The 50788-nt window shown below is 38.3% G+C and overlaps 2 protein-coding genes and 1 pseudogene across 10 annotated transcripts; 1 reads left to right on the top strand and 2 right to left on the bottom strand.

Annotated features, from left to right (window-relative positions):
• The first annotated feature begins 8360 nt into the window (after nt 1-8360).
• On the top strand, nt 8361-19290 carry LOC143888434 (transcription factor GAMYB-like). Of its 5 annotated transcripts, none has more exons than XM_077392852.1 (7): nt 8362-8573; nt 8712-8787; nt 9202-9328; nt 9785-9837; nt 10151-10556; nt 17115-18132; nt 18667-19290. In XM_077392852.1, the coding sequence occupies exons 5-7, from the start codon at nt 10194-10196 to the stop codon at nt 18858-18860; spliced, it is 1575 nt and encodes a 524-aa protein (XP_077248967.1). In that variant the 5' UTR covers nt 8362-8573; nt 8712-8787; nt 9202-9328; nt 9785-9837; nt 10151-10193; the 3' UTR covers nt 18861-19290. The 5 variants fall into 5 exon arrangements, with proteins under 5 accessions (XP_077248971.1, XP_077248969.1, XP_077248967.1 ...); XM_077392853.1 differs by having other exon boundaries at nt 9185-9328; XM_077392856.1 differs by lacking the exon at nt 9785-9837 and having other exon boundaries at nt 8361-8573.
• A 4777-nt stretch (nt 19291-24067) lies between these two features.
• LOC143888928 (putative disease resistance protein RGA3) lies at nt 24068-29313 on the bottom strand (annotated as a pseudogene). The gene is made up of 4 exons (XR_013254614.1): nt 28501-29313; nt 26118-28453; nt 25667-25950; nt 24068-25127 (listed from the first exon to the last, which is right to left on the bottom strand). The product of XR_013254614.1 is annotated as a putative disease resistance protein RGA3 (transcript).
• Nucleotides 29314-30424: 1111 nt separating this feature from the next.
• LOC143888432 (SUN domain-containing protein 1-like) lies at nt 30425-36951 on the bottom strand. Of its 4 annotated transcripts, XM_077392850.1 has the most exons (5): nt 36427-36951; nt 36326-36351; nt 35134-36143; nt 32668-32858; nt 30425-31015 (listed from the first exon to the last, which is right to left on the bottom strand). In XM_077392850.1, the coding sequence occupies exons 3-5, from the start codon at nt 36061-36063 to the stop codon at nt 30832-30834; spliced, it is 1305 nt and encodes a 434-aa protein (XP_077248965.1). In that variant the 5' UTR covers nt 36064-36143; nt 36326-36351; nt 36427-36951; the 3' UTR covers nt 30425-30831. The 4 variants fall into 4 exon arrangements, with proteins under 4 accessions (XP_077248965.1, XP_077248962.1, XP_077248964.1 ...); XM_077392847.1 differs by having other exon boundaries at nt 35134-36351; XM_077392849.1 differs by lacking the exon at nt 32668-32858 and having other exon boundaries at nt 35134-36351; nt 36427-36793.
• Between the last annotated feature and the right edge of the window lie 13837 nt (nt 36952-50788).

Here is a 50788-nt window from a genome sequence, read left to right as displayed (position 1 = left end):
TTATAGTCCTGTATTTTTTAAAAAGTACTGTACGGACCACATCATGGGATGATCCAAACCGTCCATAAGATGGAAAACAACATAGATTGGCTGTTCCCCAAAAATCATTTACATAGGATGATCCTAGCCCTCCGATCTATAGAGGTTTCCATAATATGCAGTTCCTCTATGGATCAGAGAGTTGGGATCATCCTATGGAAATGATTTTTTGGGAACAGCCTATCTATGTTGTGTTTCATCTTATGGACGGTTTGGATCAACTCATGATGTGGTCCATACGGTACTTTTTGGAAAATAAGGGACTATAAGGACTTACACCATATAAAAACACCGTAAGAAGAGGTTTCTCTTATATGATAAATTATACAGGTTCCCGAGCGTGTAGTGAAGTGTAGGGGGTACGCCATATAAAATCTCCTATATATATAAGTGGTGCCTGAGCCGTATAGTCCAACAATTTTTCAAAGAGTATCGTACAGCCCACTTCATATGAAGATCCAAACAGTTCATTTATTGGGGCCACAAAGTAAATAGTTTGTGCCCCGAAAATTCATTTCCACGAGACGATCCTAACCCTCAGATCTAGTCCCTTTACAGATCGGAGGGTTAGCAGCATCATGTGAAAATGATTTTTTGCGGCACAATCTATTTACCTTGTGGCCCAACAAATGAACGGTTTGGATCATCCTATGAACTGGGCCGTACAGTACTTTTAAAAAATACTAGATTAAAAGTACCAGACTATACTACCATACACCATATAAAAACTCTGGACATAGATGCCTACTGTGCATTGAATATTTTTGTTTTCATATTTTGGAGAATGACTTTGGGTTATGCGCGGGCCATATTGGGTTATTAAAGTGCATAAAAACCAAGCATTGGCTGGTAATTAATTTTGATGCAACAACAATTGGAGTCACCTAACCCTAACGATGTACATAATTAAACTTAGAATGAAAATCATATAAATTTTGCTAGATGTGCACTTTTCTCATCGAAATTCTACGAACATTGTGAAATAGGGGCCTTTGAAATTGTTGAAGATGACTTGGTCTATGACACTAAGACAAACTATAAAGAATGTTTTGGTTTAGGGGCATTCTCTACACTCTTATAAATGATAGGAAGACGGGAGTCCGTTATGTAAAAAAAACTGGCATCATTCATTGGAGCCACGTCCACTAAAAGACAAAATAAGGGAGTTCAAATCCCCATAAAAGCGATAAATATATATTAAAAAGGTCAAATCAACGCTCACATCACTCCTGTTTTTATTTTCCACACATAATCCTGTTTTCGAAGTGTTTTCCCTTATCAATCAATAGTATTGTGATCATGCGCTAAACATTTAATCAGGGGCGGAGCCAGGAATTTACACTTAGGAGGGCCAAGACTAATATACACTTGACTGCATTGGTCATTGGGGGCCATGACCACTAAAATAGCTAAGCCACTAATTTTTTAGCCAAGGAATCAGTACCGTAGAAAGGGATTCTTCAAGTCATTGTGGGGGGGGGGGGGGGGGGGGGGGAGGGTGGCCGTGCCTCCGCCCTGCATATAATGATTGTCGAAGTCCCATTAAAAAATTTTAGCGTATGAAGGCATGTTAAAATCGAGGTAATCCCCCTCGCTACACGTAAATACAACCCACATTATTTTGGAAGCTGATATATGCAATATGATGGCTTGAGAGGAACGACACTTAAAAAATAAAGAAAAAAAAAACTCGATCCATCAAATACGATACTGATGATTTCAATGTTAAGATTAATGAATAAATCGACGAGGGAAACACTCTTTTTCACCATAGGAGTAGTTTGAAGAAGATCTAAAAAATAATCGGCAATATAACACACATATAATATGGAATTTGCTAGGGACTTTGGCAGAAAGGCATTTCACATCTGGCTGTTGCATGAGAAAACAGCCACCTCATATGACTTAAATGAATAAGACAAAATGTGCTGAAAAGTGAGCCTTTTTTGGCTGCTCTCTCTTGCTACAACCAGCCAGGAAATGCCTTTCTCTGAAAGTACCTAGCAAATCCCCAATAATATAATAAGAACAAAGAAGAACAAATAACACGTAATGGTTTAATTTTATTTATTTTTAATCTAACAAATTATTCCCACATATATTAAGGGGATTTGCTAGCGTCCATCGCATAAGGCATTTCACGGATGGGCTGTTGCGTGTGAGAGCAGCCACTAACGCAGGGGCGGGTAGCAGAAGCTCAAATTTCATATACATGGGTAGAGTAGCAGAAGCAAAAATCCCACTCAGGCGACGCAGGACACACTGGGTGCTTCTTCATCGACCCTTTCGGTTAGGCTCGATGATATGGTTGACAGCTTCCTTCGTACTCCACATAGTGCTAGAACTTCTTCATCTACACCTGTCGTAGATATTAGCATGGGCTTTAGTGACTCCTCTCCTATCAGGGGCCCAACTTCTGCTAGTGGTGGGAAGAAGTCAAAAAAGCGTCCTAATGCTGCACTTCTATCGGAGTTGCAGGTTGTGTCTTCCAACATTAATAGGGTTGCTGATGCCATAATTTCTACTGGTGAGGTGCACAACCTCCCCGACCTTAAAGATGCCGTGCTGAAGGTTAGTGGTTTCGCCAAAGGTGAGCTCATTGATGCTTATGTCTACCTGCATAGGCATCACAACGAAGCTGAGGCCTTCCTTTCTCTAAACGAGATGAACCGAGTAGAGATGTTGGGGCGCATTATGCGGCGCTTGCCTATGAAGTTATGAGTACCTTTATGGTTGGATGGTTTTTGGGTTGTTGGGTATTTTTGTTGAACCGTTTATATATGAACTACTTTTGTGATGTTTATATATATTTTGGGTGTATGAGTTTGATGGAATTGTTGTAACTTATGGATGGGTTTTATGGGTTTATTAGTATGGTTTATTAATGGATGAGTTTTATGGAACTATGAATGTGTTGTTGAATGATCTTTTTGGGTGGATGGGTTTTATGGATCTAAGTAAACGTTGTTTATCTACCATTTGTTGTTGCAACTGTGTATGTGCTGTTTATGTTGTACCAAGTAATGACGAAGGATAAGTTTTATGTGGTTTTCAAGGGACGACAGGTGGGCATATTCGACAGTTGGACAGACTGTCACCTTCAAGTGAACGGGTATAGTGGAGCATCTTATTGCTCCAATGCCACAAGGAATGAGGCAGAAGCAGCCTTAAATGCATATGATGAGCGCCATGAGGAGCATTTGAAAGACAAAGCGTGAAGAGGACATCCACAGTGTTCCTTGGTTTTGGGGGTTAGCCATTGGTGTGGGGCTAGTATCTATGAAAGTAGCATTTTAGACTTTTTTCCACTTGTTTATGAGGTATGTTGACTCACATTATGATTTTATATGCAGACTGGGCATTAAAATGGTTGCTGATGCCAAAATTACTACTAGTGAGGTACACAGCCTCCCTGACCTCAAAGATGTCGTGCTGAACATTGATGGTTTTGCCAGATGTGAGCTCATTGAAGCTTATGTGTACCTGCACGGGCATCACAAGGAAGCTGAGGCCTTCCTTTCTCTGGATGAGATGGACCGAGTGGAGATGTTGGAGCGATTTCTGTGCCGTTTGGTTATGTGATGTTTATCTATTTTTTATTGAAACGTTTATATATGAACTATGTGATGTTTATCTATATTTTGGGTGTATGAGTTAGGTGGCGTATCATACTATGTATGTGTTGTTCCGTGAAAGCTTCTGTCGGAAAAAAAGATTTCACGGAACTCCGTCTGTATCCCATGGAGTTCTGTGAAATCTTCTGTCGGGAAAAAAGACGGAACTCCGTGGGTATCCCACGAAGTTTCGTGAAAACTTTTGTTGCCAAAAAAAATCAGCTGAAAAATATGTTTAATATGGGTTCCTGCATATTTTCCCTTGCTTTTTGGGTAAGTGAACAGCGAGAAAACAAGTTTCCAGTATATTTTCCCTCACTTTCTGAGCAAGTAAACAGCGAGAAAGCGACGGAAAATCACAGTTTCTTTTCCTTTCCTTTCCATTTTGCCACGTCAGATTCCTTTCCTTTCTTTTCATTTCCTGCAGCGGGAAAACAAGTAAACACAGCCTTGAAGAAACTTTGGGAAATAAAGTTTTTGAAGGAGATTTCACTTCTTATTAGTCATTTCAAACAGGAGAGGGTTAGAGCTTGAATCAGCAAGTTCTTCCTTTGTTGTCATTGATCTCCTTTGAGTTTTCAAGGAGGAAGATTAATTGTACTGAAGTTGGATGGCTCTTCATCCAGGTCGGCTCATACAATTGTAATATTTCTTCAAATTGAAGTGGATCACAGAAGTTCTGTTCGTGCTCCTTCTCTTGTGATTTAAATGCATTTCATTGAACCTTTATCAATGGTCCCTCATTGACCGTACAAATGTTAATTCTTTTATCTTGTGAAAAGAATTTCATAGATTGCATTCGTTGTATCTGAATCTCAGTGCAAGAAAACAGAGATCAATATTATTAGATTTCTTTGTTCTTGTTTGGATATCAATGAGCAGTGATCTAACAGATCTTGCTCTTTCCATCTGTTTTCTTCACATTTGCCTTGGATCTATATGAATTGAGGTCGACTTCTACAAGAAATTTATATGCCTGTTATCTAGATCTGGTTTTGATGTTCAATTTGAGTGATGCTTGTCATTGGATCTGAGAGTTAGTGCTACAATCTTGAGAAATGCTCTGATCTAGTGCCTAAGTGGACAACTCTTCCATTTGAGAGAGAAATTGGGATATCTGGCATTACTTGCATTTTAAATGGTTTTAGTAGCATATGACAAGCATCCTTCTCTCTCCATCATACATTGGAATAGGATCTTTTCGTTGTTGAAGGTTTTTTTTTTTCTAAGTAGCAACGGTGGGATTTTATCCATGTCAGACCGAAGCTCACTGTAACCATGGTTTTAAATTTCGACCGAAATCCGAAATTTTGGATTTCGGTGGAGACCGACACCGAAATCAATCAAAACCGAAACGGTCATTTATTTCGGCCGAAACTTTGGAATTTCAGTCGAAATTTCGGTTTTTCCGAAATTTGACCCAAAAAATCTGTTTTTTAAATATTAATTTAATATTTCACCGAAATTTCTACCGAAATTATCGAAATTTTGGTAATTTCGGCCGAAATTTAATAATGAATAAAATATTGGTTTTGGGATTTGTACCAGATTTCGACCGAAATTTCAAAATTTCAAAGTCCGAAACCGGTACCGAAACCGAAATTTTAAACCTTGACTGTAACTTCCCTATTCCTTATGCCTATTTGTTGCTTGTGTAAATGGTTGTTGACCCAGTCACATGAGAATGCCTTAATATAGAAGTTTAGCTTTGCTTGAGAAAGAGTTAAGCTCCACCCTCATAAATAGTATCATCCACTGGTTTCATACTAGTTGTATTAAACTAGGTACAGGCTAATGTGGAGAGTAGAAATTTGACAAAATGCACAGCTCTGTTGGTTGAAGAGTTTTACTTGTCTACTGTTTGTGCAAAATTCTCTGAGGTTTAATTGTGTACAAAGTGGATATTTGAAAATCTTCATTTGATCAACTGTATATAACCTTTTGACATTCCTTGAAACACTAAAACATAAGAAGCTTTCACTACCTATCAAAAAAGTGAAGTGTGAAAGTCATTTCCCAAAAAACTATTCAAAATGAAGTTTTTCTTTCCTTATTTGTATGCCACTTACCATCATCTCCTCACTCATGCCCTTTCAATTCTCTCCCTCTCCCACTTTGCCAACCCGTCACGAAAAAGTTTCGAGGTTGCCAAAATGCATCATGGCTGGCAATTTCTAGCCATGATGCATTTTGCCCTTTGGGGCTGTTTGAATACGGGGTAAAAGTTTTCCAAAAATATCTTTTTCTAATGAGTTCCAGTGTCTGGCTAACTTATTTTTCATAGAAAATTCTAAAAATAGTCGATCTCCATGGTTTTTAAGAAAATTTTGACTTGGCTTGCCCCTGGAATCGTTTTTCCATGAACTTTTTTACCTATGCATGTCATTTAACCAAACACTATTCATTAATTCAAACAATAATCTATTCTTCTTGTGCTCTTGCCCCTCCTCGATAGGGAGGTCCATTCTCTACTCTCTTTTTTAACCTATGCATGTCATTTAACCAAACACTATTCATTAATTCAAAAAATCATCTATTCCACCTCGATACGGAGGTTCATTCTCTGGAGGTTCTATCATCAGAGCCTCACGATACCCTGCTGAAAGAAGAATGGATCCGCTCAACAATTCCCAGGGAAGGGCCAGACTGGGGTAGCCATCCGCATAGCCTTCACACAACCAGTGGCAGAGCCATGATTTATAGATAAGGGGGGCAGGTTATACATAAGGCTGAGCCCAATTGAGCTGGGCCTATAAAGGAGTTTGGCCCTACTCAAGAGGGGCAGCTGCCTCCCTTAAGCTACATGTAGCTCCGCCCCTGCACACAACAATCTACCTCACCTAGAGTGAGCGGAACAAAAGAATCCACCAAAATTCAAATAAACACAAACAAATGGTCCTAAAGGGCATCCTTCAAATCACGAAACAGACGCTACACCTCTAGCTCAATGATCTCCCCATGAACAACCACAAGCAGACATCCCACAAGCTTGCCCTGCCCCCTTCTATCAGAACCCTACTCCCCAAGCCTGATGCTGGGCCCCCCAGGTGAAGGGACCTTCAAGATTAACACTGACGCCTCCCTAGCAGGGTCCTCTGCTACTATTGGAGGTCTGATCATGGACAACTCCGGTACTCTACTCAGCCTTTTTTCCAATAATGTTCCCCCTGAAACTATTCGGGAACTCGAGATTGAAGCCATCCACCATGGCATTATTCTAGGCCACTCCCTTAAAATCCAAAGGCTCTGGTTCAAATCAGACTCTTTGAACTTGGTGAATGTAATCAAAGTAGCTTTCAGCTGCCAATGGAGGAAGATTCTCACTTTGGCCAACATTCACAAACTCCTATCCGGCTCTATCTCATGGAAGAAAATGCACACAAGGAGGGAAGGAAACATGGCACAAACTATTTGTCCAGGTTGATTGCCCATGCAAAGGAGAGTCTATCCCCCACTCATGCTATCCCCCGCCTCTGAGATTGTAAAATTAGACTCCTTACAAGCTTCCTATTCTAGATTGTAAATCTTCTCACTTAATAAACCCCAGCTTGCCCACCAAAAAAAATTCAAACAATTTTCACCAAAAAAATGTCCAGATTCTATTATTTTTTGTGGCTTTTTCAAGATCGCAACAAGCATAGTAGTGTAAATATAGGAGTACCACTATGAAATAGGGGACAATGAATATCATTTCTCTTTTGAAGGATGTCACACGATAGGTCCCACCTTTAATCCATCTGATCGCAACAAGCATAGTAGTCATTACATGTTTTTCGCTGCTTATTGGGCACTAGATCCGGCAAAAAGTGACCCGGACCAGCGGGTAATTTACGGGCCCGGGTCACTAAATTAGTGACCCATTGAAATTTGACCCTGCCCATACGGGTCTCGTCAAAACAGGGCAGGCCGGGTGGATCCGCAGGTGCCCATAAAAACCCAAATGATTGATATTTTATAAGTTGTAAGCCCTTATGTCTCGTATTTTTCAGAAAGTACTATACGGGCCACATCATAGGATGATCTAAAACCGTCCATGTGATGGAACACAATGTAAATAGGTTATGCCCAAAAATCATTTCCATAAGATAATTCTAGCCCTCCGATCTATAGTGGTTTCCATAAATATTAACATGCAATTCCTCCATAGATCAGAGGGCTAGGATCATCCTATGGAAATGATTTTTTTGGGCACAACCTATTTATGTTATGGCCCATCACATGGACACTTTGGTCCTATCACAGCGTGAGAATAAAAACAGCAAAAAAAAAAAAAAAAAAACCCGGGTGACCGTTCGGCTGGGGTATGGCTTCACCAAATTGTGACCCGTTAAATTCCGGCCAATTTATGACCCGGCCCGGCCCACTCACTTGGCAGGTCTACTGCGCACGTCAGCACGACCAAGCTGACAAAAAGAATTTTACTACGTTCGTGTGAAATGCCTTCATTTCCCCCTCTTCATAGAGGCTGCTAGCAAAACGGGATCCCGTCTTAGAAAAAAGATTAAATTCCCTGATGTGACACACGCCCAATAGGACAAAGGTGTGATCGCAAATCCACTCCAGAAATGGTGAAATCGTTGGCCGATTTCATCACTGTCTTTATTTTCAAAACGATTTCCCGTTCCGGAAGTGTGTTCCCATGATCATTGACACATACATAAATCGAATAATAAATTTCCACCTCATCTTAGTAGTAGCATTTATTTCCAGTTTTTTGTTGAATTAATGACTTTCTAATGATCCGTTTTTAGAGATCTGGAACGGTGAAATAATACTGATTTTGGGAGAGATTCGAGCAGAGATGGTGTGCGTCCTTTGATCTGGCCTCGCCCTAAAATTAGCAAAGAATCTCTCTCTCTCTCTCAACTCCTTTTTTTCACCTGGACTCACTTTTCTTCATCATTTCCCTCATTCTCTCAGGTTAGGGTTTCTAAAACTCAAGTCTTCTCCGAGATTTGATCTCTACAATTCTTCTTCATTTTTCTTTATCTCTTGTTCTTCATTTGTGATTGTATCGCGCATTTTTCTTCCTTTTGGTTTTGTTTTTGTTTTCGTTAGGGTTGCGGTTCTTGGATTTGATTTCTGGTCTCTGGAAAGAGAATTTCTCGGGCTTTTGATGTCTTTGGCAACTAAAGTAGGTCACACTTCTTTCTCATTTGTTTATTCTAAGCATTTTTTTAGGTTTTGTGGTGGTTAATTTGGAGTTTCTAGGTTTTGGGGGCAAATTAGGGTTTCTTCCCGTCCATTTGTTTTCATTTGTTCGGTTTCTCTACGGAAATTGCAATTATCTTGGGATTAATTGATTGATTCATAGTTCTGATGTGAATTCCTTTTACTTTTGATCAATTTATTCTTAGTCCTGAGCTGATTTTTAGTTTTTGAACTTGGGGTTGGATTTGGGGTTTGTTTTGAATTGTTTTTAATTTCATTGGTTATGGTTTAGATTTTCCTTTTCCTTTTCTCTTTTCAAATGGTTGTTTTAACTTTTAATCCCTCTTAATTTTTTTATGGTTTTTATTTGATTTCTGTAGCTGATTTCTGGTTGCAGAACTAGGACTTGGGATTCTCAGGGTTGTGGGATTTGATTCTGGAAAGCGTGTGGGGTTAGGGTTTGTGCTGTGAGTTGTTGGTTCTCTATTGAATTCTGCAACAACACTGGTTTTGATCTGATTCAGGTATTTTTAATTTTCCTTTTCGGTGCGCTAATCTGATATCCTGTAATTGTATTGTTTATGTGCTTTTCTTGTGTTCATCCGAGTTGTTTTTGGATATAAACAGTTTGGTAATTTATGGTTTTCTATAGGTAATATTGTTGGTTTTCTTCTGCTGCTGAGCAGATTATCACCCGTTCTTCTCATTCTATGTAGGATTTCTACATTTCAGAATTGGGAGAATCGGGTTGAATTTTTAGGTTTTATTTGTTCTTTAGTTTATCACTTGGGTCTGAAGTTGTAATTGATCTTGAGCTTATCACTTGGGTCTGAAGTTGCAATTCATCTTTAGCTTATCACTTAAATCTTTCGCTTGTCACTTGGTGCCTTTTCCTGATTTATTGGTGAATTGGTACATCTCGGGTTTTACTGGAACTGCAATCTGTTTCTCCTTTTCATTTGTTTACCTGTTATTTTCAGGTTTGCACTGTACATGTTAACTGGGAAACAGCTTGAGAGTTCTATTGATCAAGGTCTTGATTAGAAATACTGTTCTCTTTCAGTTTTCTTTTTTCCTCAGATCGTGAGATATGAGACATCAGTTTTTCATTTCTTGTTCTACTTCTGTTGTACCCTATAGTCTATCTTGCACTTTTCATTCGGGCGGACCCTTGTAACCCGCTGCTTTGTGTTACTTGTTTTCTGTTTTTAAACATTATTTTTTATTTAGGACAAGTGGTGGCATCTTCTTCTTTAGTTGGTGCTGGATTGTTTTGGGGATGTTTTGAATTTGATCTACTTGTGGCATTTTGTTATATGTCTCACTTTAAATTCTGTTGTTTTTAGGGCATCTGCTTTCTGTTTGGACTTTGGGATTGGGTTCAACAAGATGAGTTGTACAACAAATGAGAGTGATGACAGGATGCTCTCAAACGATCCGACTGACTCACCATCAATTGATGAAGGTAGCTGCGGAGGAAGCTTGAGAGGAGGAGGTGTTTTGAAGAAAGGTCCTTGGACATCCGCAGAGGATGCAATTTTGGTGGATTATGTTAAAAAACATGGAGAGGGAAATTGGAATGCTATTCAAAAGCACTCGGGTCTGTTCCGTTGTGGAAAAAGCTGTCGTTTACGATGGGCTAATCATTTGAGGCCGAATCTAAAGAAGGGTGCTTTCACGGAGGCTGAAGAACATTTGATCATTGAACTCCATGCCAAAATGGGGAATAAATGGGCACGGATGGCTGCAGAAGTATGTTTATTTTTCAATTTAGTTTTCAGTGTGAAGTTATAAATATCCTTTTCTTGTTTTTTGAGTTATTGTTTACATTGCAGTCTTGAGCAAGAGAAACCTGGTAATTGCTATCTGCTTCAGATTAGGATTTCATTGTCCTCAAGAATCATTATAAATTCCCCCCCTTTTCAATTTATTTACAGACAAGATACGGTAAACTAAGAAATGGACATGCTAATATGCCCATACAGTTATATTGTCACAGCTATAAGTTATATACTTATATTACTCAGTAGTTGCTATCAATTCTAGAGTAGTAGTTCACTTAGTCTTAAAGAATCAGTATGATTTTCCCCTTTGTAATTAGTCACCGAGCAAGATGTGGCACGCTAAGAAATTGGAAGTGCTGATATGCCTGTACAGTTACAGTGTAATGTATTAAATTCTATGCCTGTCCAGTAATTGCTCTCAGCTTCAGAGTAGGAGTTCACACAGCTTTGAAGAAACAATATATGATTCCTCTTTGTAATTTAGTTACAGACACAAGATGTGTTAAACTAAAACACTGGACATGCTCTATTAATAAAGTAGTAGTTCACTTAGTCTTAAAGAACCAGTATAGTTTTTTAATAAGGTAGCAGTTCACTTAGTCTTAAAGAATCAGTATAATTTTCCCCTTTGTTTTTTTGAATGAGGAAATAATTTTCCCATTTGTAATTTAGTCATGGACAAGATACGGGGCAAGATGTGGTGCGCTAAGAAATTGGACATGCTATATGCCTGTACAGTTATATTGTTATGTATAAAATTATATGACTGCCTAGTAATTACTCTCAGCCCCAAAGTTGTTCACACAGCTTTGAAGAAACAGTATACGCTTCTTCATAAAGTAGCATGATTGTACAAAGTTGTGTACATTTGTCCATATAAAATTAATTCATTCACATACAAGATATGGTAAACTAAGAAACTGGACATGCTCTATTAATAAAGTTATTTTTTTATTTGTGAATGGTGTGCTCTATTAATAAAGTAGTAGTTCACTTACTCTCAAGGAAGCAGTTTACTTTTCTTTTTCATAAAGTAGTAGTTCCCTTATTCTTAAAGAATCAGTATAACTTGCCCTTTTGTAATTTAGTCAGTCACGTACAAGATGATGTAGACCATCCTAGGGCTCATCTTATAATTTTTAAGTATCTTTTAGGTGTTTTTTATGTCCGTTAAGTTATAGGCGGGGTACCACGGTCTTTTCCCATCAAAATCACATAAGTTCTTTGACTCATGAGTATTTTAAATGGGGCCAACACATGTCTTACGGAAATTATAACTAGAGAGACTATTTAAGTAATTAGAGGATATTTTAATCCAAAATTGTTAAGGTATTTGTTTAGGGTTTTAGAACTTTATTATATATAGCCGACCCCAACTAGTGTGGGACAAAGGCTTAGTTGAGTTGAGAAAATGTGTATATATATATATATATATATATATATATATAGAGAGAGAGAGAGAGAGAGAGAGAGAGAGAGAGAGAGAGAGAGAGAGAGTTCCTGTGCTCGAGCGCAGAAACAGGGGGGTGGGGCCATTGGGGGGGGGGTGATCCTAACCATTCATTTGGAAGGCCCCATCATGGATGGGGGGCCTACCAAAAATCAGCTCCATTGGATCACCAATGGGTGTCCATTTGTGGGGCCAAAAATGGACAGATACTGTTTCTCCACAAATCTGTCCATTTTTGGCCCCACAAATGGATACCCTGAAGTGATCCAATGGAGCTGATTTTTGGTGGACACCCTACCCATGAAAGGGCCCATCAAATGTGCTTTGGATCCCACCCAAAATGTGGCCCTACTCTGTTTCTGTGCTCGAGCGCAGGAACTCTATTCACACACACACACAGAGAGAGAGAGAGAGAGAGAGAGAGAAGTGTAGCTAACTTAGCTACACCGCCGGCTTAAAGTATGAGTGGGCCCCACATTGTTTGGGTGATGCAAACCATTTATTTGATGGGCCCTCACAAGATAGGGTGTGCCCAAAAAATCAGCTCCATAGGATCTTCCCAACCCTACGATTTGTGGAGGTAAAAATGGACGTGTAAAAACCTTCACAAATCTGTCCATTTTTGCCTCCAGAGTTTGAAGGGTTGGGATGATCCTATGGAGCTGAATTTTTGGCCACACCCTATCAATGTGAGGGCTTATCAAATGAATGGTTTGGATCACCCAAACAATGTGGGTCCACTGTATTTTAAGCCGGCGGTGTAGCTAAGTTAGCTACACGAGTGTGTAGCTTCACTTTCCTCTCTCTCTCTCTCTCTCACACACACACACACACACACACACACACACACATATGGAGAGAGTATGAGAAAAGGGTTCCTACACACTTGTGTAGATAAGTTTTCTACACACTAGCTTAAAATACAGTGGGGGCCCACATTGTTTGGGTGATCCAAACCATTCATTTGTAAGGCCCTCACATAGATAGGGTGTCCACAAAAAATCAGATCCATAGGATCATCCTAACCATTCGAATTGTGGAGGCAAAAAATGGACTAATTTGTGAAGGTTTATACACGTCCATTTTACCTCCACAAATCGTAGGGTTGGGATGATCCTATGGATCTGATTTTTTGTGGACACCCTATCTATGTGAGGCCTTTCAAATGAATGATTTGGATCCAAACAATGTGGGCCCCCACTGTATTTTAAGCTAGTGTGTAGATAACTTATCTACACAAGTGTGTAGGAACCCTTTTCTCATATATATATATATATATATATATATATATATATATATAGAGAGAGAGAGAGAGAGAGAGAGAGAGAGAGAGAGAGAGAGAGAGAGAACAGTTTCTACACACTAGCTTAAAATACAGTGGGGGCCACATTGTTTGGGTGATCCAAAGCATTCATTTGATGGGTCCTCACATAGATAGGGTGTGCCGAAAAAATCAGCTCCATAGGATCATCCCAAATCATAGTGTTGGGATGATCCTATGGAGCTGATTTTTTCGGCACACCCTATCTATGTGAGGACCCATCAAATGAATGCTTTGGATCACCCAAACAATGTGGCCCCCACTGTATTTTAAGCTAGTGTGTACATAACTTATCTACACTTGTGTGTAGAAACCGTTTTCTCATATATATATATGTGTGTGTGTGTGTGTGCAGCCTCAATGATGGAATGAATAAAGATTTGAAGTTTTTTCTCTCTTGTGTGAATGTGATGCCTTTTGTGGTGTGATTCTTCATATTAGGTCAGTTTCTATCCCACGACTTTAATCTTTCTTTTATCTTCTCCTTCTGTTTTTCTCTCCTCATTACCTTTCGATTGGGATTATAAGCCGACACCCCCTTATCTCTCTTCTTATACCATTTTCTACATCTCTTATCTTTCTTCTCTTATCTCTTTCTTTCTACTCTCATTTTTATTTTCCCTTCTTTTTGCCAATTGTTTCTTCACCCTTCCCATTTGGGTTCATATCCGTCTCTTCTTTTTTCCATTTCTCTTTTCCTTCCCCCCCTTCCGGATCTTGATCTTGATCTTGATATTGATCATTCATGTTTTGAACTTGACTCTCTCTCTCTCTCTCTCACTGATTTACATCATAAGATGTACACAAAGTAATCTAGTCAATGACAAGATGAGGCATACTAAGATACTGGACATGCTTTATTAATGAAGTGATGGTTCACTTATTCTCAAAGAATCAGTATAATTTTCTCTGCAAAGCAGGGGTAAGGCTGCGTACGTTTAGGCCTCCCCAACCCCGCAATGGCGGGAGCCTCGTGCACTAGGCCGCCAGTAGGGAATCCGTATAATTTTACCCTTTTTTTTTTTGAATGGGCCATGCTAATATACATGTACAGTAATATTGTAGTATATAAAATTATATCACTGCCCAATAATTGCTCTTAGCTGTAGAGTAGTTCACACAGCTTCGACAAAACAGTATGCATTTCTTCATAAAGTAGTATAATTGTATAAAGTTTTTTTCCTTTTTCCATATAAAATTAATTTAGTCACAGACAAGATGTGGTAAGCTAAGAAACTGGGCATGCTCTATTACTAAAGTAGTAGTTCACTTAGTCTTAAAGAATCAATATAATTTTTTTTTTCATAAAGTAGTAGTTCACTTAGTCTTAAAGAATCAATATAATTTTTCCCTTTGTAATTTAGTTACTGACAAGATGATGGGGACCATCCAGGGCTCATCTTCTAATTTTTATGTGTCTTTTAGGAGGGGTACCACGGTCCTTTGTCATCAAAATCACTTAAGTTCTTTGGATTATGATTATTTTAAATAGGGCCAACACATGTATTACGAAAATTTTAAGTGGAGAGTCTTTAAGTCATCTGAAGGTATTTTAGTCCAATGTGTTAACTCTTTGTTTTTGGTTTAGAACTTTCTTTCTCTTGCTTTTCTTTATATTTGCAAACCTCAAGGCACTTTTCTTTTGATATTGTGCAATGATGGAATAAATAAAGATTTGAAGTTTTTCCATCTTGTGTGAATGTCATGCCTTTTGAAGTGTGATGCTTCATATCAGGTCAATTTCTATCCCAAAACTCTTATTTTTCTTTGTTTCTTTTATCTTCTCCTTCTCATCGCCGTTCGGTTGGGTCTATAAGCCAACACTCCCTTATCCTTCTCTTCTTATATCATTTTCCACATCTCCCCTCTTTTTTTCTAGTCTCATTTGTCTTTTCCCTTCTTTTTTCCATTTCCTTCTTCACCCTTCCCATTTGGGTTTATATCCTTCTCTTCTTTTTCACATTTCTCTTTTCCTTCTTCACCCCCTTCTTGATCTTGATCTTGATCTTGATCTGGATCTAGATCTTTCTTGATCTGATTCTTCCATGTTTTGATCATGATTATCTATTCTCTCTTTCTCTTTGCTGTCACGAGTTCACATCACAAGATGTGGTCTGCTAAGAAATTGGACATATTGATATGCCTGTACAGTTATACATTAATTGCTCTCAGTTCTAGAATAGTCGTTCACACAACTTGTAAGAAACAATATACGTCTGGGTGGAGTGCCTTTCACGAATGTCTGGGTGAATCATTATGGAAGGCCTTACTATTTGCAATCATATGGCGCGTTTGGAAGGAACGGAATAACAGAGTCTTTTCTGATAAAGCTAGGCATTGGAGGCATATTGCCCTTAAAATAAAATTATCTCTCATTGCTTGGGCAAAGGCGAATGGAAATCTTCATATCCAACTGGGCTTGCCTTAAGAAATTGCAATGTGGCGCTGTTCGAAAGAAAGCCTCGGGATTCAATTACTCCGCAATGGGTCGCTCCAGGGGAGGGGTGGTTAAAACTAAACTTTGATGGCAGTTCATTAGGTAATCCCAGCCCTGCTGGTTTTGGTGGTCTAATTCGTGATTCCACCGGCAGGACTATAATGTCTTATTTCGGATCAATGGGGATATGTGATGCTAATGAGGCCGAGGCGAGGGGACTGCTCTTTGGCCTCCGATGGTACGTTAATAATAATTTAGGTCCACTGATAGTGGAGGGGGACTCCTCGAATGTTATTGGTTGGGCAGGAAATCATAGAGGTGGGCCATGGAGGTTAAATCACATCATTGATGAAATTCGGGATCTTGTCCTGTCTTCATCCTCAACTTGTTCACCGGAGGAAATCGGCCAACTCTTCGGCGGATGCACTGGCCAAAGAGGGAGTCTCTGTAACGGGAACGAATGTAATTTATTTTGATTCTCTTGATCCTCAGTAGGCATTATTTGCCTAATTCCAGATTGTGCTTCTGGCACATCTTGTCCCCCATTTTTTATTAATAAAATTATTGTTAATTTTCAAAAAATAAAAATAAAAAAAATAAAATACAATATACGTTTCCCCTTTGTAATCTAATCACAGACAAGATGGTGTAAACTAAGAAACTGGACATGCTCTATTAATGAAGTTGTAGTCCACTTAGTCCTATAGAATCTGTATAATTTATTTTTATAAAGTAGTAGTTCACTTAGTCTTAAAGAATCAGTGTAAAATTTTCCTCTTTGTAATTCAGCCACAGACAAGATGTGGTACGCTAAGAAATTGGACATACTGATATGCCTGTACAATTATATTGTGCATATAAAATTACATTACTGCATGTAAACTAGTTATCAAATACACATATAAACTATGAAATATATATACAAAATTCCAAATACTCGTAATGTTTGAAAATATGCAACAAATATCATTAAATAAAAAAAGCATGGCATGTATAAACATTTTTTTGGTAGGTAAGCTGGGATTGAACCTCTTACTTTGAGGTTGAGAAACAAGGCCTTTGCAATTGAGCTAGAGGCTCAATCCCGCATGTATAACCATATATCAGCATAAATGCACCTTACCATAAGTATAGGAAGTAACGAAATGTAATCCTGAGATTTTAACCCTGCATTGTTGTGCATCTGAAAAATCCAATCTCAAAATGAATTTTCTTTGATATTGCTTTCACATAATTATTCTTGACTCATAATCATTCCAGCTTCGCTTCTTTCGAAATTTTATGGCTTTCTGAAACATTTTCTATTGTCTTGCTGCAGTTGCCTGGGCGTACTGATAATGAAATAAAGAACTACTGGAACACTCGAATAAAGAGACGGCATCGTTCTGGTTTACCGATCTACCCTCCTGACTTGCCTTTGCAATCATTTAATGTGCGTCATCCTAATCAAAACATTGGTGAATTCAGCGGTGGTGATGCACGACATCATGACCTCTTACAGGCGAACAACTACGATATACCTGATTTGGTATTCGACAATTTGAAAGAGAGTCAAGTGAATTTATCTTATGGACCACTATTTCCTGATATTTCTGTGAGTGGCATCCTGAAGCAGGGGTTGGGATCATCTCAGAATTATAGCTTCATACCCGAAACAGTTCATCGTGCCAAGCGAGCTCGCGAATCCGAAACCTTGTTTCCTGGTTTTCATGGTGGTGTCAGTAACGGGCTTCCCCAATTTGACCATTTCGAGACCCATGCTTGTGAAAAGATCCACCGGCCCTTTGGGTTGGGACTGCCCTATGATCCTGACCCCAACAGCACGAATCCGGCACCCTTTGGTGGTGTAATGACTGGCAGCCATGCCCTCTTAAATGGCAATTTCTCTGCCTCTAACCCTTATCCTAGGGCTATGAGGTCGGAGCTCCCTTCACTCCAATATGCACTAACTGATCTCGGTGGCTGGGACACATCTCCTCCCCTGCCACCACCTCTCGAGGCTGTTGATACCTTTATCCAGTCCCCGCCAACTTGGCAACTACAATCTGATTATCTATCACCACAACACAGTGGTCTTTTAGAAGCCGTGCTTCATGAATCCCGGGCACTGAGCAGTGTCAAGAATCAGTCTTCTGAGAAGAGCTCAAATTCATCTGTTGCTACGCCCGCTGATGTAATTGAAAGTTCAACATTGAGCTTATGTGAGACAGAATGGGAAGAACATGGGGACCCTATTTCTCCCTTGGGTCGTTCCGCTTCATCGGTCTTCAGTGAGTGTACGCCTCCTATCAGCGGCTGCTTGTTGGACAAATCTCCAACTGCTAAGACATTGTTTTGTAAGTATATATATGTTTTTCTTTCATCTTCACAAGGTTATATGCATGGTTTTAAATTTCGGCCTAAATACTGAAATTTCGTATTTTGGTCCCAACCGGAACCAAAATCCACAATACCCGAAATTTTGGTTTTTGTCCATATCAAATGATTTTTTTTTTTTTTTTTAACAATTTTACTTTTGGCAGTGATATATCCGCCCTTTTTTTACTTGGGACAGCCACCAGCAGTGTATCTACGACTGCAGAGGGGCTGTTGTACTTAACGTGAGAATGATTCAATGGTTCTGACCGCCACCTACAGTGTGGCTGGCTGTCCCATGTAAAGAAAAGGGGTGGATTTATCATTTCCCTTTACTTTTAATCGGAAATTTTGGCCGAATTACCGAATTTTCGGATTAAAAATAAAATTCAACTTTTTTCCCGAATTTCGCCTGAAATTTCGGTTTCAACCACCTAGACCGAAATTTAAAACCATGGTTATATGTACAATTATTACTTTTATAGGGATACGATTTCTGATATAGGTTTCTTCAGGTTCTGAAATAAAGAAAGAAAAAGTTGATCATGTTTCAACCCTGGATGGAGGAAAAAAGGAAATTTCTACTCTGTTGGATTTCTCTAGTCCTGAGTCTTTACTGGGCACGGATTGGTTTGACCAAAACACAGAATGGCTTGGTGAAGATTTCTTCAGCAACTGCAAACATATGGTTCTGGAACTTCTACATTAAATCAGGGAGTGGGATTTCGCTCTTGTGCATGGAATAATATGCCTGCAGTATGTCCAATGTCTGAGCTTCCTTGAGACTTCATGGCAGCTCACATTGAAAATTTGTTTACAGTAGGCTGATTTATGTGGGACCTGTTTTTCTCCTATAAATGGCTTTTGATGATGAGATTTATGGTAATATGTTTAGACATGGCTATTTTGTTGTTGTTTTAGTCGTCTGCAAGTGCCAAGTCGTGCTTCTTGAGGCAGTGTAAGGTCTTAAAGTAGAGGTGCCTTTGTTATCATTGTAGGATGATCATGTACTCTTGATGTGAAACATTTTCTGTCATTGAGTTTGGATTATTTGATGGATTCCATCACACAATATGCCTACATATGTGTGGAGTCTTCCTTCTTTCTTTATGAAATAGTGATCAATTGAAAACTTTGAATGAGGTTTAGTCACGCCTTCCATTTTTCTGTTGCCTTTACGGGTACATTATTTATACGGCCTTCACCTATATAGCTGCTTTTAGAGTATTGTTTTTTAATGTCAATGAAATTTTTATTAAGACTAGAAAAAGGCAAGACACAAAGATCAAGGTCGTTGAGGTACAGCAGAAACCTGACAGAGAGGCAAATAAAACAGCACGCTAAGGGGCTGTTCACTTGAATGAATATGTTAATGGAGACTTGAAATTGATGAGTTTGAATTTAAAACGCTTATTCCTAGTCAAAGTAGACGGAGGAGGCCATTTCATAATTGACTGCCTTGACTTAAGGAAAGGACGGGGAAATGTAGAGACAATAGGTGCATGTCTTGACTCAAGGAAAAGAGGGAGAATGTCTTGACTCGAGGAAAAGAGAGGGAGGGAGATGTAGAGGCAATGTGATAGTGTATGACTGTGGATCGAGAATTTTCATTTTCAGATTGAAATAAAATGAGATTTAGAAGTCAAGGGAGGAGTTGGATTAAATCTTGTGTGCAAACTGATCAATAAGAAGACGTGATAACTAGACAAATTAAATGATAGAATGACTAGGAAGGTCTATGAACAAAGTGAATGCAAGGTCAATTTGGCTTTGTAGTATGAGCATAATTTTTGTCGAATTGTCATTGTAAGCCCAATGGTTCACACCTTGGCATTCCCATCTTATTTTGATGATTCCAAAACACAAATGATTTTATATCACTAATGTATTTTGTTTGTTTGAGTTGTAGATCTTAGGTTGTTTGTGCTAATCAAGGATGCTTGGATGAAGGCAAAGAAGCTAAATTGGAGTACATTTGGTATGCCAAAGCATTTGGAGATCTAAGGAGCAAAATGGATTTGAAGCGTGAAGATCAAGTTGTGTCCTAAGTCCAATATAGGATGTAGAAGTCCTTTCTTTTTATGAAGTTTGTTTGAGGCACTAAACAAAGTATATTAGGGTCCCTAAACATGATAACTAATTTGGACAAGACCTAATAAACACACCCAAAAGTTTGGAATAACTTCAGCTTAAAATGTGCTAAATCTAGCATGGTCGGTCGACTTGCCCCTCCCCAGTTGACCGGACTTTACACATTGTTGGAAACAACAAGAAGTCCAGTGAACTGTAATGGTGGACTGAGATGGACCGGTCGACCAGCCTGGTCTAGAAAACTAGGTGTTAAGCTACAACGGCTAGTTTCTTGGGAAGATGCGGGAATTACCTTAATGCCCTTCTAACGACTATTTTTGGTCCATATCTTTATATGTGTTACCCAACCATTCATATGTATTCAAGTCACTCTAATACTTATTTGGAACATCCTAAATGGGTGAATCTACTTGATTAGTGCCTCTCTTATCCTTTGAACAAAGATTGGACATAGGCTTCACTTGTATATCTTTTCTACATACCTTGTAACCCTTGTTAAAAGGATTTTGTCTTCTTTCTTCCTAAAGAGCAACATTATATTGGGCGAGTGTAGGAGACATAGAGCCATCTCCAGAGGTGAGTGCAGGAGATATAGATCCATCTCCAGAAGCAAGTGTTGGAGAGGCAGAGCTTTTTTCAGGTTTGCGAGTCTTGCTAGGAGGAGCCACATTGTAATTGGTTTGTTCTCCACCATTAAGGGGGTTGAATAGTGAATCCATCAAGAAGCTCTTGGTGGAGTCGAGTAGGCCTCAAGGTTGGGGACCGAACCACTATAAATCCGGTGCAGTCTATTATATCTCTTGTCTCTATCTTATACTTGTGCATTTGGCTTTATCTTTTTATTTATGGTTTAAATCTTGTTTTGCCATTAAGTTTTTAATTCTGCACTTTAACTTGACAAAAGTTTTAAGACCCAATGCCACCCCTCTCTTGGGTTGGCTACATAACTAGGATTTCATTTGGTATCAGAGCTAAGGCTTCAAATTTGGGATTTTTGAAATTTAAAAAAAATTTAGAAGAGTATATAGATCATGGCAGCCTCATCCGGATATGCCGAAGGCCAATCCGCTACTAGACCTTCATTTTTCAATGGATCTAATTACGGGTAATGGAAAACCCACAAATGACATGAGTGAGTCGACGGCCGCTGAGAAGAAGAGGGCCGCTTTGAATGCCAAAGGAATTGACACAATATTTTGTGCTTTATCTCCCGAGGAACTCAATCGGGTTTCTAATTATACAATGGCCAAAGATATATGGACTACCCTCAAAACCACTCATGAGGGCTTCACAAGTCAAAAAAATCGAAAGTCCCGAGCTGATGGCTATTGAAGAATCAAAAGATCTTGACAATGTGAAGCTTGAAGAGTTGGTTGGCTCTCTCATCACACACAAGATGAAGATGAAGAAAAGGGAAAGCCAACAAGAAGAAAAGACAATGCTCATGGAGGAGAAAAACAAGGGGAAGTACCTCGCCTTTAGAGCTAATGACTCTTCCTCTTCTTCATCTAGCACCGATAGTGATGAAGAAGAAGCTTTTCAAAAATTCAAGAAGATGTAGAGAAAGAAAGGAAGAAAAGACAAAACGAAGGAGGAAAAGGAAAGATAAGGAATGAAGAAAGAGGATGATCCGCCCCAATGTTTTGAATGCAAAGAAGCTAGGACACTATAGGCAGGATTGCCCTCAACTCAAAGCCTCCAAACACAAGGGGAAGAAGCCTTGGAAGACCACAAAGAAAGTCATGGCCGCTACCTTTGACGGCTTAAGTTTTTGTACCACTTCTGAGGAAAGCTCAAGTAAAGAAAAATCAAACATTTGTGTAACTGCCAATCCGAGCGTATGCTTCATGGCAAATACGGAGAACAAAGAGGTAAGCTCACACAACTCATCTAATTCTAGCAGTAGTGAAGATGAAATTCCCTATAATGAGTTATGTCATACTTTAAATTTGCAAATGTCCAAACAGAAGGTTTTAAAGAAAACCCTTTCAAAACTTGAAAATGATTTTGAAAATTGATTCTTCTTCCCAATCCCAGCCACAAACTCGTTTACATTGTACTATGGCTAGGTACAATTATAGAGCGGAAGCTCCACCCACCTTATTAAAGAGAAAAAAACAGTCTCTCTCTCTCTCTCTCTCTCTCTCTCTCTCTCTCTCTCTCTCTCTCCAAATGGCCCATAGATCAAGCTATATTGATCCGAGAACCCACTGTATTTCATCTCATCTCATCTGTTCACATTTTGATGTTCATAATAAATCATCAAAATAAATTCTAAATTTATTACAATGTAAACATTAAGAGGGCGAGCCTCGGCGAGGGTAAGGCTGAGTACATCTAGCCCTCCCCAGCCCCCAAAAAGGCGGGAGCCTCGTGCACTGGGCTGCCCCTTCATTAGTTATTACAATGTAAGCATAAAAAATTACTTGATGCGAGCTATATGAAGCGGAAGATATTTTTGCCTATCGCATCAATCTCTAACTTCTTGTGTGCCTGCTTAAATGGAGAACCCTAATATCTAATTAAATGTACTTTTAGGCCCTGTTTGTTTTGGATTTTGAGAACCAATTGTGAGTGCCAATCCTATTATTTGAGTCAAAATTACATTTAATTTTGAGTCCAGTAATCGGTTTGGGACTCCAATCGGTTCTCAAAATCCAAAACAATAAGGGACTTAGTAGTTAAATATGGACGGTAAAAAGATTATGCATATGCACATTTCAATGGCCAAACATACCTTTTAGGCTTTTAGTACCTGTCATTTGAGACTTAAGACAGTTACAATCAGAGCCTCTGCAAGCTATTTCAAAGAGAGAACTGGGTTCTGAAATGTGAATGAACAGACCCAAGGAGACAATGGGGAGATGAACTGCATGGTTTCTTTATTAAAATTTATTGGATTAAGCAAAAAGCCCTGTAAATGAATTTATTCCTGTAAAATTTATAAGCTACTTGGCTGTTCCGATCTAATATTAAAAAAAAAAAAAAGTTGGCTTTCATAACAAAAAATTAAAAATAAAATCTGACTCATAAAATTTCCATCTTTTACTTTTCGGGAAAATATTAAACCTGTTTAAATGGAAAGTTTTTCCATTGAAAGTTTGAATCATTATTGTTTCAAGATAAAACATTCAGGCAACGTTTGGATACACACAAGATTTAGATTTGGATTTAGTTGATATTTTGAACTGGATCAGATCCCTAAATTTCCAAATCAGCTACAGCAGTGCAAAAAATTCCGATTTTCAAATCTGTTCTGCGAGACATTATTTGGAAATCAATATTTGTGGCAACTTCCTTCACCATCGCTGCTCTTCGGCGTTGCTCCGGCAGCAGCGAGACATCCCTCCCTCCCTCTCTTTCTCTATCTCTCTTAAAACATTATCATGAAGATGATTGATGTATTTTGTATCCAAAACTCAAATCCAAATCAAAATACAAATGCATGAGGTATCCAAACGGGCCCTCAAAGTTAGATTCCATCATAGGGTCGATTTAGTTTGTACAACAACTGAACAAAAAATACAGCAAAAAAAATAAATAAATAACTGTTCTACATGGGCAGATGGATCATCATCGTCCCTTTGGAACCAAGTGTAGACCCGACAGTCTTTCAGTGCAGTCGACCTGTCATATGCAACCCTCTGCCTATCCCAAACAAATATGTCAAAAAACACACACAGAAAAATGTACAAGAGAATCAAAGATGCCCATTTGATTATAGAAGTATGAATTATTACATAAAGGCAATTGGATATGATATCTAACCACTGATATGTAAACCAAATACAGTGAAAACAAATGAAAGACAAAAACCTTGTGCTTGAGAGAAAGCTAATAAAGAATAACCGAATAAGAGAACTGAAAGAACTACATTCCAGTCAGTAAATCCAGTAATTATTATAACAAGTACCATCTGGGCCAGTGTTTAAAAACACGGATGCGGCGCGAAATGCGGCTGAAGAAAATCCCTGTCGACTTGGCAACACACAGTCATAATTCGGGAGTGAAAGGAGTTTTTATTGACTTTGTAGGGAAAAACGTGGAATGTGGACAAGGTAAAAGGGAGTTGACTCGGGGGAGTCCATGATGACATAGGGGAGTTAAAACTATGATCCAGACACATCAAGAAACCATCAAATGAAGCCAATGGATCGTGCAAATTCTTCAGACAAAGTGCAATACATCCAAACTCTTCATAAACAGGATTGCTCCCCAAGAAAAATCTTTACAACACTAGATCTTCCAATTTCATCTGCTCTTTGGCACTCTTCAAATCACACGATTGATTCATTTTGTAGTTTATTCCCTTGGGTTACATTCAAAAGTTTGAGGCAAATGCATAGATCGTATATTCGTATGGTCCTTAACAGTTCCATCTACGTATCAACTCCCCACGTTGATGGGATGATCCTAGCCCTTGATCCATCAAGACTCGTTTAGAGTACTGTCAAAAAAAGCTGGCCCAAATTTGTTTTGGATTTTGAGAACCCATTACGAGTCCAGATTGGCTCAAAGTGAAACATAATTTTGTGTCCAATAATCAGTTTTGGACTCACAATCGGCTCTCAAATCCAAAACAAACAGGGCTAAAGGATGTGTCACTTTAACCATTCTCCTTTGACATTCAGACTGGGCAAAGCAACTCAACTTTGCTTCAAACAGGAGGAATAGAATCGCCCAAAGCAACTCAACTTTGCTTCAAAAAATCAGCAATTCTCCTTCTTCAACCATTCCTACATTTTTTTTCATTCTTTGCACGGGAAGAGAGAAAAAATCCTTATGAGAATGATTGAAGAACATGACTTAAATTGTTGATTTTTGTAGTTGTTTAACTTACACGTCGGATGTCTGTTCAGCATGAGGCCCACATGATCAATTGTCTCTACATGTACCCACATAGAACAAAAAAACTGATAGTTAGAATTAATTCAGCAAGAATTCACTAATTCAACAGTTCAGCAAAAACTGATCATTAAAATTCGTCTTAACATATAAAGCGAAGGGAATCCACTGGAACATAGAACTACTTAGGCCCTGTTCGTTTCCGATTGAGACAACCGATGATGGGTTCTCCAACAAATTATTGGCCCAAAATTAAACATAATTTTCGGCCAATAATCGGTTTGGGCCGTCACCAACGGTTGTCACAATCTGAAACGAACAGGGCCTTAACAATGACAACAAGAAATTACATTGTAGGAGCAAGGTCCAAGAAGAAATTTAAAACAGAAGAAAATAAAATGACGAGTATCCCTACGATTATATGGTTAGGCCAAGCCACAGAATGAATCAGAGAATCAGCACCAATTTTCGCTTCAATCACAGAAATTAAAAATAACTAATTTTAGTGCAGCTATCAACTTCTTGAGCCTGGGTATAAAAGATATAGAAATTCAATGAGGAATGGGAAGAGGTACCCACCTCCCAAACTATATATGCAGGCTGCGGTGATGGACTATAGCCTTCTCTGCGACTGCGTCAAAGATGGACACTTACTAGCTGAACTGAGAAAGACATAGTTCGGAGAGATTTAAAAGGGGAAGGAAATACGTATTTGCCTCCGTAACTATATCTGCTTGTTGTGCTGTGTGACACCATTCTCTGAATCAATGATGGGCTCTCTGAGCTGAACTATGTTCTTGAGCTTCCCTTCGCATTCACAACCACATAATCGAATTCATTCAGATGCTTCACCTCCTCACAAGCTGTGGCAATCCTCACAAGAATCATATCAGTAGATTCTATCATATCGCCAATCCAAGTATGCCAATTAAAATATAATGGATACGAGAAAAAAGAAGAAAGCTATTGCTCCATGTAGATACAGTAAATGCAATAACATGGAAAAATTCCATAAAAGAAAATTACATACCTCAACAATCTTGTAAATGTCAGAAACCCCAAGAAGCAGCCCCACCTAGATTGTGTGAGTTCTTGGACCAATCTTCATTGGCCAATGTGCAAAGATTTAATGGTAGGAACAGACCATCTTCCAGATCCGACAGGCAGGCCATCTTCCGTCAAGGAATTAAGTTCAGGACAGCTTTGAACAGTCAGATTCTGGAGGGAGGTAAGGTTTCCCATCCCCTCAGGCAGAGACTTTAGTCTAACACAGGATTTAATAACCAGATTTTGGAGAGAGGCTAGGTGATGCAACCCCACCTTCATGGGCCAATGAACCAAGCTTCGACATTGGAGAATCTTCAACTCTTCAAGTTTGACTAGGTGTTGCAACATCTCATTAGGTAGTGATGTTAGGCTTGGGAATCTTTCAATTGTCAGAGAGGAGAGAGAAGTGAGGTAAGGCACCCAAGAACTCAATACCTTGTCATCGCAGTTCTCCAATTTTAGTATTCGAAGAAATGAGAGCCTCGGAAAAGTAATCAACTCTAGACAATCTTTAACGGTCAACTCTCTCACTGCAGGCAGGTGGGGCAATTGCCTCAGCTTCCCACATCCATTTATTGTAACTTCATGGAGGAAGGGGAAATCGCCTTCCTCTACTCCACACCATTCCTCCAATCGAGACAGACCATTAAGATTTAGCATCTCTAGTGATGGAAAGCCCTTACCCTTGTCACGCCCAACAAACGCACCATCGATATGTTTTAAATTAAATATATAACTTATGGAGAGATATTTGAGGTGGGGTAGCTGCCCAAGAGGTGGTAAGACTTTGCATGTAAAACAAGAGACGATGGTAATGCTTACTAGACTGCGGAACTGTGAATCTACAGTCCAACTTGGGAAATTTACACCTGAATAGCCTACTATTCTCAGGATTTCAAGGTTGGTATGAGGCTGAAGTCTTTCGAGCACTTCTTGGTCATCTTCAGTACCATGTTCCCATTGAAAGGTCAATTGGCGAATGTATTTTTTATTCTTCAGATTTGCCACTTCGGCCTCCTCTCCATTTCTCACTCTCTCAAGGTGTGAAATGTGAAATACTCCTCTGAGGTTCACCAGGTCCTTCAATTCTCCAATGCCATTTCCACTCTCTTTGCTCCCCAAAACAAATTCGGACAATGTCTGGAGACAAGTTAATTTCCCAATTCTGGGTGGAAAAGATTCAATTACAGCCGGACTGACGTATCCGCCTACCTGTGACCTAGTGTCAAAATAGAGATGCCGGAGGTTAATTAGGTTCCTCATGTCGTTTGGTAGCTCACTAATGCCGCACTGTCTGAGTTTCAGAGTTTGTAAGTTGTAAAGGCTACTTATTGATTTTGGCAGCCTATGGATCGGATTACTCGAGAGGTCAAGGTATCGTAGATGTTTCAAATTACTGATAGAATCTGGCAACTCATTTATTTGAAGACCTGCCAAATCCAATACCCGCAATGAACTCAAATTCAGGAACACATCTTGAAGGACTAGCTCAATATTTCTAGGAATGTTACCAAGAAACAAAAGAGTGCGTATGCCCTTAGATTTATTGCATGCGTAAAAAATTAAGGGATCTAGATCACGACAATTAAAAGATGAATGGCGAAGAGCCTTTTCATGGTTACGCCATGACTCAATACTCCCAATTCTAAAACATTCATCACCCGCAATGGATTGTGCAAGGTCATGCATGAGGTCATGTATAGTGCGATTATGTCCATAATAATGGGTATGAGAAGGTTGAAAGAAGGACCTCCATGTCAAAATATCAAAATACTCACTACCTATATCTTCTATTTGCTTACTTCTTCTGGGCTGAATGAATCCTTGTGCAATCCATAATTGGATCAATTCCTCCTTTTCAAACAAGTGATCTTTAGGAAACACTGAGCAGTACACGAAGCATTGCTTCAAACTCGCAGGTAGATAATGATAACTTAATCTTAGAACAGGCAAAATGTCATTTTTATCCTCTGGCAAATCCCAAATTTCACTTTTTAATATATTATCCCACTCGTTCACATCTGTATTAGCATCTAACATGCCTCCAAGTGTCTTTGCTGCCAATGGCAAGCCTTTACACTTCTTAACAATTTCTTCACCAATCGCTAGCAACATTGGATGTGCATCTGAATTCCCATTCACAAATGCCCGTTCCTTGAATAAAGATAAACAAGCATCATATGGTAAGCCCTGCAACCGGTGGGTATAACCAGTGCCCATGGTCCTTGCAACTATTTCACTCCGTGTAGTTACTAAGATTCTACTTCCTTCAGCCCCATTTCTAAACGGGCCCCTAACGAGATCCCAATCATTTCGTGTCTCATTCCAGACATCATCTAACACAAGTAAAAATCTCCTATTATTACAAGTTCGCATTGTATTGGATCTAAGTCTGATAGTTTGTTTTTTGTTCTAGTTGCTGATTCATAAATTGATATTGTTAATCTCTTAACATCAAAGTCATCCGATACACAAACCCATATTCTTAGATCAAAATGATTCACCACTGTTTCATCATTATAGACAAGTTGAGCAAGAGTTGTCTTCCCAAGGCCTCCCATGCCAACAATAGCAATAACAGAAACACCATTTTCAGTGGATTCATTTGGTACCAGAAATTCTATTAACTTGTTTTTATCATCATCTCTACCAAACACACGGGAATGGTCGATTAGAGAGCTAGACTGTGGTCGCACTTTAATTTCAGGCCGCCTCCCTCCATCACCCTCTCTAAGATGGAGGGCGTGGCGTTCCTTTGCGATATCATCTAATCTATCCCTAATCTCCTTTATCTTATTTGCAATATCTCGTTCAAATGAATCAGGATTTGAACCAAGAAAAGATAAGGCAAAGCTGGTTACCAGATTCCTGGACTTCCTCTTTCGAGAATGAATCTCGCCTTCCACTTTCAGTCCTAGTCCTTCCACTGTGAACTCGTCAAGTACATCATCGGCATCATAAGCCACATCTTTTAGCTTCAGAAGCCAATTTCTCACAGAATTAGACTTGACTTGTCGTTCCTCTGCATCTTGGAGCACGTCTTGAATTGTTGTCAACGTACTCTTGAGCTTTTAGAGCTCACCATGAACCCCTCTAAGCGATCGGAACTCATCCAAGAGTGAGGATGTCAAGTTCCCAACCACTGAATCAACAAGAGTGGATAGAACCATTTCAGCCATAGCTTCTCTTGCTAAGCAGAGATGTTTGCAAAGGGTAGTAAAAGGGTGATCAGGAGGGTAATTGCAAGTAGATGAGGTGCCTCTAAGAATAATAAGAAAGTAAAGCTTTTATGCCTTCTCTTTTACGAGTTTAGAACAGTGAAAGGCCGCCATGGTACCAGAGACTAAGTGCATTAATTCTTTTACATATTTTCTTAGAGATGTAGTCAGTTTTAATATTTGTTGGAAATTCAGCTCCCGATAGTAGCTGTAGTGGGACCTATGATTATTGACAGTCTTTTTCAGCCACAAACTCATTTACATTGTTTTATCACTTTTATGGCTGGACACAGTCATAGAGAGGCTTCACCCACTCTATTAAAGAGAAAAAAAGGTCCTAGTTTGATCCTCTCGGGTACCATCTTCATAATTTCTCGATCCAAACATAACCAAATTTTAACTCCCAAAAACTGATTTAAGACATTTTGAATCAAAACCAAGGAACCTATGGCTGACAGCTATCATGCACAGCACAATATCTCAACTCCACTGATAGCAGTCGAATGTCCAGTTATCAACATCAAAATGAATAGATGAGATTTTACAAATTCTCTTTCTTTCAAGGTTGCTTGGACTTTGCAAACGACCTAAGGCGGTTAGAATGGGAGACAAGATGTTGATAACAAATCATCAACAAATTTTCTTTATTTATTAACAATGTAAACATAGAATAACTTTTTTATTTGATTGATAGTTATATAAAGCCAAAGATATTTTTGCAGATTGCATCAAGTTCAGACTTCTTGCACGTGTCCTTAAAAGGAGAACTTATTTTCATAAAAAAATCCACACTCAAAACTTTCCCTGCTTACTGCAGGAAAATTTTAACCCTGCTTAACTGGAAATTTATTCCATTGAAAACTTCACCATAGATCCAAACGAATAGTTAATTTCAAGATTAAATATTCAAAGTTCATCTCCATCATAGAATCGATTCAATTTATACAACAACTGATAACCAAAAAACATACAACAAAAAAAAAAAAAGTAAAACAAAACCAAAGCACCCACCACCACCACATACAAAGATTTGCATGCTAAAAAAAAAGTTTTGAAAATGAAAAATGAGCCATTTCGTACAACAAAACAAAAATGGGAAGTTATAATATAGAAATTTCTGATGACCCATGAACTGAACATACAGAAATAGGTGTGAAACAACCAACTACACCAAAAGCATAAGCTGTTCATTTAATCATTTATACTTCAACAGTAGGCAGGCAATGTGGGTGTTCACTTGGGACTGTATTGTCAGGTTAAAAAACCATGCACCCGTCAGCGATAGATGCAGAAGTGTGAGGGGCTTCACTTGAACACTGAAAAAAAAAAAAACAGTAGGCACAGCGATGTGCAAGTGCACTCAAGACTACATTGCCAAAGTTGCAACATTGCCGGGGTCATAACCATGCACCCTCAAGCGATAGATGCATGTGTGTGAAGGGCTTCCGTGGTTGGATGCAAAGTCGAGTCTGACTATGTTCACAATGCCCGTGTCAGCCGACTCGACATTGAAGGTCTGTGCATTGCTCTTCTCAAGATCATACATGAACTCCACCAACTTAAACATCTGTTTTGCTTGGCCAGATGGATCGTCACTGTGCCCTTGGAACCAAGCGGAGACTCGACAATCTTTCGGTGCACTCGACCTATCATATGCAACACTCTGCATATCCCAAACAAATATGTCAAAACACACAAAGAAAATTGTACAACAGAGAATCAAAGATGTACATTTGATTAAAAATGTATGAATTATTACGTACGGGCAACTGGAAAAGTAAACAAAATACAGTGAAAACAAATGAAAGGCAAAAACAGATGAACAAGCGCCCAGCTCTGTACTTGATTTGCTGACAAAGAAGCAGCAAATGGCTTGTGATTACTTGGAATTAGTTTACAACTGATATAAAGGATGAAATGTCATCAAATTCCTATTCATAAAAACCAGTTTTAATTTTCTAGAGAGAAAAGTTGCCAAACAATACTGTTTGTTCATTAAGGTTTTGTGGCATTGACGAAGCAAACCTATTCATGGATCACTTAACATTTTTTAAAATAAAAGACCCATTACATGAGAAGTAAAATGAACTAGAGCCCGTAACTGTTAAGGAGATTATCAACTGAAAGTACCAACTAGCAATATTAAATGGTTGGGCATGCAGAAGTAAAAAATACAAAAGTCCACTAATAGACAGGAAGGAAATCGGAATACAAACAAAAAATATTCATAATTCAGATCAAGCTGCAATTTTAACTACCACCCATGTCAAACCATCATATAAGAATAGACTACATGCAAACCAGCTCTAGATAAAGATAATAACCACTGCTTGAGAGAACAAGGTGAAGAAAAAGTTAACGAAACAGATTCCCAAAGACAATTCGAGGTAAGAGAGTTGATAATTTCAAGTCCAGATGTTTTCAGAGCATGTGAGGATCAAGCAGACTGATTGTTTTAAACTGCTGGCAGTTAAAATTGCAGTTTGGTCAGGAATATAGGTCAAGGATCGGGATTTTGAATTTCCAACAAGGTGTAATAATTAAGTTCGCTGATAATTACTAAAACATGAGGTTGACATATCCCTCAATGCACTGCAATTGGAATTGAACCTTCACACCTATCGGTTGTACTCCCCATCAAAGGTAAAGAAAATTCCACAAGAGTATCAACATGTGTGAACATCTCAAGAAAAGAAAATTCCATTTAGAGAGCTGGTGTATCTTCTGCAGGAGGGAGGAGGGGTCTTTAGATCATTTATTGCTAAATTGCCCATTTACCTACAGACTTTGGCAGGGTATTATGAAACTCTTTGGTGTATCATGGGTGTTTCAGAGATCCATCAAGAAAGTATTGCTACATTGGGTGGGGGGACCATTACGTAGTGGGGGGCTGACTATGTGGAAATTAGCTCCATATGCATTGATTTGGCATATATGGAAGGAAAGAAACAATAGAATTCTCAAAGAGAAGATGAAAGGGTGGGAAAGATTAGCTCTGGAAATCAAAATAGACACCATAGCTTGGGGTAGAGTACAAATGGATCTGAGCTTTAGTATAGGAGACACTAAGGAATTGGCATACGGTAATGTCGGAAAGAAGATTGACCCCAATGTGGTCTCCGCCACCGGTTGGATGGCTCAAATTGAACTTTGATGGCGTTAGATATATCCTATCTTCCATGAGAGAAGAGATGGGAAGTGAAGAAGAGGGTCCCCATACATCAGAATGAACAAAATGAAATGGACTATCGACTCGACTAACGACTCGAGAAGGGAATGACACTCTGTGATGCTTCCTGAGTTCACAAGACTCACACAAAAGAGAAAATAGAAGCTGGAACTAATGATGTCTGCCTGAGGCGCTGAAGTGATGGGTGGCCAAGGCGACAATGCAACTGAAAGGCATCCACTGAACCATATAAAACGGTAGGAGAAGAACTGCAGTCAAGGCGGTATAGGCCAGCCACCTCATGTCCCGATCCAATTGTCTTCCCAGTCGAAAGATCCTGAAGCACACAATAAGAAGAGAAAAATGAGATTGAGCAATCGAGATTCTTCGTAAGTTGACTAACAGAAAGTAAACTGAAAGGGGACTTAGTAACACATAATAATGGCAGGTGAGCGGAGGGACACGTGGTGCCAATACCAGTAATGGGAGTAGTGGACCCATCAGCTAGAGTAAATGGATTGAGAATCAGATGGAAATGAAGGAAAAGAAGAAAGCTGAGATGAGTTACCAACCATATGATTTGAGGGTCCTGAGTCAATGATCCAGGGCACTCAAATGAAAGATGGGGTTAGGGTTTGCACGAAAGAAAATGAGGAGTTTTTAAAGTGGAGAGGGTGATTTTGATGGATGGTGCTAAAATGCACATAATTTATTGGGCTAAAATGCACCAAACTTAAGCGAGAAAGGTGGGGCCTTATAAAGTTTTAATAAAGGTAGATTTTGGGCTTCTAAAGTTGAGATAATTTGAAAAAGGGTATTCTAGTGATCTAAGATTCCAGAAGATGATATAGAAGAAAATCAAAGAGAATGGTTAAACATGGATGAATGAGAACAGAGTACTTTAATCAGGAAGAACAGATCCTTACCTCTGTTCCTTGATCGAATGACTCTAATACCATGTTAAAAATGTCTTTAATCTAATAATGAGATTGTGAGGGAAGTCTAGAAGGTAATTATGTATGGGGGGAGATGAAACTGATTGATTACAAGATGGTATCGTCTTGATTCACAATAATGGTCATGATGCACTGTAAATGTGGCACATTTTTTAATAGCAGACTGTTAATCTGATGGACCATCACCGGGTGACCTGGTGGGTCTAGGTCCCATGCAAAATGGAGACCCATCGCAAGATCAAGTCCCACAAACAATCAATTAGTAAATTAAAGAAATAAAAACAGACTTTCTTCCATCACCCTTGATCAACAGGTTAAGATCATCAGTTGATGGTGGGACCAGGAGCAATGGGCTGGACTTATGATGGCTTCAAGGTTTATGATGTGTGCATGTGGCTGTAGCCCCAAGCCATACAATCTCTTCCCTATTGAAAATTATGATAGTTCAAAGAGATTTCCCATAGTTATTATCCATATCCTCAAAGATCATAGCTATTCCAACATCAACCGGTGATGGATGAATGAGAAAGATGATATAGAAGAAACACATAGAGAAAATAAAAAAAATGGATGAATGATTAAAAAATACCTATATCAGAAGAACAGATTCTTAACTTTGTTCATTGATTAAATGGTTCTAATACCATGTTAAAAATATCTTTAATCTAATAATTAGATTGTCAGAGAAGACTAGAAGGAAATTTTGTATGAGAAACCAACCGACTACAATAATGGTTCACAATAATGGTCATGATGCAACAATAATTCCCCAAATGTTGATTCACAATAATACCATCTTGATTCACAATAATGGTCATGATGCAACAAAATTCGCAAATGTGGCACACATCTTTTATGACCAGACTGTTAATCTGTTAATCTGACGGGCTATCAACACGTTACACAATGGTTCCATCAATCTTGACCAAGGGGTTAAGATCAACGATTGATGGTGGGATTAAGACCAGGAGCAATGGGCTGGACTTGTGATGGCTTCCAATCGTGGCTATTCCAATTTTCTCAAAGAACCCAACAGAAATGATATAAAGCTAAAAGAACAATGCTAAACAAATTCATATCCACAGCCATTTTGCACTGATCTATGTAGCAAAACACCTTTCCCTTCTAGGGATGCAACTTCCTAGTCACGTATGCCATTATTCCCCGGGTTGTTTAGACAAACCCATAAACATTTTACAAAAAATGATGATTTCCTAGAAGCCATACAACTATGGTTGAGGAAGTACTTGAAGAATTCTCTCAAGGCTTCTCCATGGGATACATTCAAGAAGAACAAGTTATGGTTCGAACACTTGAAGGAAGATTGAATTTTTCTATTACCATTATATGCATGAAAATGATGATGAGTACATGTCAGAGAACAGTTCTCTGACTGCAATAGATAGTGTGTTTTTTTTCTCTTTGGTGGGTTATAAGGTTTGTAAGATGGGAAAGTGATGTCCATCTACCTTAACCTACGATTTCATTCAATCAGGATATTTCTTACATGAAACCACACGAAGCAAAGTATATGAGGATATTTATGAAGAAATTTCAGAGTAAAGTATTCCAGAAAGAGATAAATAATACCCTTGAAAACCAAAGCAGACCAAAACTAGTAAATCAAACATATTCTTATCATTGCAGATAAATCACCTTTGAAACATGGTCTAAGGTAAGAGCCTCCGGAATGATTGCTGTCCTCAGCTTGATCTCAACAAACCCATTGCTTCCTTTCAGGGGAAAACACTGGCCAGGCTCTCCAAAACTCGGCTGTAGCATCTTTTGTGCAGCTAAATGAACCCAATTTTGGATTTTAGCTGGACGAAACCAACTGAAACCCTTCTCAAAGTAAAATGGTTCTGAATGCCTAACCACCTTGGCACCACTAGAAGCCAGTGCATAGTCTACCCTTCCAAGTCCATCAGCTGCATGTCTCTCAATCTCCTTCTCAACAATCTCCCTTGCAACAACCCTAGTTTCATCCAAACTAAATCTTTCATCGCTGCCTTCAAGACCCTTACTCATCTTCAGCTCATTAAAATCTTCCTTCGAAAGGAAACCCGTGTCCTTCAGTTCATGCAAAGACTTTTCAAGATTGTCAGTTCTAAAGCCCAATTTCTTAAACTCAGTCTCAATGCGCAAACCTTTCTCTTCAACTTTCTTTGTTACTTCCCCTCTCAAACTCGCAACCTCACTTTCAATCTTCCTATCAACAACATCAACTTGAACTTGCATCATATTTGTTGTCTTCTTCAAAAATGCCTCAAGTTCCGAAATTCGCCCCTCAAAATCTAATGTGGCAACCGGAGCAACAACACTACTATCCTCAAATTTCCAAACCTGTTTCGATATCATATTCCATAAGCCTAACAGTACAAGGACAAGCACAAGATTCTTGGTTAAAACACTGATCGCAGTCTGCCACCTGGGCTTCTCAGGTTTGGCAATGCGCTTCCGGCGTAGAGGAGAGATGGTCATAACTTTCTTAGCTTGCGAAGAATCCTTTGCTCTCGCAAGACCAGTATCTCCCCTTAAAGAATGCCCCTCTTCGGAGGACATTTCAACATTCGCGCTCTTCTTCATGACCCTAATCCTCACATTGGGCAGCGAATTAGAATCCAACGCCAAGGAAGGGCTGTTGGCACCAGCTGGATTAGCAGTGACTGCAACAGACATGGCTAAACCCTAATTTTCCCACAAAATCTTGTCCAAACTTACAGATAAAGAATGACAGTTCAAAACCCTAAACAATCTGAAAAATCGAAATAGCTCTCCAACGCAAGATTCCAAACAGAAATAAAATCAAAACATCGGAACAAGATACCAAATTTCAAACCCTACTTACTTCTTATTGTGGAAAAAGCAGAAACCCTACAAAAAGCAAGAAACCTGATCAAGAACTAGAAAAATTTGCAAAAGAAAACTAATCGATAGCCTTAAACTAACCTTATGAAATGTGAACTCCTCCAAACAAATCACAGTACAAGAAATGGAAATTCAAGCAGAAATTTGAAAGTAGAAGAACCAGATCAAAATCTATAGGACCTGAAATACCGAGCACTAAATGCAAGTTCCAGAAATTCGAAACCACATTTTGGGGGGAAATGAAAGAAACCCTAGAATGTAGGGGGTGCAATTGCGGGTTAAAAAAAGGAGAGAAAAGAAAGGAAGAGAGTGATGAAAAGTAGAGATTATGAGATATTTGTAGAGAAATGAGAAGAGATTTGAGATTTTGATGGATTAAAAGGAGCGTATGAATACGGATGGTATACGTATTTTCGTACCCACGACGGTATACAGAAGAAGGAAGTTGAGGACCAAAGAATGCAGTTAAATAACCGATTTCGGGTGAGGCCCAATCTCCACTCTACATGTGGCACTATGAGATGGGTGCGGCCCACATTAGTCGGCTTACTGTCCTACCGATTTGGATGATCTCAACCATTCATTCGTAGATAGTTAGTTCCTGCCCAAAAAATATTCTCGATCTACTGACCCTTCAATTTCTTTACCACGTTTATAAAAATTAACTCATATATTTTAGGGAAAATGGCCGGGAAATGGTCTTTTTTCTTCAAATATTGTGCACTAGGGTTGTTTTGAAAATGACCGAAGAAAGGGGAAAAAAGTAACGACTTTTGCCAAAGAGGACAGAGATGCCCTTATGGCTTATTAAAGTTATCTTCAACAATCATTTCACTTTTGCTTTACGTTGTACACATGGAGGTGACATATTTGCTCCATTTTTTTTTACGTGGGACAGCCCCATCTAGTGTATTTATGAATTCTCTTTTATACTATACATGGTTGTCCCAAGTAAAAATAGGGTGCAAATATATCATTTCACTTTTTCTTTACGTTTTGCACTCGGAAGTGATATATTCACCCCCTCTTTTGCTTGGGACAACCCCCTCTTGTGTATTTATGAATTCTCTTTTACACTATAACGGTTGTCCCAAGTAAAAATAGGTGGCGAATATATCATTTCACTTGAACTTTATGTTTTGCATTGGGAAGTGATATATTCGCCCCATTTTTTACTTGGGACAAACCCCTCTAGTGTATTTATGATTTCTCCTTTACACTATAGGGTGTTGTTCCCAGTAAAAACAAGGGGTGAATATATCATTTCCCTCTTTACTGTGGGAAGTGATATATTCGCCCCTTTTTTACTTGGAATACCCCCTGTAGTGTATTTATGAATTCTCTTTTGTACTATAGGGGAATCAGTAAAAATAAGAGGCGAAGAGTAGTTTTACAACTCGAACCACTACTAGGCCCTCTGAACCACTAATTAGAACTATTTAGATAGCCTTAACCACCATTTATGATGTTTGAACTACTTCCCAGTGTAAAACATAAAATATTAAGTGAAATGATATATTCGTCCCCTATTTTTACTTAGGACCAAGGTTTTAAATTTTGACAGAAATCCAAAATTTCGTTCCGAAATTTCGAGTTTCGGCGGATACTGAAATCGAAATTCGTAAAACCCGAATACTAATTTATTTCGCCCGAAATTTTGAAATTTCGTTTATCTCGAAATTTTAGGGATTTCACCCAAAAATCTCGACTTATGATTTTATTTAATATTATCCCAAAATTTCGGCCGAAATTACCGAAATTTCAGTTGAAATTTTGTGGGAGATAAAATGGCCGATGTTTGGTTTCGTTGGATTTCGTCCGAAATTTCAATTTCGGTGAGGACCGCAACGCATTCCGAAACCGAAATTTGAAACCTTGCTTAGGACAACCACATAAAGTGTAAAAGAGAATTCATAAATACAGAAGATGAGGCAAATATATCACTTCCCTGTGGTTCAGAGGGTGTCCCAAGTAAAAAGGGGGCAAATATATCACTTCCCTTTGTAAAAAGTAAAACAAAAGCGAAATGATTGCTGAAGATGACTTTAATAAGCCATAAGGGCATTTCTGTCCTCTTTGGCAAAAGTCGTTACTTTTCTTCTTTCTTTGGTCATTTTCAAAACAACCCTCATGCACGATATTTGAGGAAAGAAGGCAATTTTTCTGTCGTGTTCCCTATATTTTACCCCAAATTTATCAACGTTAGGATTGTAAGCCTAAGGGTTTCCATGGGTTCAAACATTCACCTTACCTTATTGTTTTGATGCTAGCAAACTAAATTGATTAGCATTTATGGACTGATGTGTTGCTTTTAGGTGTTGTGTTTTATACAGGAATTTCATGTCATAATTGCCATTACACAACTCATCTCAACACATGGCTTGTGGATTCACACACATGATGATCAAGAGCTTCCACTCACAGTGAAGACATCACCATTTGGAGGATGTTCAAAGTTAAGAAGCTCAAGTTCAAGATCCCACAATTTCCCTATCAAGTGTCAAGAAGAAGCTTGGAGTTAAATATGCCATGGTGACACCTCATGTACCTTTCAACTTGCATTGAAGATTGGAGGAGAAGTCATAAGAGCCATATCAGTTGAAGAAGTTCACTCACAAGCTGAAGAAGATAAAAAAGGTGCAAAGGAGTTGATACATTCCAAGAATACTCAATGGTATTCATTTTTAGAATGTATTTAGAGTCCTCTTGATTTTATGTAGAATGCACTTTCAATAGGTTTTCAAATGGTTTTCATACTTAACATTTTATATCTTTGAAAATCATATACACACCAAAAAATGTGTTTGAAAACCTAGGACTTAAGTCCAAAGACCATGGCCCAAAATCCCTAATTTTCTAAAGTTAAAATTTTACATGGGGTCGGTCGACCGGGGGTATCCCGGGCGACCGCGGCAAGGGAGCTGGAAATCCAGCACTTGCAATCTGGACGACCGCGGAAATGGTTCTGTTGAAATAGAAACATTTCTTTATGGTTTGGGCGGGCGACCGCCAGAGGCCGGTCGACCGCGGAGTGTTTTGAGCCGAAATTTAAACCTATCTAAACAAGCTTTTGAACATTTTGAAAAGATCAAATCCCATCTTTTTGAGCTTTAACCTTCAAATCAAAAGCTAAAACCTCTTTGAGCTTGTATTTCCACATTCTATCAAGAGGCACTCCATAGGGCTTTCATTTGCTTATTTTCTTGGAGTGATTGTGAGCTTACAACTTTGTAATCTGCCTATCAAGAGGCAATGGGTGTTTTTCATTTTTATTTGTTCTTCATTGAGGGTCTACTCTTCGGCCCGTTAAGAATTGAAAAGACATTTGAGGGTCTCCGATTCGGCCCGTTAACAAAGGTGAATCATGTAAGAGTGTGTGTCCTCTCGCAAGGCTTCATGCAGAAAGGGTTTGTCCCTTTTGGAGATGGAGAAGGTGGTTGTAAATCTTCGAGATTAGGCTTGAAATCTCATTTTGAGTGGAGTACCCAAGGAGCTAAACTGGGAAGAGTGGAGTAGGTCTTGTGATAGACCGAACCACTATAAAAATTTTATGTTCCTTGTGGATGGCTCTGCTTCTCCTTCCCTTGCACATGTGGTGATTGGTAAACTTTAACCTTAACTTGTATTTATATGCTAATTTGAACAAGGGTTAGACTAATTAGTGCTTAATTAAGTGGATTAACTTTTAATCTTCCACCTAATCAAGCCTAAAATTTTTAATTGACCAATTCACCACCCCTTGGGTTGTCACACTTTGATTTCATTTAGTAACAAAGCAAAGGCTCTTAAAGAGATTTTTAAATTTAAAATCTACAAGAGAAAGATCCGTGACAATCCAAATGGATTTTGAGAGAGGCCGATCCTCCCTAATTCCTCCATTTCTTGATGGATCGAATTATGGAGCTTGGAAAGTGCAAATGCTTGCCTATCTCAAATCCATAGATTATGACATCTTATATGTCATTGAAAGGGGATTTTCTACTTCAAGGAAAAGTACTAAAAATGATTTAAAATTATTATTTTTGAATTCAAAGGCAATGATTACTTTGTGTTGTGGTAGAACTCCAAACATTTTTGAGAAAATCTCTAAATGTATCAATATAAAAGATATTTGGACCACATTAGAAAATATTTTTGAGAAAAATGTTTGTATCTTTTCAAATGATAAAATTTTTGAACAAAAAGAGATTTCACAAAAATATTTTGCAAATGAAAATTCTTTCAAACATTCAATCTTCGATTTGGAAAGTCAAATAGATAATTTTAAATCGGAGTAAATGAACGTATGAAAAGAAATGAAAAATTAAGTCATTTGAGCAAAATTTTGATAATAAAAATGATGACTTAATTAAAAGATGCAATGCCTTTGTGTGGACCCCGATCCGGGAGAGAGGTGAGGGACGAGCCCCCAGCGGCCTCTTGGATCATCCACGTGTGAAGGAGAGCTCTACCGAGGAACTCTCGAAACGGATGCCACCCTCATAGCATAGCACGAGTGGCGATATAAAAGAGATACCTCTCGATTCGGGAACAAGTCCGGATTCGAAACGTACCTAAATAAACTCACAGTCGCCATCCATGGTATACGGCCATGGATCCTCAAACAAAATATGCTCCGTATACCATGGATAACCAGAGATATGTATGGGTCCGTGCCTGATTACGAATGGAGAAGGTCTGAGAGCACCTCCAATTCGTCCGAGTGCAAGCACTTGGTCTCTTATACCATTTATTATTAACTTCAAAGAGTTTCGGGCGAAAATCATATGAAATAGGAACAATTCTCAGGAATCGTCTACCTAAGCATGCATTTCCTGAGGATAAAGAAATAAACATACAAAATGAAATGAAAAATGTGTCACCTAAGCAAAGCTAGGTTATGAGTGACATACCTAATGGGTGTCTAAGTTCTGGTGGACATATACATGCAAGCTATATCTAAAGGTATATATCAGTACAAGAAAGTAAGAAAAACACATCAAAACATAAAACACAAATCAATCCTATATATGACAGGACAAGACAAATCCTAACTCTAATGCGACTTGACTCGGACCAAGATGACCGTCCATCCCAGCTGCGCTACGTATCCCGGCCTCGGGAAGAATCGGAGTCAACGTAGTTCGATGACCTATTCTAAACTACGATGCCTAACCATCTAGAACCGCTATCTTAGACTCGATCCACTAGACTCGACTGATTTTTAAAGCTTTTTACATAATTGCTTAAGTTCATGTGAATTGTAAGTTTTAGGACTCTATATGCCCTAACTAATGCAAGTTGGTTAGCCTTAAGCTAATGCATGTGGGCCCTATATCCTATGTGTATCTAGGCTGTGCAACCTAATGAAAACTATGGGCTGACTATATGCTTCCTAGTCTAGCCACCAGTTCGACTAAATGTCTAACCGATCGACTCGAGGCCTCCTAACTCTAGGGACACTCACATGACAGGACACACCATATCAAACAAATCAAGACAGCCCCCTAACTCTAAAACACCCAAAATAACTAGGACAGACTTCTAACTCTAGGGAAAGATCTTTTTAAAAGGTTTTGAAGAATTTTTGTAATTTTGGAAGATTTGAAATGTTTATTTTTAAAGGTTTGGCTGGACTTGGGATGTGGATCCCAAGCTGCACTACGTACCTCGTGAGAGAAGATCAAGCCAACGTAGTTCGAAATGAACTCTCCTACTACGCTCATAAAGCTCAAAAGCATTTCAAAATGACTTAAGATTTTTTTTATATTTTTCAACTGTTTTTGAATTTTAAGATATTTCAATGTTTTTGAATTTTAAAATATTCAATTGTTTTTGGGTTTCAAATTTCTAATGTTTTTGTTTTAAATTTCAAAGTATTCAAGTGTTTTTTAGATTTTTAAAATGTTTTCACTCTTTTGGTCAAAGACCTAAAGAGAACATACAAAGCAATAAACTAGGGCAAAACCATAAAGCTACGGGGAAACCCCGAACAAGCAAACTAGTTTCAAAGACACTTGAACTAAACCACAAACAAGTAGCTGAAATCTAAAATAAAAGAGAAAGGATAAGGATCCCGAAAATGTCAAACTCGAACAAGACTAAGCTAGTCTCTAAGGATAAACCTCTAAACCAAACAACACTAAAAGGGGTTACAAGTATATCAAAGACACTCTAAAGGAGAGCAAATGAGTCAAAGACCATCTAAAACTCTAAAAGAAGGTGCAACTGAGTCAAAATGTGACTGAAAACACATAAGAGATAAACAAGGGTGCTAATGAGACTGAGAAAGTCTTCTATATACAAATGGAGGGGAGCGCTACTTGGACTGAGCAAGTCCCCTAAGGATGGGCTTGGGCTAGCGCCTTTATCGCCTTTGCAATGAATGGGGCTGGTTAACATCAATGAATATCTAAAAAGACTAAGAAAGTCTCACAAAGGAAAAAAGAAAGGAGGGGACTATAGGACTTCGCAAGTCCCCTATAGAAAAGTCACCTAAAAGAGAAAACAAATGCTACTAAGACTTAGCCAGTCCTCTTAAAGCTGGGCTTGGGATGACTCCTTCATCGCCCTTGAATCAACAATTTACTTTTCAAAGAATAATAAGACATTTTTAAAGGCTAACAGGACCCCAAAACTTTTCGAGAAATCTATTAAATCAACGGGGACAATTCAATTTAGCGTGAATGTAAAAATTTTTTTTTTGTAGTATTGACACCAGTCATTAACCAAATGATATTTGCACTTCCATATAATGATAATAATACTACTAAATTCAAATGGAAACTGCTTGCTTGAACATGTCTTTTAGTATTTATAAAACTGCCTAAGAGTCATTTCAATCTCTAGAATATCCACAAACCCATTAAAACAACAAGACAAGGTAAGATTATGCATTTATCAAACATGGCCAGGCTGATATCATTTACCCTTTATCAAGACAATAGTATCAAGAATCACTCCTTACAAATCCAAATATTATGAAAAAATAATTAAAATCGCAAAAGAGAACTAATCCAGTGCGCCTATTCGAACAAATAATAACAATACTAAACTAAAGACTTTGGAGTTAAGGTGACCAAACTAATTTAATGAACATTTTAGGATAGAATGACAACACAGTCCCCCATTTTTTTTTTAAATAATTCATTTATGATGTGAGAAACGAGTTAGTCTAAGGAAGAAACAAGAACAGGGAATTGGGCAACATTAAGCATGGAAATAATATTAGCACTACTATGCCTTGAAATTTCTTCCCAAGCACCCCCCTTATTCTAAAAAAAATAATTTAAAAGATGTCAAAATATTATTATAATACTAAGGCCAATTAAAAATGAGAGACAAGCTAAAGCCATACCACTGCCAAAACTACTGTTTTTTTTTTATATATCAAGCATCGTTTAGACTAGTGTTAGCACTGTTACGAGCATAACTTGTTTCTTCCTTTTTCTTTTATGGACCTAACAGGTGTTACATGAACAACGGAAACAACTCGCCAATTGGATAAGAGGAATGAAAATTGAGATAGTATGATATGAGATCTAAGAATTGAAAGGCTGTACTGAAAATAAATTGAGATACAAACTTTAAGTAATATAAATTGACCATAAAAGAAAATTTCATAATGATATAAGAATAAATACCAGACATAAGAAAACTCCAAAAAGAAGCAAACAAACAGGGCCTTGAATATTAAGGACAAATAAATTTAGTGCACTCATTAAGACACAATAATGACAACCAAAGTCTTTTTCCTAACACATTCCCAAACCGAATGAGCATCTTGTTCCTTTTCACATTTTTTTTTATTCCAAGGCAAATCAAGATTGAAATCAGTTTTATAATTCTTGGCCTCCAAGTTAGGAAATTTTCACAAACTTCTAATGGGAATTAACAAAATTTATAGTTAGCCCTATAAAATACTAATGTATAAAAATCATAGCCACATACAATATAAGTACAATATAGGTTTAATATAGTTTTGGTTATCCCAAATTCAAAGGTTCCTCTAAATAGAATGATCCTTTACACCTCAATTTGCGGTTGTTGACAGAAAAAAAATGAGCAATTACAAGAACCAAGCTAAGGTGAAATGTGGGGGCTACCATTATCAAAAGGGTGAAGACTTGTTGATATCAAATGTGTGTGAGAGGTGCCACTATCAAAGAGGTATGGGCTGCCCTTATCAACGAGGGTGAGGGCTGCCACTATCAAAAGTGTGTGAGGGCTGCCACTATCAAAGAGGTATGGGCTGCCATTATCAAAGAGGGTGAGGGCTGCCACTATCAAAAGTGTGTGAGGGCTGCCACTATCAAAGAGGTATGGGCTGCCATTATCAAAGAGGGTGAGGGCTGCCACTATCAAAAGTGTGTGAGGGCTGACAATGTGAAAAGGAGTTAGGGCTGCTATGAGCATTTCCATATCTTCTTTTTGCTTGAAAATCTAAATTGTTAGGCTCATATAATCTATGTGATAAAGCCCACAGCGGACAAGATGGTTCAATGCACTTCTTGGAGCTTTAACTTCTGCTTATTAATTCCAACAAACCTAACATGCAGAGGATATGCTAATGCAACTCATAATTGGGATAATATGAAAAAAGGGACCAAAGTGTAATAAACCAACAAATAACTTCACACAGACTATTGTATTGAAGTGCTCTTCATGGTAACTGTATGAATACCAAGAGTAGATTTTAAGGTTATATGAGGACTACTATCTACTCCATCATGTATCACCCTAATAAAATATCGAAGTATTGAGAGCATGGTACACTAGGGGTCAACAATAGCATTTCACTACACAAGCATGAGTGACTGAATAGAACCATTACCAACATAGAACATATCAGATACTGATCCCAAACCAGATTACACCGTTGCTTCTTTTTTTTTCTTCCAAAGAATAGATGAACAAAAATAAACTGAGCCAAATAACCCCTACAACCTGATCATATCAGGTCCTTTCTCCCCCCTTCCTTTTTTTTGAAAAGAAAATGTATCAGGGGAATGGCCTCTCCTTTATCCGACGATCCAAACCATCTATTTCGCATGACAGATAAAACTCATGCAATCTTGACAGATGAGATTCTTAATAAGACCTCATCATTTTATTCCATTTCAACTTATAGAAAATAAAGAAATTTCAATTATTATTTCAACTCTTTAAAGGGAATCAATAATACACTTGGTGAAATCCAAGCAACAAAACTAAATTTTCAATTATTTCCAAAGTTACGGAAGACGACATCAATACAAAACCAATCAACTTCACGAGTATCGCATAAAAAATGAAGAAAAGAAATTTTAGGTCTAACTTGAGATATGATCTCAATTCAAACATCCAGCACACAAGATTAAATGCAATTTTGATCTAATTCACCATATGAAATAAATTTGACACAAATCACGAAGCATGCTTTAAGCTTATAAACCCCACACAAAAACAGTATCTGATGATATAAGAATCAAAATCACAAATCTTAAGCTAATAACAGGTCACAAAATTAAAGAGTTACAGAAACTTACCTTTTGAAACCTTCTTCTCTTGCCGATTGTTCAGAGCTTCGAAGAAATCACTTCCTTTCTCTGTAATTTTATTCTCCTCTGTTTTTTTTTTTAACTCCTTTTTGCTTTAACTTCTTTTAAACAAATCTTAGCAAAGATCATCTAAATGAGAAAGCTACCTCACCAGCTGAGATGGATCTAGAGTTTAGAATGGATAAAATGAAAATTCCAAGGCTTCTTCGAACTGATCTAAAGTAACGATAAGGATCTGTAGCTTATAAAGGAAGAAAGCAAAGAAAATTTCTTGGCCGGAGCTGTGGCGAGTTCACCGAAAAAAGCTAACCGGAGAAGAAAAGAGAAGAATAGCTAGGGTTAAGGAGTTTAGATCTGAAATTCGTAGCTTGAAAAAAGAGAAGAAAATCAAAGCTGATGATGTAACAGAGTGAAATTGAAGCCGTGAAACATTTGCCGGAGAAGAGAATACGAAGGAAAATCAACCGGAAAACGATCGGAGAAGAAAGATGAACGGATTTAGGGTTTGGATCACACGAGATCTACTCTCTCTCTAGCTTCGCAGAGTTTCTCTCTCTAAAAGGGGGAAAATGGAAATTCTTTTTTTTTAAAATGAGCTTAAACATATATTTATAGCAAAATAGGGTGCGGATATGGGCACTACTGTAGACACCCCATTTTGATCGGACCGAAGTTCGCTATGCTTGGGCGAAACCCCATCCAATCATTTCCGCCATGTTTCGCACTTTTCCGTTAAGTGTTGAGAGAGATTATTCCCAAGAATTCGAGCAAGAGAGAATTTGGATCCGATTGATGGGCCCGTCTTGAGCATTTGTTTAGATTTGGATCAAACAGGGTGGCCCGCGCATTGTTTTAGTGAAAAATGAGTTTTGAACCTACTTCGATCCAACACCTAAAGATGATCATCAAGAGAACGGTCAAGATCTCAGAGAAGTCGTTTTAACAACCAATTTTGTTACGATCATCAGGTTGAGTTACTCGGATCAGCCCATTGAAATGATTTAGGAGGACACAACCTACTTAGGTAGGGGACCCATCCATTGGATGGTCTGGATCGTCATAGAGGAATGATTTAAGGGGGCACAACCAATTTACATTGCGACCCACCATTTGAACGGTCAAGATCATCAATTGTCGCCCATCAAATGGACGGTTCGGATCATCAAATGGGAGTGATTTAAAAATGGGGTAACATATTCACATTTTGATCTATTGGATGGCTTGGATCAGCCCATAGGATTGATTAGCGGAGCACAAATTAAATCACATTGTCGCCCATCAAATGAACGGTTCCGATCATACTTTGGAGTGGGGCATATGATTTTATGCACAATTGGGAATTTGGTCACATATGGGACCCATTTGGATTATCTTTTACCTACTCAAAAGGACTTTAAAAAACATGCATGGGGCCACACACATGTCAAAATTCAATGTCCACAATGGTGGCCACCTACCATGGAATATGTCCACAATGGTGGCCACCTACCATGGAATAAGTCCACAATGGTGGCCACCACCCTCCCATTCCTTTGCTATAAATGGTTCAATGAGGGTGAGTAAGAGGGAAGAACTCATTTCTCTTCTATCATGTGTTCTAACAAAGTTGCTATGTGGGGTTGAAAAGAAAAAAGAAAACAAGAAAAGAAGAAAAAGAAACAAAAAAAGAAGGAAAAAGAGAAAGAAAGCGGAAGCGATCGCACGGAGGCGGGATTTTCGAGTTTTTCGGCTCTCGGATTCGGCGAGGATTTCGATCACAGGTAGGTACACCGTTCTCGGAATTTTTTTTAGAATTATTTGGTATATTTTCGGATTTTTGCATGATTTTTAACAAAGAAAACTAAACGATATACTAAACAGATTCCAAAAATAATGAAATTTCGTGGGAAAATAATATGATAATGATACATTCTACCATGAATTTGTGAGAATTTTTGGATTTTGTTTGGTATATAATTTTATGCTTTCTTTGAAAATCAGCAGATTTTGGGGGAATTTGTACTGACATTAGATCACAAAGAAAATTCTTAAAATTTTTACAGTAGTCTTATATCTCATATTGCTTGCTTCTATAAAAGTTTCAATTACTTTGGATCTTGTTTTACATGGGATGTAGTGTTAATTCATAATCTGGTCTAACAATTGAAAAATCCGAAACTGATAGTAAATAGTTTTCTAAATTCATGAAAATCTCACAGCATGCTACTTTCACTTATATCTTACTAATGTAGAAATTTCATGGAATTTAGATTTCTATTTCTAGTAGTTTCTGTGTTATTTTTGCAATCTGGTCAATTAATTGTTAAATCAAAATTAAATATGAGCTTAATGTAAAAAACTATTAAAATCTTCCAGCAAGCTACATCTCATCATATCTTGCTGCTGTATAAGTTTCAACTCATTTCGAATTCGTTTGCAACAATTTCACTTGTAAAATCACTCATATGCTTAAAATTGATAAAATCCATTGAAAATCCGAAATTAATTGAAAATCACCTGAAAATCTCTAAAGAACCTTAAATCTCTGTCATATATTAATCCTTAATACATTGAAACAGAAATCTTGGGATCTTTAGATTTCCCTGGAAAAATGGCCAATGCATCCATAATCGTATCTCAATTGCAACCGATCTTTGACAAATTTGAATACTTAAGCTATAGCACGTTGTTGGCTCCGAGGTTCACTGTCCACGGAAATCCTGAGATATGCCAGGCAATAAGATGCTATAACCTAAGTATTAAATTGCGCAAGGAAAGAGCGCACGATTCCCTTCGTTGGATGCTATCCTGGGCCGAAACTGGTGAACCCTAGAACCATTGGTAATCCTTGAATGTCCAAAAACTGAAAATCCTTGAAATCTAAAATTCATTAACCTCGAGAATTTAAATCGATTTGTCTTGTGTCTCTCGGAACCATTGGATTATGGTTTCCGTCTTAAGAACCATTAGAGCCCACTTTAGGAACACTGGTGTCGTGTAGTGTCCTAAGTTTTAGGGAGTCCTAGAGTTAGGAGTCCAGCCTCATCACGGACGCTTGCTATGTATAGCAACCGTGCCATAGGTCTAGTTACACTAGTCACCCGATCTTTCCGTAGGACAAGCCTAGTAAACTAGGATGTAGGCTAACCTGCATTAGTCTAAGGGACAACTTGCATTTAGATAAGAATCATATAGCATCTTAGATGGAATCCTAAAATAATAAAATCCTCAACTTGAATTAAATAACTTCTCTTAAAACTGTTGAAACAGTCAATCCCGTCTAGGTCGGTGTCTTAGTTGAGTTAGGCATATGTAGCTTAGCTTAGGTGCACCGAACTACGTCGACTCTGATCCCAGTGAGGCTTGGGTACGTAGGCAGCTTGGATGTTTGATGGCATACCACCCGCGAGTCGGCACCACAACAAATTGTGGTGTTTTGGATATTAATTTTCTTATAAATGCTTAATCAAATCATTTAGGGCTTTCCATGAAATTAGAATTCTAGGAGAACTTTCACTTAGATTGAACCCAGACAAATTAATAAATCAAGATACACATTTAGGATTCCCATTGAAATTAGATTTTAGGATGCATGTCACTTAGTTCGCACATTAACATAGAGTTGAATGAGCCATTTAAAATGAATTTAAAAGAGTTAACTTTTGGAATTGAAGACCGATTATCGGGCAGGAATGGTGCATGTGGTGGATAAATCCCCATACCTTCCATTCTTGTAACCAGGTAGCGAGTCTAGATTTCTGGTTAATTATGGGTCCTAGATCCCACATCTAGGTGGCGACTCTGTCAGTCTCTTTTGTGTGGAATTCGGATTGCCTTAGTGATCCCAAGTTCACATAAAAGACGAATTAAAATCAATAATGAAAGGCACACGCCAATCGCGTGGGTACGAGAGACCAAGAGAAGAGAGCGTGGCGGCTCGCGCCCCACCCCTCTCGCGGGATCGGGGCCCACAACTACCATTTGATGGACGCACAAAAATTGATAAACACCCGCGCGCAATCTGTGTCTTTTTAGGCTCAGATTCGTGCTTTACAGGATAAATTCGCCCCCCTCTCAGGATATATTCACCCCCCTTTCTTGTTTACACTACGACACCATCTCAGCTTGTTCGCTAGGCAAACGTGCTCGGATTTCGACGAAATTTTACAGGGACCTTAGTGAGACTCTAATCTAGCTTAGGATGAAGTTTGGGATCTTACCTAGCTGATTTGATGGTCGCACAAACACGGGAAGTTTAGGGTACGATCAAAATGGGGTGTCTACACTTTGAAATAAAAAATAAAAGCCTTCAAAACACAAATAATGATTTAAATGAAAAATATATACTTGTTTGTGAAAATGAAAAAAAACCTAAAAGTTAATTTATCTCAACAAATAAATTACCTTGAAAATCAAGTAAATGAGGTAAAATTAGTAAATGAATAACTCTCTATAAAGAACCAAAGTTTGCAAGAAGAGAGAGACAAACACGTTTGTCATCATGTGCATTTTTGTGGTTCTTCATGTTCCTCATCTACCAATCATTACTCATGCACTTATTGTGGTAGATTAGGACATCACAAATCAAGGTGTAAGCTTAGATTTGAGAAGTCAAACAAGTTTGTTTGGGTAAGAAAAGATACACTCCCGCAAGCAAACTTGGTGGGAACCAAAATGATTTCGGTTCCAAAATTCTCCATTCAAACCACTCATTGAATATTTGTTTATAATAGGTTGTGCTTTAACTGCTATATCATTTGAATTCTCTCTAGATACTATTTCAATCTTGCATTTATTGTATCTAGATCACATGTGCTTAAATGACATATCATTTCCTTTTTTAGCTTAGATACTCATCTCTATACATGATTTAATAGAATGTATCTTTGCTCATTGTGCTTTCATGATCACATCATACTCATTCTTAGCCTATGAAGAAAACTAGA

The sequence above is a fragment of the Tasmannia lanceolata genome, unplaced genomic scaffold (assembly GCF_043159265.1).
Source record: "Tasmannia lanceolata isolate RefF3 unplaced genomic scaffold, GAP_Taslan_0.1 ptg000012l, whole genome shotgun sequence".
NCBI lineage: Eukaryota > Viridiplantae > Streptophyta > Magnoliopsida > Canellales > Winteraceae > Tasmannia > Tasmannia lanceolata.
This window is presented reverse-complemented; position numbering and strand designations above follow the sequence as displayed.

Bases quoted from the DNA above. Each gene is read 5' to 3' on its own strand.
- LOC143888434 (XM_077392854.1), top strand. From the start codon at position 10,194: ATGAGTTGTACAACAAATGAGAGTGATGACAGGATGCTCTCAAACGAT. The intron at 10,557-17,114 runs GTATGTTTATTT...GTCTTGCTGCAG, and splicing joins GGGCACGGATGGCTGCAGAA to TTGCCTGGGCGTACTGATAA. The intron at 18,133-18,666 runs GTAAGTATATAT...AGGTTTCTTCAG, and splicing joins AACTGCTAAGACATTGTTTT to GTTCTGAAATAAAGAAAGAA.
- LOC143888432 (XM_077392847.1), bottom strand. From the start codon at position 36,156: ATGTCTGTTGCAGTCACTGCTAATCCAGCTGGTGCCAACAGCCCTTCC. The intron at 32,859-35,133 runs GTGATTTATCTG...TGTGTGCTTCAG, and splicing joins CCTTAGACCATGTTTCAAAG to GATCTTTCGACTGGGAAGAC. The intron at 31,016-32,667 runs GTGAGTCTTGTG...TGGGATATGCAG, and splicing joins GCTTCTATTTTCTCTTTTGT to AGTGTTGCATATGATAGGTC.